The sequence below is a fragment of the Syzygium oleosum genome, unplaced genomic scaffold, assembly GCF_021117445.2.
Source record: "Syzygium oleosum isolate NSW1041296 unplaced genomic scaffold, Sole_v2.1 Sole_v2.01, whole genome shotgun sequence".
In the NCBI taxonomy this organism is placed as follows: domain Eukaryota; kingdom Viridiplantae; phylum Streptophyta; class Magnoliopsida; order Myrtales; family Myrtaceae; genus Syzygium; species Syzygium oleosum.
This window is the reverse complement of record NW_026607485.1, coordinates 3,027,028-3,085,418: the sequence shown is the minus strand read 5'-3', so window position 1 is coordinate 3,085,418 and position 58,391 is coordinate 3,027,028. Positions and strand designations below refer to the sequence as shown.

General features: G+C 40.0%; 4 protein-coding genes and 1 pseudogene across 9 annotated transcripts; 3 read left to right on the top strand and 2 right to left on the bottom strand.

The window, feature by feature from the left end:
• Window positions 1-12,749: 12,749 nt before the first annotated feature.
• On the top strand, window positions 12,750-15,035 carry LOC115666882 (protein NRT1/ PTR FAMILY 4.5-like; annotated as a pseudogene).
• A 9,974-nt stretch (window positions 15,036-25,009) lies between these two features.
• On the top strand, window positions 25,010-29,229 carry LOC115690066 (cyclic phosphodiesterase-like). The gene is made up of 3 exons (XM_030616304.2): window positions 25,010-25,615; window positions 27,540-27,594; window positions 28,893-29,229. Exons 1-3 carry the CDS (start codon window positions 25,133-25,135, stop codon window positions 29,096-29,098), a joined length of 744 nt encoding a protein of 247 aa, XP_030472164.1. The 5' UTR covers window positions 25,010-25,132; the 3' UTR covers window positions 29,099-29,229.
• A 1,060-nt stretch (window positions 29,230-30,289) lies between these two features.
• LOC115690067 (cyclic phosphodiesterase-like) lies at window positions 30,290-34,458 on the top strand. The gene is made up of 3 exons (XM_030616305.2): window positions 30,290-31,035; window positions 32,721-32,775; window positions 34,062-34,458. Exons 1-3 carry the CDS (start codon window positions 30,748-30,750, stop codon window positions 34,265-34,267), a joined length of 549 nt encoding a protein of 182 aa, XP_030472165.1. The 5' UTR covers window positions 30,290-30,747; the 3' UTR covers window positions 34,268-34,458.
• An 852-nt stretch (window positions 34,459-35,310) lies between these two features.
• Window positions 35,311-40,000, bottom strand: LOC115690058 (probable inactive purple acid phosphatase 29). Of its 5 annotated transcripts, none has more exons than XM_030616293.2 (4): window positions 39,534-39,999; window positions 38,607-39,001; window positions 37,317-37,767; window positions 35,311-35,630 (listed from the first exon to the last, which is right to left on the bottom strand). In XM_030616293.2, exons 1-4 carry the CDS (start codon window positions 39,835-39,837, stop codon window positions 35,590-35,592), a joined length of 1,191 nt encoding a protein of 396 aa, XP_030472153.1. In that variant the 5' UTR covers window positions 39,838-39,999; the 3' UTR covers window positions 35,311-35,589. The 5 variants fall into 5 exon arrangements, with proteins under 5 accessions (XP_030472153.1, XP_030472154.1, XP_056171393.1 ...); XM_030616294.2 differs by having other exon boundaries at window positions 35,311-35,624; XM_056315418.1 differs by having other exon boundaries at window positions 35,576-35,936; window positions 39,534-40,000.
• An 8,669-nt stretch (window positions 40,001-48,669) lies between these two features.
• LOC115690060 (probable inactive purple acid phosphatase 29) lies at window positions 48,670-52,253 on the bottom strand. 2 transcript variants are annotated; one of them, XM_030616300.2, is made up of 4 exons: window positions 51,786-52,253; window positions 51,202-51,593; window positions 50,028-50,478; window positions 48,670-48,928 (listed from the first exon to the last, which is right to left on the bottom strand). In XM_030616300.2, the coding sequence occupies exons 1-4, from the start codon at window positions 52,078-52,080 to the stop codon at window positions 48,912-48,914; spliced, it is 1,155 nt and encodes a 384-aa protein (XP_030472160.1). In that variant the 5' UTR covers window positions 52,081-52,253; the 3' UTR covers window positions 48,670-48,911. The 2 variants fall into 2 exon arrangements, with proteins under 2 accessions (XP_030472160.1, XP_056165975.1); XM_056310000.1 differs by having other exon boundaries at window positions 48,670-48,922; window positions 51,786-52,139.
• Window positions 52,254-58,391: the final 6,138 nt, after the last annotated feature.

Genomic DNA, 58,391 nt, shown 5'->3' with positions numbered 1-58,391 from the left:
ACGAATGCCTGTGGTTGAACAATTCCTTTGCTGTTGTTGGTCCCCCACTTCGTCGAAATTCTGGTATATGATACCGTTCGCCTTTAAATGGTGTTAAAAATCCTGGACTTGAAGCATAACCAGAATCGACGGCGTAGTATTTGCCTGCAACAAAGTATTCATGGATTGATCATGACATGCAATCCTAGCAAACTCATAAACACAAATACTCGTTATATATCAAAGTAGCACCTGCGGGTGGTCGAGGAAACTGTAGGTGATGTGTGTCAAGTGCGGTCGATAACACCCGGCAATCGTTCGTTGATCCTTCCCAACCAGCATACACAAAAGTAAATCGCATATCAAAGGAACACACACAGCACGTTCTGAGTAGTTGTGCCTTTTCTACCTCTAAATCGTGTTTGCATACGTTCAGGTACGGTAGCATGAATATGGGTGCCATCCATAGCGCCTATGCACCCATGTCATTTAATTAAATACATACATTAGACAAGATTGTGAGCAAAACTAACCAAATGGTGCAAGGAAATGTACGAAAAACGTACATTGAAGTAACGATTAAACTTTGGCTCAATCCGAATTTCTTCTGGGACGACATCAAATGAAGGAGGTACGATAATCTCCTTCGCCAATTCCAAAACAGCTTTCAACACCGCACCAAAGTACTTGCTGACAGTCTCTCCTGAACGTTGGAATCTCTCACATACAGCTCTGTTGGAGTTCTTGTGACAAATCATTAATAAAAACATGGCAACCTGTTCATCTACCCTAACATATCGACTGTCTGCCAACCAACCTCTTGACTTGAGCAAACCACAAAGGTTAAGAAAAACATGTCTCTCCATTCTAAATGCTTCGTATACTTTATCCGAATGTCCATGAAGAAGCTCGCTAACCCATTCGGGTCCTGTCAATACACTATCCCTAATACGTTATGTCCTGTGCATGGACCTACGCAACCAAGCAGTAGACAACCATACCAACAATATATTCAACTCATCCTCATCAAAGTCTTGTTCACCTGATAGAATTGTTTCACTTGATGCTACTTGATCATTAGACCAGCTACTTTGATCCCCTTCCATATTACCTAGACCGTCATGCGAAAGAAGAAGACAAACTCAACATGTCAGTTGGGAAGCCAATACATTTGAACTGATATGTTGGGAATTTAATACCACTCGACAGATAATTATGGAATTCAATCACATTAAAGCAAAGTCTCAACATCATCACAAATGCATAGGAATAAAGACAAGTCAATGTCTGAAATACATAGGTGAAAAGCCGAAATGAACTCAAACATAAAACGGCATACTATAGCCCAACAACTACTCAATAGCCCAACTACTCATCCATAGACTCAATAAAGGCAACTCTCATTTCGGGAAGACATGTCAGGAAGCCCTCTCTCCAAGAGGCATTAATGACAGCACGGTTCATAGCTTTGATGTAAAGAACCTTGTCGAAGTCATGTATGGCAGCTACAGAGTAAGGGACCACAGGTGTTGAGGACTGTGAGGTAACGGAAGCACTTGATGTTTAAACCGTCTTAGCTTTGATCATCTCTTGAATGGCTTTGCAAGTTGCGTCAAATGAATGTGAACTGCTCTTTCTCCTTCTCTTGGCATTTGGAGTCCTATCCAACCTGTGGCTTTCTGGAGGTGGGCTCGCCGGCACGTTAAATTGTTCCACATTAGCTTGAGTTTCGAAAAACTGTTCTGATTCGCTTAGGTCGACATGAACATCATTGTCACCACCACCACCACCACCACCACTATCACCTGTACCCTCCAACGGCGCCACGCCTTGCGCATTTCCTATTGCAAACTCCCCAGTGGCATATGTATCCCCAGACACAACACAAAGCTGTGAATATAAAGGAAATCCGTCCTTCCTGAACTTGGCCCATTCAGTATTAGCCTGCGCCATTTTCAAAATAATATCAGGCAGTACTCAACCTTTTATAAATCTTACATTTGAGGTTTCAGCAATAAGAGGACCTAAGTAAGTAACATCACCTTGATGTGATTTGCCCAGACAGTTTCATCGTCCACGACAACCCTCTTGCTTTCATCGTCCCATCCAAATCCCATTGTTGAAAGCAGCTTCTTGAAACTACCATATTGTCTCTTCAGTTTCTATGCCTTGTTCTTGAACTGTGGTAGACTAAAGCGAAGTCTTGTTTGTTTATTAAATTCTCCCTCAATGTTAATCCACCCTACTCTGTTGTAGGTACATGATGTGCGATTTCCCTTTTTTACCTCATTCACCATCAGACTTGCAAACAATTCGGTCAACGACTCAGTCCACTTTGCCATGTACATGTCTTTGGAGGATTCCATTTATGTAAAATCGAAGAAATTTCAGGGGCAAATGCTGGTAATGGCGATTCAACAAACAAACAATAATTAAACAGAGGAGCACATCTACAAAAGACAACATAAATTGTACCTGAGCAAAGAATTTCACACCCTAAAGTAGCCTTGTTAGAGCAGGAAGAGTCTTAATTCACGGGTTCTTCCTCAATTGCATTGATGGGACTTAGTATGTGAATGTAAGTAAAACTGCTATTGTAAATGGTCCAGAGCTCCAGAAATAGTCATTACCTTGAGAGATGCGGGAATAGTCAGTATAGATGAACTAAGGCACATATCAAAGCAAGAGCACAACAAATCTTGAGGGCTAACAGGAGAAGAAACTTGATACTTAAACAGCCTATTATGAGCTGCCGTACAATCTCTAGTATCTAAGCTCGTGTGCATAAGAATGTCAGAAACATATTATAAGCAAAGATAAGAAAGTGCCTCAAGGAACAATTTTTGACTCTACAAAACCATAAATAAGCAATGACTGAATGAATGGAGCAGTTAAACTGTGATAAGAACCAAAATCTTCTTGTGGTGTGATAGCTATTTTAACTATTTTCAGTGCAGCAAAGAGATCAGAATTCCAATGTATTAAATCCAAAAGGCAATGCATGGAGCGGCGAGGCACTTGGACTTTCAAATTCAAATTCTGCTTGGAACAAGTGTGGCTCAGATATGACTAGGGAAAAGTAGAATACCACGAAAGACACTTGTTAAGATCTTTTGTAACATAGGACATGGAATAATATCATGTAAATTCAAAGAATTTAACATATGAATAGCTGATGCTCAGGTAAAGATATAGAAGGGAAGAACTATGCCTCTTTCAAGACATAAATTACATGAAAAGTACACATGTAAATAGACCGGGGATCAATTTTGTAAGGGACTAAGCTGGTAGACAAATACCACAGAATCAGACAAGCAAGGAAGCAGAAGAAGGCAGCTTCTTAGAAGAGTGTAGTCCCTGGCAAGAATGTATCGCTCCTAAGAAGTCAGTTCCATTAGATAAACCAATAGGCTGTAGCATCATTGACTAGATTTATGTTCTTCCATTTATTAAATCAGAAGAGCTGGAACAAGACAGATGAATCACCCTTAGTCAGTCAAAAAACAATAAAAAGGAATCTCTTTTGTATTGTCGTACTAAATAATGCAAACAGATACATAAAATTTCAATTAAAAAGAAGAATCAAACATAAAAAGCAACTCAGAGTGATCTCTTCATAATGAGCCACATTGCTCTTAGATAGTCACCCATAAAAGAGACAGTGACACTATAATGAATCCTCATCCCAAAAGTGAGATGACTCGGACCAGAACATCTAAATGAGTTAACCTAAAAAGACTAAACTTAGTCTACTGGCCACAAAGAAAAAGAACAGAATAATGCTTTCCCCATTGCCATGACAAGCAATCTATAATAGACAGACGATACATAATCAAAACGAACTAATTTAACCAATCCATAGAAGAAGAACTTCCCTAAGAATGACCGAAATGTGAAGAAATGCAAAAGCAACGGAGATGATTGTGAGACCCAGGCCTAAGACCGAGAGTTTTCAACATGGGGATCTTAATTCTAGCCTCAAGAGCATAAGGTCAACCAGACCCAACACAAGAAATTCTCATTCCCAGAGAGAGAGAGCTTCATACGAATTACCTTTTGCATAAGACCGAAGAGTAGCCAGAGTCGGAGATGGACATGATTTTGAGCTTCTGTCGTTCTTTCTGCTCTGTGTTCGTGTTAAGGCGGAGTGATACTTGGGTGGGAAGATCCGCTGCAAGTCAAAGGAGAGCGCTACGTTAGGAATGGAGAGTTCTCGCCAGACCGCTCCGCGGCGTCTCGTTCCTTCGATTCCGACTCGATCGAGCAAGATTCGCGCGGGCCGCGTGCCCTAAACGGACAGCCGCATTGCGCACCGCCGATTGCACCGAAGGAAAAAGCTAACGAGAGAAGGAATCGAAGACTCACGAGCCCCTTTGAAAAAACGGAGACGGCAGAGATGGAGGGCCAAATCGATCGTCGCCCCGTGTAGTGGCGGTTTCGGTGCTGTCGCGAGGAGGGAAGGGCGCGGCGGCGGTTCCGGTGCAGTCGCAAGGAGGGCAGGATGCGGCAGCGGTTCCGAGGAAGGATGCGGCGACGGTTCCGGTGCAGTCGCAAGGAGGGAAGGAGGGCATGAAGAGTAAAACGAAACTGAAGAGTTGAAGGAGAAGCCAGAATACATCCCGGAAGCAGAGAAGCTACTTTTTGTAGCTTCTTTTTTTCGGTGAAAAACGCATTCTGAATGCGAGAATGCATTCTGGAACTAAAAAAAGAATGTGTTTTTACCAAACGAATTTTTTGTCCAGAATGCATTCCGGAAATTTTTTAACAAACGTCATTCTGTTCCGGAATGCATTCCGTAGCAGAAATTTTGCTCCGGAATGCATTCCATGCGCACCCTTAATTCTGCAATATCTGTGGTTTCTTTAACAATCGTACTGAACTGTACTTTCCGCCGTTGATCTAAATCACAACACCTGCATACATTCAGTTCGTTAGCCACATAACCACATAGCAAATTTCTTTCACTTAGAACCTTCAGGCTTCTCTCGCTAATGTGCCCCAAACGCATATGCCACAATTCAGACTCTCGAACAGATGCATCCAACGTCTCCGCAGCGAATTCCGTCACTGTCTCACCTTGAAGCTCATACAGGCCGCTATGCTTGATTCCTTTCATTATCACCAAGGCACCTCGAAGAACTTTCAGAACTCCACCTTCTGAAGAATACCGACACCCGGTTGAATCCAGGGCACTCAAGGAAATCAGATTTTTCTTCAACTCTGGAACATGCCTCACTCCAGTCAATGTCCACACAATACCATCATGCATTCTAATTCTGACATCACCAACACTAATAACATCGCATTCAGCCTTGTTCCCCAACTGCACTTTACTACTATCCGTGCACTGATAAGTAGTAAACCAGTTCATGTTTGGTGTAGCGTGAAAAGAACAATCAGAATCCATAATCCATCCGCCAAACGACGAATTATCAATGACAAACAAGACATAATCAGCATTATCCGAATTACCATCAGCTATAGCTGCAACATCATCCGCAGGATCAACTCTAATTCCTTTACCCTTGTCGTTTTTCAGCTTAAGGCAATCCCTTCTAATATGCCCCTTCTTGCTACAGCTCCAACAGATAATACCACCAGTCCTAGACTGACTTCGTCTATTCGAGTTCATACTACTTCTGCTAACACGTGTACCAGTTCTTCCTCTATTTTCACCTACTAAAGCAGCAGATACATGTTCGCCAGATTCTCTTCTACGGATGTCCTTACTCAGAATTAAATCTCGAACACCATCAAACGTCAAACTTGTTGACCCAGAGGAATTACTAATAGCAGTAACAGTAGTATTCAAACTATCAGGCAATGAGGATAATAAAATCAAAGCACGTACCTCATCTTCAAAGTCAATCTCAACTGAACTCAATTGAATAACGATCATATTGAATTCATTAATATGATCAGCAACTGATGCACCTTCGCTAATCTTCAAATTAAACAGATGTCGCATCAAATAGACCTTGTTGATCGTAGAGGGCTTCTCGTACATGTCCGATAGGGCTTTCATCAAACCCGCAGTGGTTGTCTCTTTCACGATGTTAAACGCAACGTTACGTGCCAACGTCAATCGAATAACACCCAAAGCTCGTCTATCCAGCAATTCCCAATCAGCTTGCTTCATCGTCTCTGGCTTCTCCCCAGACAAGGGCAAGTGCAATTTCATCTGATATAGATGATCCTCAATCTGCATCTTCCAGAAACCAAAGTCTTTCCCATCAAATCTATCGATTCTCACTTTTCCTTTTTCTGTCGTCATCGATTCGCTTCAACTCAGCCAAGTCTAGCTCTGATACCAATTGTTACGGAAGCCAAGCGATCGAACAATCAAATTGACAAAATAAGAAAATAAATTGGACACCAGATTTACGTGGTTCGGTCGTAATGACCTACGTCCACGGGGAGAGCAGCACGGAATTCCACTATAGATCAAGCGATACAATTGAGATTACAACCACACTCGAGTCACTCAAACACTCTAAGTGTTTCCCAAGCCCCAATTACACCGAATAACTCACGCAGTGTTTAGCCTCAATTCCTCACGAAATAATCTCTCAAACTTGCGAAAGAATTACTCACAAATCTTATCACAAGATTTAATCGCTACAAACACTTGAACTCTTGGTATAATTTCACGAACAAAATCACGAACCCACTGCCAAGCACTCACTTAGAAAGGGCGCTTCAAGACTCACGATCAACTGTTGTCGTGCCAATCTTGCGGCAAAAGAACAACCCTTATATGGCCCAAGAAGTGAACGCAAGGTGGCCGACTCTAGCTTGGAAAGGGATTCCATGCAATCCTAATGGGATGCGGTCAACAAAGTCAACTTTCCTATTCTTTTCTTGGGAAAATTTCATTTTGGTACCCAAAGTGGGGGCCTTTTCTCAATTTGGTATCCAAAGTGGACATAGTCTCAAATTGGTACCCAAAGTGCCAATTCAGTCTCAATTTGGTACCCAAAGTGCCCATTCAGTCTCAATTTGGTATCTGAGTTCGCCGGCCGGTCAAATGCTCACCGGCTGGCAAGAAATTTACTGTTCCGGCTACCAGAACAGTATTTTTTTTTTCTTTTTAATTTTTTTCTTTCTTTTTTCCTTTTTCTATTTTTTTTTTTCCTTTTCCTTTTTTTTTCCTCTCTTCTCTCCGCCGGCCATAGCTATGGCCGGCGGAGGTCGCCGGCGTCGGGCGAGGGCGGGCGCGAGGTCCAACCCTTGCCAAATCCGGCGAGGGCGAAGGTTGCCTTTGCCGGATCTTGCGAGGGTCGCCCTCGCCTGTGTCGGGCGAGGGCGGTCCTCGCCTGGGCTGGCGAGGGTCACCCTCGCCTGCGTCGGGTGAAGGCCGCCCTCGCCTGGGCGGGCGAGCGCCGACCCTCGCCAGATCCGGCGATGGCGAGGGTTGCCCTCGCCGGATCTGGCGAGGGTCGCCCTCGCCGACGTCGGGCGAGGGCGGCCCTCGCCTGGGCTGGCGAAGGTCGCCCTCGCCTGCGTCGGGCGAGGGCGAGGGAGAAGTCGATGAAGATGGTGCTGGACTCACTGGCCTTCATCGCATCGATCTCCGCCGAGTAGTAAGGAGGTCCTGTCGAGTTCAAATCCAGCGTAAAGCTGCGCAATGTTGTTCCCTCATCGTGAATCGACAGACGCAAGCAGAGACCGTTTCCATCGGAAGGGAGATGGGGAAGGGGAAGGGGTTATCTCTTGAGGAAGTCGAGGAAGACATCCTCGACCTAGACGGCCTTGCGGTCGACGAAGTACGAGTCCATGTCCGCACCGGAACGATGACTTCTCCTTCTGCACAGCGGTTTCCTTCCGAGGGTTTGGAACGGAGGAAGAAGGTCCGGCAAGGGTCGGCCCTCGCCCGACGCAGGTGAGGGCGACCCTCGCCAGATTCGGCGAGGGCGACCCTCACTAGATCCGGCGAGGGTCGGCCCTCGCTCGCCCAGGCGAGGGCGGCCCTCGCCCGACGCCGGCAACCTCCGCCGGCCACCGTGGCCGGCGGAGGGAAGAGAGGAAAAAAAAGGAAAAGGAAAAGGAAAAGGAAAAGAAAAACAAACAAAAAAAGGAAAAAGAAAAAAAATTAAAAAGTAAAAAAAATACTGTTCCGGTAGCCGGAACAGTAAATTTCTTACCGGCCGGTGAGCATTTGACCGGCCGGCGAACCCAGGTACCAAATTGAGACTGAATGGGCACTTTGGGTACCAATTTGAGACTATGTCCACTTTAAGTACCAAATTGAGAAAAAACCCCCACTTTGAGTACCAAAATGAAATTTTCCCTTGAATGACCGACTCATGAAATTTGCCACATGTCCATAATTTCCTTTCTTTCATGATCAGAAGCCCAACGTCCACACGGAAATAAAATCGACCACGACTCATAAAAGAAAGTTTCCGTATTTTGCATTGCACTATTCCGAACTCGCACAGGAAGTCCAAATTTCGGACTTTCCTTTTCTATTTTCTTTGCATCAAAGCAAAACGAGAAATATTCAATTCGGAATATTCAAACCTCCACAAATAATAATTAATCTCGGGTCAGGTTTCGTCTATTGGGCTCAAACTCGAGACATATTTTAACACATCTTGCGTCGAATAAGTTTTATCATTCTAGTTATATATATATAAAAGATCTTTATGCAATAGATATATAATGTGCACTACTCTGAAGTATCACAAATCACTCTATGTTTTGTTGCTTCTGTTCATTCTCTTAAACAATCTTTTGGGCTTAGTGTTATGAATGAATCGTCGGATCGTCGATTGTTATTTTCATTGACGGATGACTTCTGTGGCTTGTTATGAGGATTGTTCCTCGATGTTGTTGGTGTTGATGATATTTGTTAATTTAGTTTATGGATGTTGGAGACTCGTTGGGCATTTTCCTCAATGATGTTAGGGTTGGTTGTGGACTTCTTGTTCTTGTGACATTGAAATGTGTTTTGTGAGGACTATTTTACATGATAGATGATTAGATTATTGTATTGCACGTTATTTTGTTATATCATAACAGGTTTTTGATTTGTTATGACATCGTTATAGGTTTTTTCTTCTTTTTTTCACTTTTTTAGTTTGGGCAATTTGGGGTTCAGCTGCATCAACCTCGTATGTGAAAGATTCCACGCAGTAAGTACCTATGAAAGTGTTCTTGGTACTACAGCTTTCTCCGGTTGTTGAGTGTGGTGCCTAAAAAATTATTCCCTGAGAAATTGGATGAATTCTAATGGGAATTCATCCACTGATATTGCCGTTGTTACCGCAGGCACCATTTGGCAGGCACCATTTGGAATATGTCCAAGAGCCTTATCGACGAGTTCATATTTTTTTTTCTTTTTCGTATTTCGTTGTGTTTATGCGCCTAAAACAGGGGGGCTAGGTGTATTTCTCTACTTCTCTTGTCATTATTTACATCGGCCTCTCTATGGGCTCCATGTGATAGTTCCCTTCTTCTAAAGGGTCGCTCTTAAGGCGCAAATAATAACAATTCTGTTTCCTGAAATAAATATTTGGCTAGAAATAGATTTTTCTATTTATATTCCCCGGATGACTTTCTAAACAGAGACGTGCGTTTGATAACGACATAAAATTTATCTTCCTGGAACATAAATTCGTTTGATAGGCCTTCTTAAATATCTCCCTCTTACGCTCTTTTCCATTCATCGACGGGCGGCGGCGGCCGGCGGGGTGGCGGTGGTGGCCAGCCAACGGAGGGAGGCGAGGGCGAGCGATGAGAAAAGTTTTTATTTCTCTTTGTTCCAAAAACAGAAAAGTAGAAAGTTTTTATTTCTCCTTTCTGTTCCAAACCTATTTCTTGACTAAAAATTTGTTCCGGAAATAGAAAAATGAAATTGCGCTACCAAACGGATTTCTGTTCTAAACCTGTTCTCGGGAACAGAAAAATAGATCTGGCCAGAAATAAAATGGTTATCATGCACGCCCTTAATGTCTAGGCCTTTTTGGGTTAATGCCAGATCGAGGATAGTTACTATCCTCCATCTTCCTCGAAGAGGGTGTTTTGGTTGTTCGATCGTAATGATTCCTTTCAGGAGATGCCCCATGTTCTTGGTGCTAGAGCTTTATCCGGTTGGTGAGTGTGGTGCGCAATAAGTTTTTTAATTTATTCCCTGAGAAATTGGGATGAATTCTATTGGGAGTTCATCCATTGATATGGCCGTTGTTCCCACAGGCACCATTTGGAATTTCTCTAGGAGCCCTATCGACGAGGTTTCTTGCATTCATCCTTTGGTTTTCAGAGGCATCGACGAGTCTTCTGACGTAGTTCTGAGAATGCTATCGATGATTCTTTGCCTTTCAAAAATTGGCTGTAAGGTTCGAGCCACTCATCCAGCTAGTTTGTCAGTCATGGGATTATCAGCCCTCCGACGACTCGATGAATCCTCGTTGTTAACTTCTCAACATGTTGATCGACATGGTTAATGATTTGACATTTTGTTTCTTTTACCATGATGCCAGAGTACAGCTTCATCGAGGCAGTGTGTTCAATTTGAGGTTTTATCTTGAATCTCTAAAATGATCCGAGTGAATCGATCAAAGGGATCTTCTTGCATACTTCCAGCAGCAGACTTTTGCTGGGTTAGGATTGAACTACAGATTAATTAAGCGGTTGGCTTTAGATTTCTGAAGCCTAGACACACTTCTAGTAATTTGGCAAGACATTCTATTCTCCCATTGTGGACACCAAAACGACGTGTTATGTGAAATTTTGCAGTGTTGTGGTTGTCTAGAAACTCAATGGTTTAAATTAGTGATTAAAGTTCGGTTGAGGTTGATTGACGGCCAATTAAATTGTTAAGTTCAACTTCGAATCAAATGTAAATGGATTCTTATATGTCTTAAAGCCTCAAGGACGTAGCAAAACTCGAATTACTAATGATGCACAGACTGTAGATTGAAAACAATAAGGAAATTGCATGAAATTTTATTGAATCAAAACAGATGACATACATTCTTGGAGGCCATGCTTGCTCGATAATATAATAAAAATGAGTTGGCATGCTGATGTGACAGAAAATGGGAAATGATGCTAACATGGTGCCAAATGAGTGCCCGAGATTAGCAAAAGACAAGCTCGGAAAAGAAAGAAACTCTAATTTGACAATATGAGTTACAGTGGGTAAACGAAGCACTTGATTGCCCAAATCAAGAAACTTAGGGAACTTGATTACACAAACTAAAGCGGAAAGTCAACGCCAGCAATCCACTCTTTTTGAGGACCAAATTTGCACATATTGAGAAAGATAACAAAAGGGGCTTGATTGCACAGAGCAAAAGTTAAGAGGACCAAATCTCACAAATGCTGAAACTCAAAAGATTTAAGTTGTATTTTATTCTTTAGGAAACTGGACATACCATCTTGTCGCTTATGTAAAAGACGTACCATCACAGTCTCTTGGTAACAACGAGGAACCACGACGAGACAGGGGAATGATCGTAGGCAAGAGGTGCGTGAACAACGTGTGGCTCCTAATAGACTTCCAGAATAATAAAGGGAGAAGAAATGTACTAAGAAATGCATCGAGCAAAGGGAGCTGTCCTAGCATATGTACGAGAAACTAAAATAGACCCAAAAGAGACATCTTTTGGTGTAACGGGCATTAGCTAGCATTGCAACTCCAATGTTAAGTATGCTTAGGTGAGAGTGCGTTATAAAGATGGATAACTTTATGAAAAAATGCTTATCAATACATCGCCACAAGTCAAAGTTAGGGTCAGTATGGGATAGGTCCCGCTCCATTAAAAAATTTATGACAAGCACATTAATGTTCATAAAGCTCAGGATCTGCTCAAAATGAATTATTGGCATGCACAAATTGACAATTAGTCGTATCTTTGATAGTGAGATGTTGAATTGCCCTCTACAACTTGACTTGATTTTGTTTAGATTCAAGATCATATGCCCCACTTTTTGTCTTAGTCGTATCTTTGTTGTCGGGACTCGGCTGAGGAATCATCGATCGGTGCTCACAAAGTTTTATTGGATGCACTCGGTTGGGGATTCATCGATTGTTACTCACAAAGATTCATTTTTGTGAATCTTCAAATGTGAATCCTCCCTCTTCAAGTATCTACACTTGAGCTCGTTAAAGAGATCCACAAGAATTGTTCTATTTCTTTCGCTTTATTCCTGTTTTTACTGATAAAGAAAAGATGAACCTATCTATGGTATTTTTCTCTTTTCTCTTCATAAATTTGTGTAGGTTTCATCTTTGTCTTTGTTATTCTGTTCTTTATCCACCTAAATGCTGTCATGCAGGAGACCAAGACTGAATTTGTCGAGGGGAAGGTGGATTGGAAGGGAAGACAAGCTTTGAAGCACAAGCATGGTGGGATGAGGGTTTCTTTGCTCATTCTAGGTAGGTACTAATTTTACTTCGATTGTCACTGCTATGATCGTTACGCCAGTAAAAGGATTTTAGGACCTCTTAGAGTTTCACGTGTCGATTTCTGGACCGATGATAGTCGAGAGGTTCCTACACCGTGTTTATCTCACTAATCCCTGATCGTCTAATTTGAACATCTCCCAGAGGTAGGCGAGCAATGACACATGATCCTTAGGGATGACTGAATAGCAACTCGTAATTGAGCATCCCACAAGCATTTTCGAGTGTCAATGCTGTGCAATCACAGTACCTAATTGATGAATGAATTTGAATTGACTTGTATCATAATGATCTAAAGCAATTTTGACCCTATTTTATTGTCTCATTTTGGCTTAAATTGCAAATTCTGCAGGGGCACTTGGCTTTGAGAACATGGCGACTTTTGCACTCGCTGTCAACTTGGTGACATACTTCAATGGAGTGATGCACTTTGAGCTAGCTGATGCAGCTAACCAGCTCACAAACTTCCTGGGGACTAGTTACATCCTCCCCATACTCGCAGCCATTCTAGCTGACACTTTCATTGGCAGATGCAAGACGGTCCTCATTTCACTCTCAGTCGAATTCCTGGTACATATTGCCTGAATAGTTCTTTTTATACTACATAGTAACTGAATTGGCAATTGGTTTCACTAGTGATCTCTGAACTTTGTTTAGACTCGAACAAATCATCTAGCAATAGGAAAGAAGAGTCTTCATTGACTACTCATAGATCCCCGCCGGTCGCAAGTTCTAATCTTTGTCCCTGTTCACACATTGATTCCTCCAGATTTTAACTGACTCTAATTGTGAAGTATAGTGAAGCCCCCTTATAGACTATGGATGAGTTCATGAACCCATCAAAGCTCTTGAGCAACTCAACTTTACTTAGCAATGCTCAAACAGGGACTGGCACTCCTAACAGTGCAAGCTCACTATCCGAAGCTCCGACCACCGCCATGCAACGTCTTCGATCCCACTTCCCACTGCGAGAAAATCAGCGGCGGAAACGCTGCTCTCCTATTCCTCGGCTTATACTTGTTGGCCGCTGGCAGCGCGGGCATGAGGGCGTCCCTGCCAGCCCATGGCGCCGACCAGTTTGACCACAGAGATTCAACAGAGGCGAGGCAGATGTCAAGCTTCTTCAACGGCATCATGCTGTCTGTGTGCACCGGGGCGGTGGTGAGCCTGACGCTGGTTGTCTGGATCCAAGATAACAAAGGATGGGACTTGGGGTTCGGCTTGTCTTCCATTGCCATGATCTTGGCAATAATCGTCTTTGCCGTGGGATTGCCGCGGTACCGGATTCAGATAGTTCAGAAATCGAGTGCTATCATCGAAATCATTCAGGTATGAGCTCATCATCTTCTTTCATATATGTATTCCACTCCTCCAATTTTTGTTCTGTCTCGATTTTGTTCTTTTGTGCAGGTATATGTAGCTGCAATCAGCAAACGAGATCTTCAACTTCCCGAGGACCCAACAGAGCTTTATGAACTTGATAAAGATAGAGAAGCTGCCTCGGAAGCAGAATTTTTACCTCACACTGACAATTTCAGGTTGATTTCACCTTTAGTGAGGAACATCAATGTTATGTTAGACATACTAATTGCAAATAATAGGAAAATCAAAGTAATGACATCCAAAATTGAGCAAAAAATCACAATTAAACTGCTTCAATGTTCCTCTTATTGCTTGTTAGGTTTCTTGACAAAGCAGCCATCCAGACAACTTCTCCAGAGCAATTCGGAGGTGCGAAAGTGCCGAATCGATGGGCGTTGTGCCACGTCACACAAGTGGAGAATGCCAAGATCATAATAGGCATGGTCCCTATCTTCTGTTGCACCATCATCATGACCCTATGCCTTGCTCAGCTCCTAACCTTCTCCATCCAACAAGGCCAAACCATGGACACAAGCATCACTAGGTCCTTCCACATTCCACCCGCCTCCCTGCCCATCATCCCAACCGCCTTAATGATCGTCATCATCCCAGTCTATGACCGGGTCTTTGTACCCTTTGCACGCAAGCTCACGGGCCACCTGACCGGTATCACGCACCTGCAGCGCATTGGGGTCGGCCTGGTCCTGTCCTCTGTCTTGATGGCCGTGGCTGCGGCGGTTGAGGTCAAGCGAAAAGCTGTGGCGAGGAACCGGCACATGCTCAACGCGTTGCCGATGCTCCAACCGCTCCCAATCAGTGCGTTCTGGCTGTCCTTCCAGTACGTCATTTACGGGATCGCGGACATGTTCACAAACGTGGGGCTCCTCGAGTTCTTCTACTCTGAAGCGCCGAAGGGGCTCAAATCAGTCTCGACTTGCTTCCTCTGGAGTTCCAAGGCACTCGGGTACTTCTTCAGCACGATAATGGTAAACATTGTGAACAGAGCAACGAAGGGGATAACAAGGAGCGGAGGCTGGTTGGCCGGGAACAACATTAACGAGAACCATTTGAACCTGTACTACTTGTTGCTTTCCATGCTTAGCTTGATCAACTTCTCCGTCTATTTGATTGTTGCAAGGAGGTACAAGTACAGGACTAAGTCACCAATGAGATCAACACCATGTGAGGAAGTGAAGAACTGTAAAGTGGAAGAGTCAAATTGAATCACATCGGTAGTTGAATGTTGCTACAGTTTAGTGTCCCTTGCTCTGCTTTGGGTGAAGAAGGGCGAGGGTGGGTTCTCCAGACTCAGGACCCGAAGCAATTGGTAAATTGGGGTGCAATGATGTCAACTAGCGCGTGTAATCTTCCCGTAATTAGTCTCTCTTCTTAATAAGGTTGTCAAAATGGGTCAGAAACCCATATGTTAACTCATATTTATGAAAATAGATCATAAATGGGTCAGCTTAAATTGAAATATGGGTAAATATGGGTTGCAAAGAAAAAAGGCCAAAAAAGATGGATTTTAATGGGTTAAGTGACAACCCACCTTCAACCCAACTTAATTCTTGTCGCTGAATCAAGCGATCAAACAATGAAATAGACAAAACAAAGAAATAAATCGGACACTAGATTTACGTGGTTCGGTCGAGGTGATCTACGTCCACAGGAAAAGTAGCAACAAATTTCACTATAGATCAAGCGATACAATGGAGATTACAACCACACGCAAGTTACTCAAACACTTTCGATGCTTTCCAGCTTAATAACTCACACAGTATTTTGGTCCATAATTCCTCACGAAATAATCTCTCAATCTTATAAAAAAATTAACAAATTTTACCAAAAATTTTAATCACCTTCAAACACTCAAGATGTAATTCATAAACGGAAACTCCTCTTTTGATACTATTCATAAGAAGCCACACTCCTTATATACAGAAAAGAGTTAGATCCAAAATATGAAAACTACTCCAACTATGAAATTTATTCAAATTAGGAAAGTTTCCTTTTTGAGCTCAAACTCAAGACATATTTTAACAATCTCCATCTTAGTTTGACGTTTGAGCTAAATCACAATTGCTTTACTGGAATTTGAATTTTAGTGCTACTCTCCCAAAGCCCTAAATGGCTCAATCGCCACAGACATCTTTCAAATTCAAGTCTCGCTTGAACTTTGTCACAACCTGATTTGGGCCACTAGCTTCTTTACATTTGGACCAAAATTTTGGATATACTATTAATAGAATTAGTTTACGATCTAACAAGTAAATTCTGTCGCAATAATGAAGAAAATTCACGTGCGCGAGTGAGCATGCTACTAGTTCTACGTGATACTTTGACACTTGGCAGGGAATGGCGCGATTCTTGAGCCAACTTGCATTGCTTTGGTTTCCTCACCAGCATCCACGCAATCTCCACGCCCTCCCTCAAAATCGACCCAACACTAGTCAATCACAAATGCCCAGCTCTACCAAACTCTTCCAAGAAATTGCATGAAGTATGCACGCTCAAGAGACCCACAACAACGAGATAGTTCGGTTTTACTTCATTTCCAAAAATGGCCTCAAGCTACGAGCGGACGACGACGACACCGCCACCGTCGAAGGAGGAGCAGCAACCGGGGGAGCCGACGACGATAGGGCAGCACGTGCTGCAGAAGGGGGCGGAGCTGATGCAGTCTCTGGTGCTGGTGAAGCGGATGAAGCAGCACGCGTGTAGCTTCTCCCTGTACAGCCACGACACACACCGCCAGATCGAGACGCACCACTACCTCGCACACGGCTCAACCAGGAATTACTCCAGTCTGCCGTCTACGATGCCGACAACCATCATGCCCGCCTCATCGATTATAATTCCGAACTCTCTCTTCTTGCTATATGATTAGTCGGTTTGATCTATACCCTCTTAAAATGAGATTGTGGACATTATTGACAAGGAATTTTCTTAGGAGAAATTGTTACAGAGTGAAATTCATTTGTACTGATAGGATAATGATGCTATGGTGATTAATTAAGGCCGGTTTTCTGCTACTAGAAAGTTATCTCCCTCATATTTTAGACCAATGACATTCTCTATCCTCTTTCTATCTCAATGAAGGATAGAAAATCGAATTTATTTAGGCTCTGTTTCATTCACGGAAAATGAATGATTTGAAAAATATTTTCCTATAAATGAATACTTGTATCGCTTGAAATAATAAGCCAATAAGAAATATTTTCATTATCGATAATAATTTATGTCTAAATACATTCGTGAACGGTGAAAATATTTTTGTTCATTCATTTTTATAAGCAACATAAGCATTTGTTTTTAGAAAAATATTTACCAGATCATTCGTTTTTCGAAACAAATAGTCTTTTAAAATAATGTATAATAATTTTTTCACACATATATATATGATATGCACATGCTTGGGTAGAGTGTGCCACATATGTGCCCATATAATCAATGTTTCGACCGGCCTAGGTTCTAATTTGCGGGTCAATCGATTCAACTGCCATGTCGTAGTAATTGAATCATTTACGAAGAAATTCATAGGAAATTAAGTATGCATATTAGAACCAAAGGGAGTGCTCACTCATGTGGATAAGATCTTCTTCAATTTGCAAGAGGTCAAGGAGTTTTTACCTCTCTTTAACGTTTTCCACCAAGTCAACAATTTGGTCAAAAGATCCGGTCCAACCGGTGGTCAGTTCACCAGCCGAGCGGCTGAACCGGGTTCAACCAGTCCTTGGCCAATCCAGGTGAACCAGAAAAACCAGACCTGACCATGGTCCATTTCTCGGTTCAACTGGTTGAACCGGCCTATCGGGTTTCGGATGTGAAAACACTGCATATAATTGCTTGTCCATGGGATGAGTGAAAAAAGATTGTAATTATTAATTTTCTGGTATTTTTGTCAATTTTCATCTTGTTCAGTGAAGTAGAGAGGTAATTAAGTGGCAGAGAAGATCAACCGCCCTGAAGCTATCATCGACCAATGGCCTTGAGAGGAAGCCATTTGGACATTATTAGTAAAACGCAATAAGGTGGCAAGAACAGATGATCCAATTCTTTCTGGCCAGTCTCCTCCAGAAACTTCATTTGTCGATGGCTCCACCCGTGCTTAATTAGGCAGCCGACCCACTCCCCTTATAACCGAACATCCGGTACTCGCTTGTTCCGTCGAACCCATCAAATGATGTACTTCACTGGGCCAGCTTCATGTCATATCCTAAATCCTTGCTCTATTTTTCGGTCTTGTTCCAGTCTCTGCGGTGGCATTGCCTCTGTTAAATATGTCTTGAATTTTATGTACTTCGGTCCGGTTGATGACCCGACCCGACATATATTTTTGCGCGACCCGAAAGTGGAGAGAAAATTGAGATTTGGTTAGTGACGTGGAAGGTTGGGCTGATAGGCCCAACCTGGAGCAAGTGAATAAATCTCCATGGCAGACCGCCCAAGCTGGAGTAAGCGAACCAATGTCTCGGGGGGTTCGGGGGCATAGTCCCCGAGGAAATTTTTTTGGGGAGCACTATTTATACCGCGGCTAAGTTTTCTCATTGATGTACGGAGAGAATTTTGTTTTCTGAGAGTTTTGTGAGCCGTGAGCTTTTGTCGTTGTTTCGACTTCTGAAAACTGTACTCTCCTTTTGATTATAGTGGAATCTTATCTTGCCTCGCCCGTGGACGTAGATCACGTTGTGATCGAACCACGTAAATCCCTGTGTTCTGTGTTTGCTCTTCCGCATTTTTTTCGAACAGCCTCCTTTTCCATGGTCTTACCCTAGCATACCACGCCTTAGACGACAGCCACTACTGAATACCCCCGGCAGTACATAGGACTCCAAAACCCTCATGGAGAACTAGATGTCACAAATTAGACGCGTCCATCCCGACATTCTAATTGGTCGATGGGTCCTCCTTAGGAATTCAAACGTGATGCTCTTGTCATCTCATGGAATGTCCATGGCTTCTATCGATCACCTGCACTACTATTTCTAGATGGCTTGGCGCGGCTAGTCAGTTACTCTTGACTTTCAAGAGTTTTGGACTTGAAAAAAGTCAGCATGAGTCGTAACATTTTAGATTTTGACTCGAGGGAAAGAAAAGAAGGAAAACATATCTTCCAAATGAGGAGAATTACTATGGCTAAAGCTTTCGACCGATCAAATAAAAGGATTTTTTTTTTGTCAGAATCAAATAGAAGGAATGATCAGTCTGATCTTACCGAATGTGTCAAGTTTGGGAAATTCCTATGCAGGGGTGGAGTATATTATATCTGAAATAGTATTCGGAACTCTACCATCGAAGCAGCAAAAGCTCTAGCATTCTCATGCGTATGAGGTTTCTTCGCGCGCCATTGATGTTATATTGTTGTTCATGTATCTTTAATACAAGCTGGGCGGTACTAATAAAATCAGGCCTATAGATTCATCCTCGAGTACCAGTTTTTGTGGAGAAGTAGAATTCAGGAGTTCGCTAAGACTTATGGAAAGTTTTGGTGCACATGGCAGGTCGACCGAGGTATGTAGATCTGTTCATTAACATATGTTTTGCGGGATATGGTTCCTAAGCTGATGTACATTCTAAGCCAAGTGAATTTGCTCTTTCTCGTTGAGTAACTGGTGGGAACTTTCTTTTGTTTGTGTTTTGGTTTACGTGATATGTGAAGGTGATAAGTGTTGAAATGCATATGTGAGTTGTGTTCCAGAAGTCCCACATCTGAGAATTGATATGCTACAGAATAGTTAATATATCCAAGTTGGCCCATAACTTATTGGCTTAAACTTTTGAGTGTAGGTGGGTCCAAATTAATATGTTGGCGACCCCGTACTTGGCTCCCTCTTGGTGATCTCCCTGCTCAAAGATATCAAGCTTCTGCTGCACACTCCCAACAAATGGTATCAGAGCTTATGGTAGATTGGAGCCCCCAATCTGTTCCGGTATTTAGTGAATATCTAAATAAAGGAATCTGGTGACCAACACGATTTTTGGGCGATGAGCATTGTGGGTAGCAACGCAGGCTTGATGACAGACTTCATGGTTCGGTCTAGAGAAAGAGACTGGTGATGAAGGTAGACGTTAGAGATTTAAGTTGAGATAAGATAAGTTGCAGGCCCGATGGCAGACTTCATGGTTCAGTTTGGAGAAAGAGAATAGGGATGAAGGTGCACGTTGGGGTGCACATTAGAGATTCAAGTTGAGATAAGATAAGTTGTGAGGAGGTTTGTGTTGGGTGGTCTTAAGCCTCTTTCACCCCAAAAGCTATGTGAAAGAGTAAGTCTTTCCCTCGCACTTATAAACTGACCACCAGCCCCGTCTATCACCAATGTGAGATAACCCTAACAATCTCCCCCTCCCACATCAGGTCCTAGGTCGAAGTAGCAACAACATGTATCTCCGACGTGACTGTTGGGTCCAGACTAGTTGGTAACCTGGACTTTGATACCAATATTGAGTGGTCTCGGACCTCTCTACCTCAAAAGTTAACTCAAAGAGTAAGACTTTCCCTTACACTTATAAAGTGACCACTAGCCCCTTCTAACATCGATGTGGGGTAACCCCAACAATAAGCTTCCGATTGGTGTGCCAACACTAATGACGTCACCTCAGCCATCGGGCTGGGGCTTATTGAAGCCGGATGTGGTGATGAAGAGGGACGACCAATACAACTTAAGAACTGACCAACTGAAGGTGACAAGAGAGGACATTGAAGAGCCCGACCAGACCATCCTAGAGCCGATGTTTGGATAAGAAATGGGATGGGCTTCGTTGTCGACGTCATGCATACCAATATAAAATAGGTTGCAGCTTTCCCCTGAATGAGCTAAGCATGCATTTGTGGCTGTGACTGAAACGTAAACCTCATGTTGGTTTTGTGCATAGTAAATTGCAAGTGGAAGTACGCCAATAGGCATGCGGCCCTATTGGTAAAGAGATTGGGGGTAGGGGTGGGGGTGAGGGTGGGGGTGGAGAGTACTAGGTTTGAGATTCGGTCCCTGTGAGCATCGAATACACATCTACATAGTAGAGAGAGTGAGACAAAAAAATTTGTGGAAGTGCTTCTAGACATGTATGAAAGTGTCATTTTCTTCAATGTAATTTATGAATTTTATAAATTCACTTCACATGATTTTACTTAAGTGTATCGTCATGTCGAAAATGGGAAAATTGTCCAAAAAGTCCTAAACCTATTACACTTTTGTCAGTTCAATCATAAACCGTTTAATTGTATCATTTGAATACTCAACTTTTTCACGTTTAGCCACTTGAGTCCATTCGGTCAATTTTGGCTTGAAATCACTGACGTGAACGTTAATCGTCTTACGTGGCAGGACTAATACTAATATGCACAATTTTTAATGATATTTTAATATATTTTTTTCTATTTTTTATTAATTTTTTTCTCTTTTCCTTCGCTAATTTTTTTCTTTTTCTCTTTTTTTTCTTTTCTATTTTCTGTTTCCCTTTTTCCCTCCACCGGCCACTGCCACAGGCAAGGGTAATCGAGCAAGGGGCACTCTCGCGGGCCTCGGGGGAGGGACGCCCTCGCCAGCCCAGATGATAACGACCCTCAATATTGGCTGACAAGGGCAAAGGATGCCTGGGCTAGGCTAGCGAGGACTGGTCTCGCTAGCCCATGCCCAAGCATCCCTCGCCCGAGGTCAGCAACCTTCGTCGACCATCGACGAGGCTCGGCGATGGCCAATGGAGAGGAAAAAAGGAAAAGAAAAAAGATAAAGATAAAATAAAAAATAAAAAAAGTAAATAAGGAAAAGAGAAGAAAATAAAAAAATGAAAATTAATCAAAAAAATTCATAAAATATTATTAAAAATTATCCATGTCAGCATTAGCTGTGTCACATAGGATGGTCGACGTTCATGTCAGTAATTTTTAGTCAAAATTAGCTGGATGGACTCAATTGGCTAAACGTGAAAATGTTTGTAACTCAATTGACATAATTAAAAAGTTTTATGACTGAATTGACAAAAGTGCAATAAATTTAGAACTTTTTGAATAATTTTCCCCGTCAAAAATTGCGTCCACATGAAAACTTGCGTCCACATCAGCTAATGCCATTAGATTTGTTAACAAAGGATTATATTGAGAGAATTTATCCAAGTTTAGGAATTCAATTGAACAAAAGTTGAAACCCGCAATTGTTCATTAAAAAAGTTTGAGGGCTACTTTTGTTTTTTTCTTAATGGTTGACTAGTTTTAAGAGGGGCAGTCGATATGTGATAGAACAAGTGTTGTGTTATGATATGTTTGAAATTTTCATGTGGCACCATGGTGTAAAATCTGCAACATAAAATAATTTAAAAAAGACATAAACCAATCCAAACCGTCCCACACCACCGGCCACCGCCTTTGTCACCTCATATTGTCTCGACGACACGGACACTAACGACGCTGCACGTCGGCGTTCCACATTGCTGCCTCAAGCTTCCGTGGTCATGAGGGCTGAAGCTCTAGCAATCATGGCCTTGTGTCACGGGGGAACAACCTGTGCGGCGACTTAGGCTTCTTTGGATCATTGGAGTGCCTAAGCCAAGCCTTTTCTCAATCACTCACTCACTCACCCAATTCGTAGAAAGAGAATCTAGAGAGAGAAGCTCTGGGAGAAAATATTTTTTATTGATTCAATTATTGGATGGATACAAATGAGAAGGATGACGCTCATTTATATAGAAGAGGGCCTCAGATTACATCCATTGATCGACTATCAATCTAGTGGCCAATATCACATCTACCCGTCCACCAACTATCGGTATTTTATACCGAAAATTCTTTAGAATACGGCACAATCACCATATCGCCCATCCCTGAGAATGTTCCAAAAGCTTCATTAGGGTTTGGACGAGTCTTTGTCAATGTTGCACGGTCTTTGGCGCTTGGAAACCTTTCGACCGTGGCATTCTCCCCCATCCATTCGAGTGATGCTCTCGACACTTTCGACTTGGGTTTGATTGATGGCTTCTTGGAGCGCTTCCAATTCTTCCAAGGCTTCTTCGTCTTTGGTTTCTCGGCTTGTCTGGCATTTAGCTCCTTTGGTTTGGCCTTCTCCATGTTGGACGGCAAGTTTGCCACTTCCGGGAATAGCACATGGATTGGCATGTCGTATTGAAGGAAATGATCCACCTTTGGCTTTGGCTTCGTGCGGAACTCGGTCATAGACTTCTCAACTCTTGGTCCATTGTCTACGAGTCGGATCGTGGAGAGGACTTTTGTCTCAGTCAATCCATGAATCATCGGCACCATTGACGGGCACAGTGATGACAATCAACTTGGTCCTCAAATCTATCATAGCATTCGTAGTGTCAAACAATTCCATGCCTAGAATGAGATTGTAGTCATCAAGTGGAATTATCTCGAATGAGAGCTTGCCCTTTCATCCACCGACTTGGACATTCGAAGCCTCTCGATGGTTGTGATCACCATCCGTGTCTTTTCGACCACGGACATCATGGTCTTCTTCATCTTCGTGGTGGCGATCCGACCTCCACCTGCTCCCTCTTTGTAACATCCTCAATTTCAGTCCCTGGGAAATGGTTATGGTTTAAGTTTGGTAGTTTTCCAATTGGAACCAAGTTTTACTCTTGTTCTGGAAAACCCAGTTTCGGATCCTCTGTACCCCTTCGTTTTGTTATTTTTATGGAGAATTTTGTGATCCGAATTTCCAAACACTTTATTGTTGAAAGTTGTTCCAAACATCATGAATTTTTACATACTTTAATTTCATAATTTTTGGACTTGATATGAGTAGTACGACATCCTCATTTCCGGACCGTGTAAAACTGCCCAGAATGGGTATTTCGGTGATGTTCACCCTTTCTTTATTTCTACAAGCTTTTCTGGGACGATTTTGGAAAAGTTTCCTTCACAAAAGTTGTTGAGAACTTCTTTTTCTATAATGTATATAAATTTGGGAATTTTTCGAGATGATTTGGATTCTGGAAAGAGCTTAATTTGAGAAACAAGGATTCTGTTCCAGCGAACTATTTTTAATCTGTCTTTGAGCTATTAAAAATGGCGTTTACAGAGAGATTCAGATTTCGTGTTCTACATGAAAAATGTTTGTTAAGGCCTTGTTTATGACATATTCATATTTGAGAATTTTCGGAGTCCATTTACTATGTTTTCAAGTCCGATTTCGTGAACAGTGCAAAGCTATCCGGTTTTGTCAGATTTCAAAGATTCAGCATTTTCTATCCGAAAATGTTGAAATTTTGACTTGATGTCTTCTGGTGATTTAAATTACACGTTATGATCTTTCAAATGAGACATGTTATGCTTTGATTAGAGGTCGGCCCAAAGGGAAACCGAGAGAGAGAAGCAAGCTTAGAATTGGATGATTATACCGAAGTCAAAACTTGAAGCCCAAGTTTGGAAATGAATGGCCAAGAATGAAGCTTGTTCAAGAAGCCTAATTAATGACCTTGACTTTGGAGTCCCTTTCATGATGACATGCCTTAATTGGCCATAAGACTTTAGGGACCCCTTTCATAACTACAAGCATTAATTGGCCAAGCCAAGGGAGCCGTGAGAAGGCCATTCGGCCAAAGGGAGAGAGAGAGAGAGAGAGAGAGAGAGAGAGAGAGAGAGAGAGAGAGAGCCAATGAGATTAGGATAAGCTTGGCCTTCATCATTTTCTTTGGCCTTAGTTCATTAATGACATTAAATGCATGCCATGATGAGTCTTGACTTTGGAGGCCTTGTCATGATGGCCATGTATCTTTTTGAGCAAGTTGGAGAGCAACTTGGTGAGTAAGTTTGGCTTGCCTATAAATAGACTTGGCCACCCTCAAGCTCTCTCACGCCACTCTCTCCTCATCCTCACGCCACCACCATCTTGGTTCTTGCCTTCTTGCTTCTTGGTTCACGCCAAAGAGAAAGAGTGGGAGAGGAATAATCACCCGAGATTCGCCAAGATCCGTTTGCTCACGTGTTCAAGCCCGAGAAGTCCACGCCCTTGGATGTTCCGAAAGCTCCATTAGGTTTGAACGAGTCTTTGTCAATGTTGCATGATTTTTGGCGCTTGGAAACCTCTCGACCGTGACACTTGAGCTGGAGATTTGACAGCTGTGAGCACGAGTCCAAAACGCGAGCATCCCTAGCCGTGAGCTCGAAACTCGAGTAGCCACAACAATAATCTAGAAAAAGATTTAGAAAGCACATCAGCAGAATCCGTCACCAAATGCTCGTCATACTTTTTTGAAAGTAAGGGGTCAGATTTTGGTGTGTATATTCATATACATAGAGGAAGGACTATTATAATTTTCTGAGAATAGACCATTCATGCGATTCGACTTTCCACGTGCAATGGCAATCAAAGCTTCCCCGGGTTCCCCTGCGCATCTCCCGCCTGCGAACTGCTGATTCTCCGGCATATGCTCTTTGCTTCACCAAGCTCATCAACGACCCACCTATCCACGCCTCGTCCTTTCGCTTCTTCAACCTCGTCCCTGCGTCAGAACAACGCCAAGAGTCGTCCCCCTTCGTCCCTTCCTCGTCCCCACGCACTCTGTTTTTCTGGGTCTCACCGCAGGCAGCCCATCTCTCCCCTGTCCTGCCTCTGCTCTCCTATGGAAACCCCGCCCGAGTTCGTGTACTCCGTGTGGGCGCTCCCGACGGACGACCTGGCCCCGAGGCTGAGGAGCTTGATGGGCGGCCTCCGGTCGGAGTTCGGCGGGCCCCGGTTCGAGCCCCACGTCACCGTCGTCGGGGCGATCGGCCTGACGGAAGGTGATGCCGTCAGCAGGTTCAGGGCGGCTTGCGATGGGCTCAGGGCTTACACTGCCACCGTCGAGCGCGTGGCCACGGGGACTTTCTTCTACCAGTGCGTGTATTTGCTCCTCCGCCCCACGGCTGAGGTGATTTTGGCGCATGTGTTTCTGGGTCCCTAATGGTTTGTTCTGGATGCCCTGTCGTTCGCTTGATTGCCACGGGAGGTGTTTGCTTCAATGCCTCAATGGGGGAATGTTTGATATTGTTATGGGAGAACTTGATTAGCTTTTGTTCGAGAGAAGAACAGGATACGTCTTCTGTTTATCTTCTTTTGTCGGTTGTTTAATTAGGGAAAACAGGCTTTTGAGTCCAGTATATGTGAATTTAAGCGTTTGAGTGGGTAGCTTACGCTGCCCCACGGTCGATCGTGTGGCCACCAGGACTTTCTTCTACCAGTGCATGTATTTGCTCCTCCGTCCATCGGCTGAGGTAATTTTGCGCATGTGTTTCGAGTTCCTAATGGCTTGTTCTCGGTGCCCGCTTTGATTTCCATACAAGGTGTGTGTGTTAGTGCCTCAACGGGAATGTTGATTCTGTGATAGGAGAACTTCATTAGCTTCTATTTGGGAGAAGGAAAAAGATCGTTTTCTGTTTTCACTTTTTTGTCGGTTGTTTAGTTAGGCAAAAAAGGCTTTGAGTCAAGTATAGGTGAATTTAAGTTTCTGTGTGGGTACCTTACAGCTGATCCTCTTTATTATATTGGAATGGTGTTCTGGGTTGACTGAGATTTTATGGGTTTAGGGGTAGAATAGTGTGATAAGCCTGACAAATTCTTAATTGACGTGCTTGTCTGATGGCGTTTGACATTTTTAATTTACTATTTTCAGCTTTGATCCATCGTATTTGTCAGCAAAGGAACTCTAACGGTTGCAAATTTTATTTTATCAATCTGATGATTTACCTTGTGTTACTGGCTTGATGACATTCCATCATCCATTTATGAAAAGGATGGGTCATTTGATTCTTTTTGTTGTATTCGGGTTTCTTTGGGCTGTAAGAGAGATTGGAGGGTTCACTTTCAGGTTGGATTTCAGGGATTGGCTGCTTCTGTTGCTAGTTGAGCATGGATTGTTAAATATGCAGTCTTGTTCCCCTTCTTCATCCTTTCTCAGAATGTTGAGTTATGGGCCTGTAGTCTTGGTTGATATGTATAATTCATGTTCTTTATCTTAAAATTTGTATTAAGAATAGAAAAATCTTCTTCAACAGATTTACAATTAACTCCAAGTTCTACAAGAAGTCACGAGGTCATTTTCGACTCATCACTAATGACGTGCCTGAAAACTTCAAATTCTGTCAAAAGTACCTTTGACTAACAGAAGTCATACCCATTATTAGTTGATACAAAATAATATCTTGCACAGTAAAAACAGTTGGCTAATTCCTTTTAATATCACATTTTACATTAAATAAAGTAAGGCATGCACGTGACTTTTCTCTTTCTAGTTTCAGCAAAAGGCACATGACTAGGTACGATGGATTAATACGCATGGCAGCAAAGCTTTTCAGACTAAATGAGGACAAGGCACAATTCATCAATTTAGAGAGTTCAACAGGGTGCTTGTTGATTATGGTATTTAATTGTTTAGGATGCACATTCTGAGTTTCTTTTTCCTTTTTTTATTAGGACAATGAAGATATGCATTGAACCCACTATTAAGAGCGTATTTGTGCTCTGGATCCACTTACTTGTCTTCAGAATGGGCCTATTTGTGTGTCAACAATGTGTCTGGCCGGTCTATATCTTTTCTTCATTGTAGTTTTTTGCGCTGTCACTTGTTTCATGTCTCATTCTATGTCAGATTTCTATGATATTGGATTTTGTTGGCATTAGTTTGGATTTCACATTCTTGCAGAGAATTTCCCCCTGGTTGGAGTGAATCGAGATTGTTAAGCAGCACAAATTATTTGTACCGCTTAGCATCTTCTTGAATGAAATGTTTAGAAACTTGCACACTTTTCCTTTTTTTTGTTTAATGGATAAGTAATTCACTCATTTTCTTCTTCCAGGTTGTTGAAACCAGTGATCATTGCTCTGCTCATTTAGGTTACAAGAGGCCAACACGTAAGTTGCAGACATTTTACTGCTTTAGTTCTAGTCTATCCATCGGTTGACTGGTTGTATGCCGAAAAAGTTTCTTTATTCTATATTAAACAAAATGACTGTTGTCCAGGATTTGGCTTTAACCATGGGAAATGTTCACTTCATTTAATATATGTATCAGAAGGAGTAGTTGATATCTTTGCTTCAAGTGTCACTGCATGGAGCAAAACATCGGCACATGTTCTGTCCATATCTGAGAGAGTCACTGATGTGATCTCTTAAGAGTCATTTTCAATTCACATTTGCGATGACAGGATGAGCGATTTACTGTTTTAGTGAAATAAAAAGACAAAACTGCAGAGCTTCCATATACAACGTTAGAATCAGCAATAGGATGAGGCAAGCTGACTGGAGTCTGATGGAGATGATAATCTATGGTCACCATTTACGTTATTGTACAATTTAGAATTACCTAGCAGTTGCCCACTTCTACCTTACGGTAGAACCTCATCTTAAGACGAAAATAAAAGAAGCCCGCAAGAGTTTTAAAAAGACGCTTCCCTTAACCCTTTTTCGCTTTTTGCTAGAAATGGTGTTAAATTTAAGACCTTCATAGGCTTTCAGCTAGGATTAAGTTAGATATACATATCACTCAATTCATTGGAAGGATCTTATGGCTGTAATTTTAAAGTTGCATGGCCTTTTCTAGGATCTTTCTAATGTTACCATCATTTCCTGAGGACAGGAGGAAATGCTGAATTCTAACGATGAATAATATTGACGTTTCAGGTAGGGAAACCCGTACATGTGAACAGCGAACCCTTTTATCTCGATTGAGTCTTTACTTTCTTCACCTTTTTTGCAGTGCTTTGCTGTGCTGAACATGCAAATGAATACATTTGTGCCCGTACAACTTATTTGGAGTTTCATTGCTTTCATTTATTTGCTGTGAATCTAAGTAGGGGTTTCTTTGGGGAACGAGTAGACAGGGAAACGGTTGGTGTAGTTCCTCGTACTATCATCTGGCTTTGCCAAGTCATATTAGCTAAGTGTTATGTCCTCACATACCTGTTCAAAGTAATTCAGCAAAAAGAGTATTCTATGGACACGCCTTTTGTCTTCAGTTTAACCATTCAATCTTTTCATCTCAATATCAATTGGCACTGTAACCTTTGTTACTCTATCCATTTTGATGTGGTGACGTGGTCCCATGTTGTTGATCGTTAACACTTGCTAGCGATAAAAGGAAATAGTTGACGGAGGGGGACTTTTTGTTTGTGAAAGTGCTCATGTGTTGCTTCTATTGGTTGATGTTGTAGCTTACATGCCACATCTGAGCCTCCTCTATGGAGACCTGACAGATGAAGAGAAGAAGAAAGCTCAGGAAAAAGCCAATGACCTCGATGGGAGCTTAAATGGCCTCAGCTTCCTGATCTCTCGCCTCGCACTGTACAAAACCGACACGGAAGATAAAACTTGTCAATCATGGGAAAAGATAGCAGAGTGCAGCCTTAATGCAAGTTAGATTCTGCTTGTAACCAGTATCCCTTTCCTTATGTTCTCAACAGTCTGAAAACCTCTTGTGTTCTCTACTTTGTCATCTGGTGTTGGGAATGTGACTATTCTACGGGCATGTGCATCCAATGTCCTTGTACATTTGTAGATTGCTCACTTTCAATTTATTTTCCCTAGAAATTCAGTTACTTGTTTGTGGGAAGTGATGAGAGGTGATGGATTTTTCAAGCCAGGGAAAAAACAAGTGAACTATATTGCGGATAGTGATGAGATTACTTGGTTAATTTCATCAGACTCTCCTCTCACTTCATTGACACCAGCCCTCATTCTCTCTTTCTCAACTGCCAGACTTTCTTTCAACAGTTCCTGTTTCGACCTTAGATTAGGCAACTCAATAGTTTTCAAAACAGTCTTAGCACAAGGAAGTATACCGTCTGTTTGAGTCCTGAGCACCTCTTCTATGTATTCTGCTACTCCATCCTGCTTCAGATGTTGAAGTTCCTGCAAACAGTACTGGAGCCATTTCTATGAGACTAGTTTGCAACTGCAAGAGTCATGCATTGAGAGATCGCAACTCTGTTTACACCTGAATTTGGCCAAAACTAGATGCAGCTGTGGCTGATTGTGATAGTTTACATAATATTTGGCATATTTCAAGTGAAGAGATTTGAATTTTCATCGACAATGTTTTGTTCTGCAGGACCTGAAAATTGTAAAAGTTTTCTGATGGTGAACTTACCAATTGAGTGGTCTAATTGCCCATACTTTTCAGTTGGGTGAGCAGAAATTATACGAATTTAAACTGAAATGGTCCAAGCTCAAGAAAAATTTAATCTAATTCAACCTGCTATGAATGATCTTCTCATCTTCGTATCTTCAAAGTCAAAATTCAGATATGGTTGGTCTATTGTCGAGTGTTTCATGCATCAATTTGCTATTGTGATTTTGCGATGCATGTCTCCGATTCTTGTTATGTAAATGGACCATTCCATTATGCATTATAATCTTTCTCAACAAAAGTCTCCAAAACTACATTTAGTGACCAGGTAAAAAATCAGGATAGATAAACTTAATTTATCCTATTTAGTATAAGACTAGATAAAGGAGAGAAATAACCCGAATTAAAAAAAAAATTCCCATATAGGATTACGATAAAAGTGAATAGAATTTCTCATGTCTAGCCATCGAGCGAAGACCGCCACATATGTTGCGATAAAAGCTGATCTTAGGTTGCTGTCGCCTCCGACCGCCGCCGACTGCCATCATCAGCCAACCGATCGTGTTCTCCAACTGGAGCTTCCCGATCGACATCTCCACCTTCGCCCAAATACGGTGCGACGGCGGAGCGCTTTCATTCACCGTCCCTTCTCATTCACAACTTAGCACGTCCTCATTATTATATACGCACTTCACATGTGAGGAGGAAAAGTTTCCACCTTTCCGTACCTGTCACTCAAAACTAGCGACGCACTCCATCTTCTCGGAGCTCGACAATAACCCACCAATGCTGGCAGTGCACGCCTCGTTCTCTCCCTTCTTTAACCCCGTCCCTGCGTAAGAACAACGTCAAAAGTCAACCCTCTTTGTCCCCTCCCCGTCGCTAGGCCACCCTGCATTTCTTGGTCTCAACAGCCAGCTCGTCTCCCTTGCTCTGCTTCCATGGAAAGCCCGCCGAAGATCGCGTACTGCGTGTTCGCGCTTCCGCCGGACGACCTGGCGACGAGGCTGCGGAGCTTGATGGACGGGCTCCGGTCGGAGTTCGGCGGGCCGCAGTTCGTGCCCCACATCACCGTCGTTGGGCCAGTCAGCCTTGCGGAAGATGATGCCGTGAGCAAGTTCAGAGCGGCTTGTGATGGGCTCGGGGCTTACACTGCCACTGTTGATCGCGTGGCCGCGGGGACTTTCTTCTACCAGTGTGTGTACTTGCTCCTCCGTCCTACGGCTGAGGTAAATTCTCGCTTGTGTTTCGAGTCCCTTACACCTTCTTAATTGAAGTACTTCTCTTACAGTTTTTGGGCCGTGGGAGAGATAGGAGGGTGAACTTCCGAGTTGGAGTCTGGTTCATTGACTTTTGATCATGGATTGTTAAATGTGCACTCTGGTTCCTTTTCTTCATTCTTTCGCAGAGTGATGGGTCCTGGGGTTGTAGTCTTGATTGATATGCATAAATGAGGGGTGATCGGTTCCTGATCCGATCCGGTCCAATGGAATCGGTCATTTATTGTACATAACTTACACTAGCTATTGCAATTTGTGTTTACATTAAGTTTCTTCCTACTTACGGCGGCTAGGTATATACCTTCTGAAAGTTTTTTAATTTTGTAATAATTGTTCTAGTGGAGAATAGCTCCCAGACAAGTTAAATTTGTTTGTATTACTACATGTAACTTTTGGAAAGTTTCGGGAGAGGAGTACTGAAGTTCACTTAGGCTTTCACTTTACTTTAGTTAATTTTATGAAGAAATTAAAAAAAAATTAAAAATATATATAGTCAGTCCGGTCCGGTTCAGTCCAGTTCCCCCTTGGAACCGGCAAACCCCGGTCCACTTTTAGAAATTGAGACCCGGATCAAATCAGCCAGTCCAGACAGTTCCCGCTTCACATGTTTCTTTTATTGACTTTCTTCCTTCTAGTTTCAGCAAAAGGCACATAACTAGGCACGATGGATTAATGCACATAGCAGCAAGGCTTTTCGTACTGAGTGAGGACAAGCCGTAATTTGTTAATTTAGAGAGCTTAATAGCGTGCATGTGGGTTGTGGTATTTCACTGTTTGGATGCACATTTTAAGTTTCTTTCCTTTTTCTTAGTAAGACATTGAAGAAATGCATTTAACCCACGTTTGAGAGGGTATCTCTGCTCTGGATCTAGACATGGCCACAGTTCGGAACCGGCAGTTCCGGTTTGTGGCCATGTATGAACCGGAACCGGCCGGTAAAAATTAAAAAAATAAATTATGAAATAAAAAAATAATGAATTATCAAATTATGAAATAATGAATTATTCAATATAAAATGTAATCAAAATGTACATTGTAATCAAATTTGGGGAAAAAAAGAGAGAAAGAGATGGGGCTTGAACTTAAAATGTAATCAAAGTTTTTTTTTTTTTTGGTACCGGGCCCTGAACCGGCGGTTCCGGGCCGGTTCCAAAATTGTTGGAACCGAAACCAGGCCCGTAGGCCACGGGCAGGTTCCGGTTCCGAACCACAGGCCTGGTCAACGGGCCGGTCCCGGGTTTGACCCGGGCCCGTTCCGGGCCGAAACCGGCCCATGGCCATGTCTATCTGGATCCACTAGCTTGTGTTCAGAATGGGCCTATTTGGGTGTCAACTATGTGTTAGGCCTGTCTCTATCTTTTCTTCATTGTAGTTTTCTGTGCGGTCACTTGTTTCATGTCTCATTCTGTGTCACATCTGTATGATATTGGATTTTGTTGGCATCAGTTTGAATTCCACATTCTTGCAGAGAAATTCATCCTGGCTGGAATGAATTGAGATTGTTGGGAAGTGCATATTATTTGCACAATTGCGAGAACAAGTAGCATTTTCTTGAATGAAATGTCTGAGAAACCTGCACATTTTTCTTCTTTTAGTGTGATGGGACAAGTAATTCACTCATTTTCTTCTTCCAGGTTGTTGAAGCCAGTGATCGCTGCTCTGCTCATCTAGGTTACAAGAGCCCAACACGTAAGTTCTGGGTATTTCTGCTTTAGCTCTGGTCTATCCATGGGTTCTCTGATTGTATGCTGAGACAGTTTCTTTATTCTATTGGACAAAACGACGGTTGTCTTGGATTTGGCTTAGCCATGGCAAATGTTTACTCTATTCAATATATGTCAGCAGTAGTAGGCGGTATATTTGCTTCAAGTGTCACTGCATGAAGCAAAACATCTGTGCAAGTTTTGTCCATTTCTCAGACAGTCACCGAGGTGATCCCCAAAGAGTCATCTTGATTTTAAATTTGTGATGACAGGATGAGTGATTTACTCTCTTTTAGTGACACTATAAGAACAAAAAACACAGAGCTTCCAATTACAAAGTTAGGATCAGCAATAGATTGAGGCAAGCTGACAGGAGTCTGATGGAGATGATAATCTGTAGTCACCAATTATGTTATTGCATACTTTGGGATTACAGAGCAGTTGCCCACTTCAACGTTACAGTAGAACCTCGTCTCAGGGTGGAAATAAAAGAAGTCTGCGAGAGTTTTGAAAAGACAGTCTGTTCCCTTAATTCCTTTTTGACTTTTTGCTGGAAATGGTATTAAATCTAAAAACTTTTAGGCTTTAAGCTAGGATTAAGCAAGATAGGGGTATCAATGAGTTCAGGGGAAGGATCTTATGGCTTTACGTCTTAAAGTTGCAAGGCCTCTTCTAGGATCTTTCTATATGTGTCCTGTCATTTCCTGAGGACAGGAGAAAATGCTGATACCTAACAAAGATTAATATTGATATTTCGGGAAGGAAATCCCATACACGTATATCTTGATTGAGTCTTTGCCTTCTTTGCCTTTTTTCCAGTCCTTTGCTGTGCTAAACATGCAAATGAACTCAAAGTTTGTGCCCGTACAACTTATTTGGAGTTCCGTAGCTTTCATTTATTTGCTGTGAAAATAAGTAGGGGCTTCCTAGGGAATGAGTATGCATGGAAACGGTTATTGTAGTTCCTGGTATTATCATCTGGCTTTGCTAAGTCATATGAGCTTAGTGTTATCTCCTTGCATACCTGTTCGAAGTAATTCAGCAAAAAGTGAATTCTGTAGGCACGCCCTTTGTCCTTCAGTTTTACCATTCAATTATTTTCGTCTTAGTATCACTTGGTGCTGAAACTTTTGTTACTCTATCCATTTGGATGTGGTGACGAGGTTCTGTTGACCGCTAACACGTCCTAGTGATAAAAGGAAGTAATTGACAGAAGGGGACTTCTTGTTTGTGAGAGTGCTTATGTGTTTCTTCTGTTGGTTGATGCTGTAGCTTACATGCCACATCTGAGCCTCCTCTATGGAGACCTGACAGACGAAGAGAAGAAGAAAGCTCAGGAAAAAGCCAATGACCTCGATGGGAGCTTAAATGGCCTCGGCTTCCTGATCTCTCGCCTCGCACTGTACAAAATCTACCCGGCCGACAAAACTTGCACCTCATGGGAAAAGATAGCCGAGTCCACCCTCGGTACATGTTAGATTCTGTTTGTGACCAGCATCCCTTTCCTTGCTATGTTCTCAAACAGTTCTGAAAAACTCTCACCTTGGTCTCTTTACTTTGTCATATGGTGTTGAGAATGTGACTATTCTTTCGGCATATGTGCCTCCAATGTCCATGTACATTTGGAGATTGCTCACTTCGCTATAACATTCCCTAAAAATTCAGTTAATTGCTTGCGGAATGAAAGAATAACTTTCGGATTTACTCCACGAGTGGAAAAGGGCTTTGCCTTTAGAACAAGTGATGTAGCTGCCCTTTTGGAGTGCCAATTAACATTAGACAGTGCTCTTTTTTATTTGACCTGGAATTGACTGATCTAGTTTGAAAACTCTATATTGTTTTGGGACTCACATTGACACTTTTGGTGCCTATAGGGGTTATCTTGAAACATAACGTGATATATAGGGTATTTTGAGTATTTGACACAAGTATGGGGGCAAATCGAAATTTTCCTCACTTTTTAATGAATAACTGTTGTGTTTGAGATAAGTCAAATCTCAAAAATAATGAAAAGATGGGAACTCTCCTTTACATGATTGTGACCCCAACTTTTAAATGCATCAGAACAAGACTCTTGAGTTAAGATTGAGTAATTTTCATAGAAAGTGAGTAAGTCATCTAGAAAAGTTGATAATTCGGACACGATCTAATCGACCTTGGTAAATGGCTCAAATAAGGAATAATAACCTAACCCTTTGTGATAACTTTATCAAAAGAAAAAATTGTTGATAAGTGATTCTAATAAAGTCGGTAATTTGATATAAAATTTGATAGCTTCAATGAAACTCAGGAGTTTTGCGTGGAACAGGTATTTGGACATGCCCATACCAGCTATAGAGGGCATCGATCATGATTCCAACATTCATCGGTTTCAATTTGTCATACAGGACGCCAAACAACAATGGGACTTGCCAACAAAAGCCTAGGAAAAAACGTTTATGCGTGTACAAATCTCTCGCCGCGAAATCCTTCGCAATACTCAGGACAAGGACAATCCTTTAAATAGAAACTTGTGTACAAATATCGCCAAAATATAAGTGGATTATATTCAACAAGACCATAGAATCAGCTAATACTGTTCAACTTTTACATTTATTTGTTTTCTTGGAATTCAATCTAGGCAGATTATAAGAACAGATGAAAAGAATCCTCTTCTAGCAGTATCGATCAAGCTTCTTACATTACACATAAATAGTACTCCTTCCCTTGCGTCTCGAGTTGCAAGCAATTAGGCTTGGAAAATAAAGCGCCACGCAATTATTCGAGCATACAAGTAGATCTCCTCCTCCCATAGTTCTGTTCAAGCACCACCAATCTGCTTCTTTCTGCGAGCTCCTGCTCCTTGTAAATTGGCAATGTGAATGAGAAAAGCCAGCATCAGGATACAAGCTGGAATCCAACTAAGTTAATGCAAATGAGGCTAGCAAAGTAGTTGATGCAATTGAGTTTCTTTCCTTCGACGCTTTCTCTCTCCCGCCTTCTGTGTGTGTCATGTGTGTCTGTGCGCGCAGGCGTGCATGTGCGTGTGACTGAGTGAAAGGGGGACTTTTTGGTAATTTGAAGTAGATCTTCTTGCCGTCCAGAATTCTTTCTGTTCCCTCCGTGTCTTTTTTATTTTTATGGTTGCAGATTCACTTTCTGCAATGACTATTGTATATGTTCATGAATTTAAGTAAAGCTTCCATATCAAGAGAAATAATACTATGCTGTCCCCCTGCTCTCCTAGAAGTCTCATTGCTTTCTTCAAAGCCAGTGATTGATACCGTGAGAAGATCAAGCAACTTGATAAGATGGGCTTCTTGTCAAGATAAAGATCCCAGTTAACCAAGTTTACTTTCTAAAAACTCCAAAGCAGATGAACAAACATTCAATCATACATAGTGAAAGTTCCTAGTCCGGGAAACACTTCAGTTTGCTAATCATCTGGCGTACATCGAGAAGAAGCTTGTCTCATCAGATAAAAGAGTTTGGAAAGTTTGCAAAGCAAAGGTTCCTCTTACTCTATCAGGTAATAAAGGAAAACATTGAAAAAGGCAGTTGAATTATCCCATATCCTGTATGCTCACTGAGATGATTCCAAAAATTAGCATGGAAGTAGAGAGATGAGAAGGATGCGGCTGTAGCAAACTTAAATTGTGGGAAGAAGGATTAGGAAGTATAATTTATTAGGTAAACCAAAAGTATATAACTTGTGCTAAACTGTTGGTCATCTTTTAGATTCTAGAGAGGGGTCAATATTCAATTTGCATTACAATATCACCCAAAATATCACAGGGAATATGTCAACGACTCAATTCCTTCCACAAAGATGATGCAATCAATCCATTCTAATAATTCAGAGTTCTTCCAGGCAAGTCAGATGTCGGTATTTGAGAAATAGTTGATTTACCCAAAAATGAGGATAAAAATAGACAAAATTGGTGAAAAGAGGTTTAAACACAGGAAAATTGAAATCTCAATGTGATCTAGCAAGAAGTCTGCCTTTGCGGCAAGGTGCAGGTAGATAAGGCATGGAATGCTATAAAACATGGAGAGAAATCTCCAGCAACATAGTTTGAGAGAGGCTTTATTTGTTGTTGATAGTTCCCAAGATGGGCCAGAGAATCTTGCTCGTGGAATAGTGAGTAAAATTATGGAAGGAGCTATACAGCAAGTTATAGAGAAAAGGCCAGTAAATTTGTGGGCCTGCTTCCCAAGCTTCAAATATCGAAAACTATGTCTACATGGAGAAGCAATTGATCAATCTGGAGACATCTAGGAAGCCTCTTTGATATGACTTGAGTGAGATTCAGCAAGATAATCAAAAGATGAGAACATGAAAATTTTCTCTATGGTCCAATTTCAGTTGAGAAGAAATTGGTATAGGCCCAAGAGATTTATGATCTCTTCCCATCATATTGACCGTTAGTGTACCATATCCAGCGTATGTGCATACTCTAAACAAGCGAAGACCTCTAGACTATTTGTTGAATGACATGCAAAGACTTGAAGCATGCTGCATATTGACTGAGATTTTGTGATGAATACCTTTAGTGCTCTTGCTCCAAAGTACTTGACCATCAATTGCAGTAAGGTATGGATCATCAAGGCGCTTCCATGTTTTAATCGACTTCACAGGACCCCAACTTGCCTTGTCTGTTTTCTCTAATGTTGCTACGACCACCCTCGCCCTCCTTGCCCATCCAGCCTTCCCATAGGCATGGTATCCAAAACCCCCAGCATAACAAAGCTCTATACCAGTTAATTCGCCACAAAAGTCATTAATGTGATCATGGCCCGTGAAAACAGCTTTAATGTCACCTGCTTCTACCATAGTTGCAAAGAAGCCCGAGTTTACAGAAGCAGAGCTAATGCCTTCTTGTTTTACACCGGTAAAATTTGATGAATCAAAACTTGCAAACTCGGGCAATGGGATATGGAAGTAAACAAGCCCTGGTGCAGGTGCTTTCTGGGCCACTGGGTTACTCATATATGCTCTCTGAAACAGAAACACCCAAAACGAACTAGTTAATCATGTAATTGTTGTCATCAAGCCGGGATAAGGAAGAAAATTTTAGGCTGTTTCTTATCTCTGATAAAATGTCCCAAGACTAATCATTAATGGCTCCTAGACTATAAAACCAATTTAGTAGCACAATAACCTGATTGATATGGCTTGGTAATTGGCTAACTGTTTTGAAGCACACAAAGTGCTTCGCTGGAAGCAAATTGAATGTTCTATCTTGAGCGAAGGCTTGGCTTTACATTCATCAGGAGCATATATGGAAGAAAAGGATGGAACATTTCTAAAATTCATCCAACACTCAGTAAGATTATTCATGAAGAAATGCCAAATAAATATAAAAACTTAAAATCTAAGTGATTCCAAGTAAGAGATAGTTAGAGACGATCCTTCACAATATGTGTGATCAATGCTTCCATAAAGCATGTAGTGCATGGATCCACAGCAATGTAGAAACAGTTGGTCAGTTACAGAGACGAAGATAAATTTCTCATTTTGAGTATGCATTTTCTATCCATAAACCATGGTAATAAATTGATTTAAGTACCTTAGCTCCTCTTATTTAAGGAAGAAAAGAATTTTCTCTTTATATCTTACCCCAGGAAAATTAAAGTCAATGCAATTCCTGACCAATATTCTTTTATTTTATGACAGACATAAGTACCTCCATTAGATACCCAACAAGAACGTCAACACCCGTGCTTTGTCCTTCTGTGAAGCTACTACACTTGATAGCTGTCCATTTTGAATTGGTGTTCACTCTATAAGGAGAAAGAGAGTAAAAGACAAAAGAAAGGAACTGGCACCATTCATACCTGAAGCTTCATAGACGTGCGTTGAAACCAAAATTGCTGAGAGGGTTTGATCCAATCATAACCAAGGATTGAGGGAACTGTCGAATAATCTCCACTATCGAGGAAATAGAGATTGAGGACTGATTTGTTTTCAAAACCAGAGCCTTCAACTCCATGGACCTCCAAGTTGTAATTCCCAAATCCATCAATAACATGAACCCCGGGAGGATTGACCTGAGACAAAGTGTGCTTGAGGCTAACTATGTGTTTCATAACCCCTTCCCTTGACAAGGTGGACTCTTGGTCGTGGTTTCCCAATACGGCGGCCCATGGTACGCCTGACGAAATGGCAGGAGAAAATGCAGCATCCATAGATTTTGCAGCATCAGTTGCATCAAAGCCAAAGATATTGTCCCCTTCATCACATTGTAAAAGCATGAAACAGTTAGCTTTGGGTACCTTATAAACCTCTCACCTATTGATGCGAAGGGAAACAGAACCAAATTAGAAAAAAAAAAATTTAAGGGGCTGGAGAAACCGAAGCTCCAACCAAGAATGGCCATTAATATTTCAGATCTTATGAAAGACAAATACACACTACTAGCCAAACATTCAAGTAGTTCCTCAGAGTGGACTCAAACTGCGCAACATTTCTATAATCAGGGTTAGGATAAGAAACCCAGAAACCCAGAAAAGCAGTTACCATATTCAGAATTACAGGGGAAAATCACGATGAGATCGTCCTTGCTTTGTCAGCTGTAACTCTCACAAAAGACAAATAGATCCCAGCATTCATCCATCGAGATTGGCGCCTAAGTCTGAATTGCAGTTGCAATACGTCTCTATACCTCAAGTGACTGTCATCTAAAGTGTATGCATATAGCCATACTCACAAGCACAAAACATGATACACAGTGGCATTTCGAGAATAGTGATATGGGAAATAACCCGTGAAGACAACGAGGTCGGGCTTCTCCGCCTGGATCATCCGGTGGATGAAGGCGGTGGTGTTGAGGTCGGAGCAGCCCGCCACCTGGGAAGGAAGCACGTCCTCGCAGGGGGTGGTCCTGCCGTCGGCATAGTGCATGTCCGCCACCTGCAGTATCTTGAATTCCCCGCTTGTTACCCTGAACCGCAGCCCCGCCCCCGCTTCCCCTGCCGCACCGGCAAGAGAGCTCAGGCAAAGGACCGCCGCCGCCGCCAACAGACCCGGCGCGCCGATACTCATCTTCTTCCTCCTCTCCTCCATCATGTTCTCGACGCACCACGGAAAACAGAGCAACCCGTGTTCAGTTGCGGACAAAACCAGAAATATCAGCTCGTCTTCTCTCTCTGTCTCTCTCTCTCTCTCTCTCTCTCTGCTTACCTGTGAAAACCAAGCATAGTTCGCAACTCCCCACGAGACGAATAATGGCCACGAATGTAAGATAGATTTAACGATGATTGCATCCGAGGATCACGTTGACTTGTCTTCAAGATTGACGTGGCGATTTGGGATTGGAGAAGATATTAATTACGAAGTACGTGCACAACCTACTTTTGTCGTTTTCGATTTATAGCTCATATAGAATTTGAGAGTAATATATAAAGAGAGATGGATGGTCTTTGAGTTTTTTTTTATTAGCCATTGAACAAAATTTGAGAAAAAAAATTTCACAATTAAAGACCACGTCACTAGAAAGGGAATCCCACATAGGTTTTAATGAAAAAGTGATACAATTGATTAATATAGCTCGTTTTAGTAATAAGCATTCTTATAGTGCATAATTTTTTATTTCGTCGTTATGGATTTCATGTAATGTTGGGGGAAACTTATTCATTCAAAACCCAACCCCTAGAGAATACTTGGAAAAAAAAATTGGAGACCCATTGAATTCAAACTTGAATTTAAAAATAGAAAGGTTAAGAGATTTGGGATGTCCCGATATTGGGAATGAGTTTGTTGGTGTTGCACAAGAAAAAGGGTGTTTTGCTTCTTTGTAATTTGTTTAAAATAATGTTAATAGTATTAAGGGTGTGCAAAGGAATCGGAACTACCTAGAACCGGACCAGATTGGCCCAAAACATGCGGTTCACATGAGGACTGGTCCAATTCTCAGTTCTAACTTACCGGAATCGGTGAGTATAGATATGGTTTTCGATTTCAGGCATGAAACCGCCCACTCACCCACCCGAATCGAACTTGACCGATATACATATATATTTTTGAAAAAAAATTCCATGCTATAGTTATATTGTGAAATCTACTTACGAAATAACATGCACTTAGTCCGATGATTCTGGAAGCTAACAAAGAAAACTCTTATTAGATGAAGTGATGAAATGTTTTTTTTCGGAGAAGGCTTCTAGTTTGCTTCCCTTGAGAATAACTTTGTCTCAATGTGTTCGCATAAAATCGATACTTTTTTTTTATTAATTATGTGATAAAATCGAAGAAGTACCCACATAGAAATTAGGTTCACCATGATATTGATTTATGAATGCAATTTTGTAGAGATTGGGGACCAGTTCCATGGATTCACCCGGTAATTAGACCGAACCGACGATCCGATTTTCAGGTAGATCCATGAAACTAACGGGCAGCTCTTGATTCCAAATTTTCGGAATCGAATTTTAGTGAACGGTTCCCGATTCTGAGGTGGGAAATGCCCACTAGGATTATTCTCACCCCTAAATAGTATTACGGTGGGGTATTTTTAATTTATCTGCAATATCTTAAATTACTCACTATCCCTAAATAATATCTAAATTGTAAAGGACCACCAATATTGGGTGAATTCCCTAAAAAACCCCAAACTTTAGGTCAAGTTCCAAATCTGTCCCGAATTTTTTTTTGTCTAAGAAAAAACCGTAAACTTTAGGTCCAGTCCCAAATCTGCCCCAAACTTTTTTTGTCTCGAAAAAAACCCCAAACTTTAGGTCCAGTCCCAAATCTGCCCCGAACTTTTTTTTGTCTTGGAAAAAAACCCAAACTTTAAATTCAATCCCAAATCTACCCCGAATTTTATTTTATGTAAAAAAAATCAGCAAATTTCAATTTATTTTCAAAAATATACCCCCGTGATCCCGTCCCAACTTGACGTGACACTTCCACGTCATAACAAATCAACATCAGCAAAGTAATGGGGCGATAGGAATATACCGACGTTGCATTTTCACTTCGACAACAAATCAAACCAAATAAAAATTGTTGAAATTCTCCAAAATAAAACCAAATAAAATCATTTATTATAGACGTGGAAATGCCATGTCAAGTTGGAACTAGATCATCGGGGTATATTTTTTAAAATAAATTGAATTTTGGTGATTTTTTTTACATAAAACAAAATTTGGGGCATATTTGGGACTGAGCCTAAAGTTTGGAGTTTTTTTCAAGACAAAAAAAAGTTCGGGGCAGATTTGGGATTTGACCTAAAGTTTGGGGTTTTTTCTGAGACAAAAAAAAGTTCGGGATAGATTTGGGACTTGACCTAAAGTTTGGGGTTTTTTCTGAGACAAAAAAAAGTTCGGGGCAGATTTGGGACTTAACCTAAAGTTTGGGGTTTTTTAGGGAATTAGGCCCACCAATATTACCCAAAAGCCCTATTTTTTTTTTAAAAAACACCATGAACAACCTATAACCTTGATATAAGCCACTATCCTATACCCTAGACCATAAAAGCTTAATATAAAAAAAAAAAAAAAAACTTGCCCCTAATTAGGAAGTAACCTTTTAATAGGAAATAGCACCTAAATATAAACTCAAAATGAGCCTCCCATATAAATCTCAAATTGGTACCTTAAAATTAAAAGAAAAAACCTTTTAAATATAAACTCTAAATGCGAAAAAACCACTAAACAACAAATATTGCTGCTAAATCAACACTCAACAAGCCCTAAATTAACATATACACTGCAAAAGAATGTAACAAAATAACTCTAAAATACATAAAAATTGTGAGTGTCGCATAAATGAACACTCATATCTATGCCAATTTAATTTTAAATATTTCAATTTTGCTAACATAATCTTAAACCTTTGTGGACAAAAACCGACATATCTGCCCATCTTCTCTCTGCTTCCCCGTGAAAACCAAGTGGATTGCACAAACTCCACGAGACGAATAGTGGTCACAAATTAAGATTAACAATAATTGCATGCAAGCTTCAGCTGACCTGTCTTGCAGATTACGTGGCAATTTTTGATTGCAGAAGTTATTAATTACATAGTACATGCACAACGAAGTTTTGTCTTTTCATTTATAGTTCGTATAGAGTTTAAGTAATAGATAAAGAGAGGTGGGTGGCCGTTGAGTTTTTTTTCAAGCCTTTAAACAAAATTTGAGAAAACTTCACACGCAAAGAATATGCTTCTAGAAAGAGAATCCTCTGACCAAAACAGAAAGAAAGAAAGGGAATTTTTTTTTTGGTTAAAAAAGAAAGAAAGGGAATTCACATAGACTTTAATGAAAAAACAAATACAACTAATTAATATAGCATATTTTAGTAATAAGAATTTCTATAATGTATAATTTTTTATTTTTGTCTTTTTGGATTTCATCTAATGAAGGGTAAAACTTATTTCATTCAAAACCAACCTTTAGAGATTCAAACTTGAATTAAACATAGAAAGGTGAACGCCCCAATATCGGGAGTGAGTTTGTTGGTGTTTCATAAGAAAAAAAGGATGTTCGGCCTTTTATAATTTCTTTAAAATTATGTTAATAGTATTACAGTGGGGTAATTTTAATTTATTAAATCACCGAAATATCTTAAATTACTCTTTATCCCTAAATAATATCTAAATTGTAAAGGACCACCAATATCACCCAAAAACCCTAAAATTATTAAAAAAACGCCATGAACAACCCATAATCTTGATGTAACCCGTTATCCTATACCCTAAACCATAAAAGCTTAACGTAAAACAAACTCACCCCTAATCAGACAATAACCTCTAAATAAGAAATAGCACCTATATATAAACTCAAAATGAGCATCACACAACCACCCTCATAAATCTCAAATTGGTACCTTTAAATTAAGAAGACCTTTTAAAATATAAACTCTAAATGCGAAAAAACCAGTAAATAACAAATATTGCCGCTAAATCAACACTCAACAAGCCATAAATTAACATATACATTGCAAAGAATGAAGAATGTAACAAAATAACCCTAAAATACAAAAAAAAAAATAAAAAAAATGAGTGTCGCATAAATGAACACATAGGTAAAACTACCCTCAAATAACCCTTATAGTGCCTAATTCTTCTGATGTGAAATTTGGGAGCGCAACCTATTGTAGCCACTTTTAACTGAATAGGCTCCTATTTTGTTCCCTATCCATACCAAAATGTCTTTCGAGGGGTTCGTGCTTAGTGGGATTGTCAGTATTTCCTGCATCACATCCTCTTCGTAAATTTCCATAATCAATTGTGATTTCCACTCATGATTCTCCCGGTTAATCAGTTCTGCTACAAATTTTGGTTCAACATGTTTCAACGGGCCTCCAAGTTTACCGGAAGGGAGCCACTTGTCCCCTTTTATTTTTATCTTTTTGTTGTTACCTACTTTCCATCTAGCATTTGCCTTAATTACGTCTCTACCCAATAGTAGAATTTGCCACCCCTAGGATGGGCGATCGCCCTCGTTGGCTTGCCGAAACTCTCCACAGGAAAACAGACTCCCTTTAGTACTTGACTCCAAAAGACATTTGGTGCTTGTATTAGTCGCCAGGCTTGTTTTCCTATTATTGCCTTAAAAAAGGCAATTAGGTACCTAAAGCCTAAGCCACCCAACTCTTTCCTGATTTTCAAAAGTTCCCATTTCCTCATATGGATACTGGAAAAAATCCTCCAAGATATAAAAAAGTCTCATTTGAGAATACCATATAGCAATTCTTGTATTTCTCTAGAATCTCTTAAGGGAAACAATTTGAAAAGATAATTGTATGGTTTTTAAGAAAGAAGAATCAAGAAATAAGTGAAAAGAGACTGAAAAAATATGAATATATATTTCAGTCTTTTAGAACCGAATGCAACCATTCGGGAGAAGTTATTCCCGAACAAATACATTCTCAAAAGACATATTGAAAATTTGGAGTAAAAAATAATAATAATAATAATTTTTTTAATTCCAAATTTCATACTTCTGAAAAATTACAACTTTTTCAAGAAGAAGAAGAAGCTTTGTCCAAATAAATACAACTCTCTAAATGTTAAGTGGTTATGTCCGAATAAACATAACTTTCCAAAGGTTGTAAGAGCACCTAATAACCTTTAGGAAAAAAAATTGAAATTTATTTAATAAAAAATAACCATAATTCTTTTGTGAAATGTCACACTATTTCAATAGGACAAAACATTTATTTTATAATAATAAATTTGAATTTCAATAAATAAATAATAATAAACGAAGATTGAGGGTCTAGCCCACAGCCCATCGTCGTCGTTTGAATAAGTTAAAAGACATTCACATTTATATAGTGGTCTACACACTCCCAACTTTCCTATGTGGGACAAGAAAAATGAAAAGCACCATTTTGTTTGTTTTACAAACAACCGATACATCCTACTAGGAAGAGATTGGATGCATAGTAATGACTGTGTACCCTCTACGTTCCATCAAATGTTAGCGTTTGGGATGGTGATAAAGTGGAATATGTTTCGGGTAATCACAATGTTAGCATTTCGTAGGCAGATATAGTTCGGTCTCCCCGACACATAGGTAGCGTATGATAAACATTCTGGTTCTGTCCAGAACTGGTTTTCTGTTCCCAGAAATAGCTTTGGACCAGAAACCTGTTTGATAACGCAATTCCATTTTTCTATTTCTGGAACAACTTTTTGTTCCAGAACCGATTCTGAACCAGAAATCAGAACAAAAAAAAAGTAGGTTTTCTATTTCTAGACCAAAAATGAGAATCATTTCTGAGAGAACTCTTTCTTCAAAACACATGTTCATCTGGAAGTACGATCTTTGAGGTGGGAAAAAAAGCAAAAAATCAAAAATTTCAAAACTTCACAGAATGGTTTAGAATCTGTGGCTACCCACTTTGAGCGAAATTTAAAATTTTTTAGGTGCCGAAAAAAATAAAAAAATTTCACAAAATGGCTTAGAATACCTACGGCCACCTGCTTTGAGATAAATTTAATTTTTTTTATATGCCAAAAAAAATAAAAAATAATCAAAAAATCTAAAATTTAAAAACTTCACAGAATGTCTTAGAATACCTGTGGCCACCCAATTTGAGCTAAATTTAATTTTTTTAGGTGCCGAAAAAAATTAAAAAAAGCAAAAAATAAAAAATTTGAAAACTTCACAGAATGGCTTAGAATACCTGTGGCCATCTACTTTGAGCGAAATTTAAATTTTTTTAGGTGCCGAAAAAAATAAAAAAATAAAAAATTTTAAAACTTCACAGAATGGCTTAGAATACCTGTGTGGCCACCCACTTTGAGCGAAATTTAAATTTTTTTAGATGCCAAAAAAAATAAAAATAAGCAAAAAAGCAAAAATTTCAAAACTTCACAGAATGGCTTAAAATACCTGTGGCCATCCACTTTGAGCGAAATTTTATTTTTTTTAGGTGCCTAAAAAAAATAAAAAAAGCAAAAAATCAAAAATTTTGAAACTTCACAGAATGACTTAGAATACTTGTGGCCATCCACTTTAAGTGAAATTTAAATTTTTTTAGGTGCCGAAAAAAATAAAAAAATAAAAAATTTCAAAACTTCACAGAATTGCTTAGAATACCTGTGGCCACCCGCTTTGAGCGAAATTTAATTTTTTTTAGGTGCCGAAAAAAAATAAAAATAAGCAAAAAAGTAAAAATTTCAAAACTTCACAAAATGGCTTAGAATACCTGTGGCTACCAACTTTGAATGAAATTTTATTTTTTTTAGGTTTCGAAAAAAAGAAAAAAAAGCAAAAAATCAAAAATTTCAAAACTTCACAGAATGGCTTAGAATACCTGTGGCCATCCACTTTGAGTGAAATTTAATTTTCCCTAGGTGCCGAAAAAAAATTAGAAAATAAAAAATACAATTTGGGCACCAAAATTAAATTTCACTCAAAGTGGGTGGCTAGAGGCATTCTAAGTCATTCTGTGAAGTTTTAAAATTTTTTATTTTTTTATGTTTTTATTTTTGTTTTTGCACCTAAAAAAATTTAAATTTCACTCATAGTGGGTGCCTACAGATATTCTAAGTCATTCTGTGAAGTTTTGAAATTTTTGATTTTTTGCTTTTTTTCACCTCAAAAAATTAAAATTTCACTCAAAGTGGGTGGCCACAGGTATTCTAAGCTATTCTGTGAAGTTTTGAAATTTTTGAGTTTTTGAATTTTTTTGGGCACCTTAAAAAATTTAAATTTTACTCAAAGTGGGTGGCCACATGTATTCTAAACTATTCTGTGAAGTTTTGAAATTTTTGATTTTTTGATTTTTTTTGGGCACCTAAAAAAATTTAAATTTCACTAAAAGTGGGTGGCCACAGGTATTTTAAGCCATTCTATGAAGTTTTGAAATTTTTGATTTTTTGATTTTTTTTGAAAAAATTCAACAAATTTCCTATTTTCCCGAAATCTGAATTTTTTTATTTTTTGGAAATTGTGATGAATTTTTCTAGAATTTTTCATTTTTTTTTGGATTTTTTGAATTTTTTTGAGATTTTTAGGAATTTTTTGGATTTTCTAATTATATTTATTCCATTTCTAAAAAAATGGATTTTTGTTCCTGGAAATAGAATTTTGTGTTGTTTATCAAACGGGTTTTTGTTTCAGGAAATAGAAATTTTGTGCTGTTATCAAACGGGTTTCTGTTTCAGAAATAGAAATTTTTGATCGTTATCAAACGGGTTTCTTTTTTCAGAAACTCATCTTGGAACCAGAAATAGAAAAATCTATTTCTGTTTCAGGAACTCATTTCGGAATAGAATGGTTATCATTCGCTACCATAGTCTCCCAACTCTTTTGTGACAGGACCACCAGAAGCCAATTTGAAAGATCTGATTTCTGCTCACCTATCTTCTAAAGGGGTCGAATGGATTCTGAAGAGAAAGGGCTTGGCGACCTGGCAAGCAGATTTGCTCTATGGAAAGATATACAACGTTAGAAGATCTGAAAGAAAGGTATTTTCTCTTACCCTATCTTCTAGAGGGAGCTTAGTATTTTTATTTGGGCTGGAATTGACTCATGGAGTTTAAAACTATCTATACTGTTTTGGGACTCACATTGACACTTTTTGGTGACTATAGGGGATGTCTTGAAACAAAATGCGATATATAGCGGTATCTTGAGTATTTGATAGAAGTATGGAGGCAGATCGGGATTTGCCTTCATTATTTTTTTTTTTTTTTTTTTGGTAACCCAGGGAACCCCCGCACGGCCGACAGCCGGGGAGTAAACCCTGGGGCAACACGTGCTAGCCACCACACACGTGCCACCGGTTAAGTCACCCTGCGGCGCCCGGGATTCGAACACTCAACCTTTTGCGAAAGGAAGAGTGCGCGCTCCAGCAGCGCCACCCAGGCGGGTGGTTAAAGTTGCCTTCATTATTTATTTGGGCTATTTCCCGAAACTTGCAAAGTTGCCTAACTTTTTAGTATTATAAAAGGAAATGGCCCGTCTATTGAATAAGTTGTGTATGAGATAAGTCAAATTTCAAAAATAAAGAAAAGATGGGTACTCTCTTTTACATGACTGTGGCCTCAAAGTTAAAGTGCCTTGAAACAAGACTCTAATCAAGATTAAGTAATTTTAATGAAAAGTTAGTAAGTCATCAGAAAAGTTGATAATTCGGAGACGATCAAATCAACCTTAGTAATTGGCTCAAATATACTAATAAGTAATTCTAATAAAGTCGGTAATTTGATAATAATTCTTCTTCTGCCTTTGTGTTAAACTTCTCAATTTTTCCAACCATTCGGCTCACTTTGAAGAGACTATGTTGCCTATGGCTCTACACCCTAAGAATTCAATTGTTAGGTAAGAAGAAAGGTTAGAATTTCCATAGTAAGAGATTACCTTCTTCATGTAAAACCTGCTTGATTTAGATCGGGAAAATCATACCATTTTATGAAACCATGTGCGAAGGCTCGAATCCGTATTCAATCCTATTTTCGATAGGAGCTTTGATAGCTTCAATAAGACGCTAGAGTTCTGCGTGGAACAGGCAGCAGGCATGCCCATTCCACCTATAGAGGGTACCGATCATTATTCCAAAATTCATACAATATGCAATACAAAGACGGGACTTCCAAACAAAAGCCTAGGAGAGTTGATGCGTGACAGAGAGTGTCTTATTCCAGCATAGTAAGTAGATCTCCTCCTCCCACAGTTCTTCTCTTCAAGTACCACCTGCTCCTTGTAAAATTGGCACAAAGGATGAGAAAAGCCAGCAACAGGATAACAAGCTGGAATCCAACTAAGTTATGCAAATGAAACTACCAAAGTAGTTGATGCAATTTGAGTTTCTTTTCTACGACACTCTATCTCTCCCTCTGCGGGAGCACGCGCATGTGCGTGCGAGTGAAAGGGAGCTGTTTGGCAATTTAATGTGAACCTTCTTGCCGTCTAGAACTTTTCTCTATTCCTACTTTTTGCCTCATTTCTTCTTATTGTTGCAGATCAAATATCTGCAATGACCATTGTATATGTTCATGAAGGTGTTTGACTAGTATTAAACTGTCGGGCATCTTTTAGATACCGTCAACATACAATTTGCATTGCAATATTAACCAAAACGTCGCAGGGAATATGTCAAGGACTCGTTTCTCTCCGCAAAGATGATGCAATCAATCCATTCTCATAGTTCAGAGTTCTCCCAGGCAAGTGAGTTGTCTGTATTCGAGAAAGAACTTATTTTCTCGAAACTGAGGATAAAAATACACAAAATTGTTCAAAGGGGTTTAAACACAGGAAATTTGAAATCTCAATGTGATCTAGCGAGAGTCTGCCTTTGTACCATGGTACAGGTAGATGAGGCGGGGAATGCTATAAAACATGGAGAGCGGCTTTATTTGTTGTTGATAGTTCCAAAGGGGGGCCAGAAAATCTTGCTCGTGAGATAGTGAGTACAAATTACGGAAGGAGCTATTCAGTAAGTCATAGAGGAAAGGCCGGCAAATCTGTGGGCCTGCTTCCAGATGTCGAAAACTATATCTACACGGAGTAGAAATTGATCGATCTGGACTCGAAAATGGACATCTAGAAAGTCTCTGTGATATGACTTGAGTGAGATTCAGCAAGATAATCAGAGGATGAGAATTTGATATATCTTCTATATGCCAAACAAATTTATGATGCTCACTGTTTGCATCTCTTCCCATCATTTTGGCCGTGAGTCTAGCATATCCAGCGTAAGTACGTACACTAAACAAGTTAAGACCTCTAGGCTATTTGTTGAATGACGAGCAAAGACGGGAAGCATGCTATATATTGACTGAGATTTTGTAATGAGTACCTGTAGTGCTGTTGTTCCAAAGTACTTGAACATCAATGGCAGTAAGGTTTTGATCATCAAGGCGCTTCCATGTTTTAATTGACTTCAAAGGACCCCAACTTGCCTCGTCTGTTTTCTCTAATGTTGCTTGGACCACCCTTGCCCTCCTTGCCCATCCAGCCTTCCCATAGGCATGGTATCCAAAACCCCCACCATAACAGAGCTGTATACCAGTATATTCGCCACAAAAGTCGTTAAGGTGATCGTGGCCCGTGAAAACAGCTTTAACATCACCTGCTTCTACCATAGTTGTAAAGAAGCCCGAGTTTACAGAAGGAGAGCTAATGCCATCTTGATTTACACCAGTATAATTTGATGAATCGACACTTGCATACTCGGGCAGTGGGATATGGAAGTAAACGAGCCCTGGCGCTGGTGCTTCCTGAGCCTCTGGCTTACTCATATATGCTTTCTGCAACAGAAACACCCAAAACGAACTAGTTAATCACGTAATTATCGTCATCAAGTTGGGATGAGGCTCAAGAATCTTAGGTTTCTTTTGTTTCGCTGAAAATAAATGATTTGAAAAATATTTTCCTAAATATGATCGCTTGTATCTTTTACAAAAGTGAACGAACGAAAAATATTTTTATCGTTAGCAAAAATATTTAGACATAAAATCATTTTTTATCGACTAATTATCTTAAGCGATGAAAGAAAAGGATGGAACAATTCAAGAATTCATTCAACACGCAGTAAGATTATTCATGAAGAAATGCCAGATAAACGTTAAAAACTTAAAAACCAAATAAAAGTTAAAACATTTAAAACTGAGTGATTCCAAGCAAGAGATAGTCAGAGACGATGCTTCCATGAACCATGTAAATGTAGCAACAGTTGGTCAGTTACCATGGTAATAAATTGTTTAAGTACTTTAGCTCCGCTTATTTAAGGAAGAAACCTTTATCTCTTACCCCCAAAACATTGAACTCAATGCAATTCCTGACTAATATTCTTTTGTTTCACGACAGATATGAATACCTACATGAGATATCCAGAAGGAACGTCGACACTCGTACTTTTTCCTTCTGTGAAGCTACACTTGATAGCTATCCCTTTTGAATCGGTGTTCACTCTGTTGTATATAAGGAGACAGACAGTAAAGACTTTTGAAAGGAACTGGCAACATTAATACCTGAAGCTTCATAGACGTGCGTTGGAACCAAAGTTGCTGAGAGGGTTTGATCCAACCGTAACCAGAAATTGAAGGAACTGTCGAATAATCTCCACTATCGAGGAAGTAAAGATTGAGGACTGATTTGTTTTCAAACCCAGAGCCTTCAACTCCTTGGACCTCCACGTTGTAATTGCCAAAACCATCAATGACATCAACCCCGGTAGGATTGACCTGAGACAAAGTGTGATTGAGGCTAGCTATATGTTTCATGACCCCTTCTCTTGGCAAGGTGGACTCTTGGTCATGGTTTCCCAATACGGCAGCCCATGGTATGCTTGCAGAAATGGCAGGGGAAAATGCATATTCTAAAGATCTTGCAGCATCAGTCGCATCAGAGCAAATATTATCCCCTTCATCACATTGTAAAAGCATGAAACAGTTAGCTTTGAGTTCCTTCATTCATCAATGTTGGTGCCTAAGGCTGAGTTGTAATTGCAAAATACCTCAAGTGACTGTCATGTAGAGTGTATGCGTATACAATAGATACAAGCAAAAAACATGATATAGAAGCTTGATTTGTTTGAGAATAGAAGAGAATTAACCCGTGAAAACAATGAGGTCAGGCTTCTCAGCCAGGATCATCCGATGGATGAAGGCGGTGGTGTTGAGGTCGGAGCAACTTGCCAACTCAGAAGGAAGAAGGTCCCTGCAGGGTGTGGTCTTGCCATCGGCATAGTGCATGTCCGCCACCTGCACTATCTTGAATTCCCCGTTTTCCCTGAACCGCAACTGCTTCGGCTTTGTTTCTTCTGTCGAAACGGCGAGAGAACTCAAACAAAGGACCGCTGCTGCCACCAACAGACCCTGGACGCCGATTGTCTTCTTCTTCTCCTCCATATTCTTGATGCCCACGGAAACAAAACTTCCGTTTAATGGTGGACTCACACTGATCTATTACCTAATCTTCTCTCTCTGCTCCAGTGTAAAAACCATTCGGAGTCCACAAGACTTCTTTAAAAAAACGGAGTTCACATTGAAGGAGTAGCTGACTGAAGATTTGTCATGTTAAATTACTATAAAATTGATTTTGGTTGTTGAATTGTCAACATCATTCAACCATGGATGCTTATAGAATGACTGACACAAAGGTGATAGAAGAGAAAAAGACAACCGGAGAAGAACAAAGCGGAAGGAAGCTTCATTTCTCTATTCCCGAGCTTTTTTGTGTGTTAGCCAGGTGAAAGGCTCATTTCTGTTTTAAGACCTCTATTCAGTATATTCTTTTTCTTTCAAAGTTCTTCGTTCTTGTAGATGTGATACCACCAATCTAACGATTGCCCCTAAAAAGTTTTCTTTTCTTCCGTTCTTTCTATTGCTGTCAATAGTAAACCTCTTCCTAGCTAGGGGACAAGCATTAAGTTCCTTTGTAAGACAAATTGAAGAAGTGTAGTTCTTTCTCAGAGATCTAAATCACTTGTGAAGCATGGTTCTTGACTTCAATTTATTCGGCTGCAATATTTTCCTAGTGTAGCAGCTTTTGTGAACACGCTTGCTGATCATTGCTGTATAAATAGAGTTTTATGTGAAGTTTAGAAGTAAGCCACCAGAGCAAAAATGTGAGCCTCTGGATAGAGAGAAAAGACAGGTTGCACATATGGAATGTAGACAAAAAATAAAAGTGTTGTGGGTCTGTCTTTGTACGAGCTAGGGTGTTCTAACTCTAAAGTATATTGTGTGGTGAGGGAAAAATATATTGTAATAGCGTGTGAGAGATTTTTTATGTATCGGATCTCCATATAAGTGTGTCTCGAGTTGCCTAATATGAATTTTCATTTTACCGTCACCACTATGTTTCTGCAACCCAACAATTTGTCAACCTCCAACTTCAAATTCTTCATAGTGACGAAGTAGATTTACCACTATTCTCGTCCCATAATTGAATACATGTTGACTTGAAATTTAGGTCATGGAATTGGATACCCGACTATGCTAATTGCTAGCTGGAGAAGTCAGTGCACAGCATATATATTGTGACATTATTGGATTAACTCACTCGATGTATTGTCCGTTTTGGCTCCGCTCATTCCGAGCCGTATAATTTTTCTACTAGTGGTTATCTTCTCAACATTGGCCTATTTGTTATCTTTTTTCTTTGAGTTAATACCATGAAAATTTCAAACTGGTACACCGTAACAATAATACCATCAGTTAGTTTTCATTAAATTTTACCGTCAAATTGCTAAATTGGATAACACGTGGCAGTTGGTGTACCAATTTAGGATTTTAACCTTCTGTTTGTCACAGGTGTACTAATTTGTGATTTTTCATGGTATTAATCCAATTTAACGAAAGGTAAATTTATCACAAGTATACCAGTTCGGAGTTTTTTGTGGTCAAAAAATTTGTTTGGGGTAAATTTATCACAGATGTACTAGTTTAGGATTTTTGGGTGGTCAAAAAATTAATTTAGGGTAAAATTGTCACAGATGTACCAGTTTAGGATTTTTCGTGATATTAACCATTCTTCTTTTTTGTATTTCGGCAACTTGCTACTAGGCAGGCAACACTTGCCAATCGAAACACCAATCTCAACGATAATTAGGAAGCCTTCAATATACTAAAGATACAGATAATAATGTGATATAGGCATAGCCAAAAAAAAATTCCCATAAGAGCATAATGACATGAATGAGTCAACACACAGTCATACTTGTCCATGCATGAAATATAATTATAGTGGTCGCTGGTCAAAATACTCGGCGTGTGAAGACCCAATCAGTCACACACAGTGATACTTGTCCAAGTTTTCATATTTGATCTAGTACGAGGAATGAGAGGTTTAAGTATTGTGTTAATCCTTTAAGTTTTAGCGTTCGTGTAATTCAAGTTAAACTTTGGTTTTCTGACCTTTATTTTGTCCAATTAAGTTCTCCAACTTTCATGATCTATGTGATTTGATCATCTAAGTTTCATATTGTGAAATCATGTTCTCTAACATTGTCGACTTGTGCGATCAAATCCTTTGATTAACTGCTCTCGCTAAACTGTCAAATTAATCAATGACGTGACATTGCCAATATGGCTGAAAATGGCACGTGAATCATGATGTTAATGTGACGTCTAATTGACAAAAGAAAAAAATTGGAATAAGGAGAAAAAAGAAACCCTTAACTTGATAGTGTTGGTTAAGCGAGTAAACAAAATACTCGATCGCTCAAACTAAAAAAGTTATAGGGTTTGATTGAATAAAAGAAAACTTATAGAACCAAATGGCACAAAATCAGAAAACTAGAGGACTTAATTGCATAAAATAAGAATCAGACGATCAAATCGAACAAACACTAAAACTAAGAGGACCGGAAGTGCACTTAATTTGTGAAGGGATACCGAGGCGGTGGTCTAGTGAGATCGAGAAAATGGTTAACAAATAAAATTAACCACTCCTAATTCATTTCGAGAACAATTTTCGGTTCGATTAAAGCTGGTTTTTCGCAATAGGTGATGATTAAATTTCTTGGTGAAAGGAAAGTCACCGCGCTCCAATCGCAATTTGATTCTTGGAGGCCCCTAGACCCACCGTCATATGGTTAGACTATTGAGCCTTACTTTATGTATTTGTTAACGACCTAAGATAAGAAGACTTGCTTGTAATATCGAGTTGAAAGTTTAGATAATTATGTCATAAGAAGAAGGAAAATGCCCAGATTTTTCCAATTGACAAATTGAAGCACAATGTGAGATTCAATCCGATTTTAATGGCAAGGATGCAAGTGGTCCTTCTTTGAACTTCCTCAAACACTCTTATGTTGATTTATGAGATTAGATCCGATGGTACCGATAAGGATGCGGCGGTCTTTCTTTAAACCTCCTCTAAGACTCCTATATTTATTTATGAAATTAGATCCAATTGTGTGATCTAGGCATAGAAAAAAGAATTTTCCTATGATCACAATGACATGAACGACTCAACGCAGTCCATGCATGAAATATACTATATTAGTGGTCAACAGTCGGTGTCCGGATTCCTGGGGATAATTTTGTGAAGACCCAGTCAATCACACGTAGTCATACTTTTCCATTTCTTTTCATATGTGAGCTAGTGTGAGGAAAGAGGGGGTTAGGCAAAGTATTACTCCTTTAAGTCTCAACGTTCGTGGAATTAAACTTTGAACTTTGGTTTTCTAACCTTTACATTTTTTTGATTGATTTCTCTAACATTCTTTATATGTACAATTTGATCCTCTAAGTTTTATTTTATGCAACCAAGTTCTCACTTTCTCGACTTGTGCAATCCAATCTTTGGTCAATGGCTCTCACTAAACCGTCAATTAAATTAATGACGTGGCATTGTCAAGGCACGTGAATCATGATGTTCGTGTGACATCAAATTGACAGAGGAAAAACAATCCTGGAATAAAAAAATAAATAAATCCTTATTTGATAGTGTTAATTAAGCGGGTAAGCAAAACACTCGATTGCACAAACAAAAATAGTTACAGGGTTTGATTGAATGAAAGAAAACTTATAGAACCAAACCAAATTGCCCAAAATGAGAAAAATAGAGGACTCAATTGCATGAAATGAGAGTAAGATGATCAAATCGAACAAACACTGACAGTTAGATGACCGAAACTGCACTTAATCCACCAAGGGAGACCCGAGTTGGTGGGTTAGTGAGATAGAGAAAATGGTTGAGGAAAAAAAATTAACCACTGTTGTTTCATTTCAAGAATAATTTTTGTTTCGAATAAAGCTGATTTTCCACGATGGGTAATGATTAAAAATTTCTCGACGAAAGGAAAATCACCGCGCTCCAATTGCAATTTGATTCTTGGAGGGCCCTAGACCCTTTGTCATATGTTTAGACCATTGAGCCTTACTTTATGTAGTTGCTAATGACCTAAGATAAGATGACTTGCTTGTGTTTTCAAGCTGAAAGTTTGGATAATCATGTCATAAGAAGAAGGAAAATTCCAAGACTTTTCCAATGGATAATATAGATTAGGCATCAAATCGGAGCACAATGTGAGATTCGATCCAATGGTAACAACAAGGATACGAGCAGTGCTTCTTTAAACTTCCTCGAAGACTCCCATATTAATTTATGATTGAACTTTGGTTTTCTAACCTTTAGTTTGTTCAATTAAATTCGCTAAATTTCTTGATTAGTGCGATTCGATCCTCTAAGTTTTATTTTGTGAAATCATATTCTCTAACTTTCTCAATTTGTGCGATCAAATATTTTGGTTAACTGCTCTCGCTAAAACGTCAAATTAATTAATGATGTGACATTGCCAATATGGCAGAAAATGGCACGTGAATCATGATGTTAATGTGACATCAAATTGACAAAAGAAAAAAAACTTGGAATAAAAAAAATGAAACCTTTACTTGATAGTGTTAGTTAAGCAGATAAGGTAAACACTGGATTGCACAAACTAAAAAAGTTATAGGGTTTGATTGAATAAAAAAAAAGAAATAACACCAAATTGCGCCGAATGAGGAAAATAGAGGACTTAATTGCATAAAGTAATAGTTAGACAATCAAATCGAATAAACGCTGAAACTTAGAGGATTGAAACTACACTTAATCCGCGAAGGGATACTCAAGCTGGTGGTTTACTAAGATTGAGAAAATGGTTGAGGAAAAAAAAATTAACCACTCTTATTTCATTTTGAGAACAATTTGCACTTCGACTAAAGATGATTTTTCACAATGGGAGATGATTAAATTTCTCGAGGAAAGGGGAATCACCGTGCTCCAATCACAATTTGATTTTTGGCGGCCCCTAGACCCTCTGTAATATGGTTAGACTATTGAGCCTTACTTTATGTAAGTGCTGACAACCTAAGATAAGATGACTTGCTTGTGTCATTGAGTCGGAACTTTGTATAATCATGTCATAAGAAGAAGGAAATTTCCAGGATTTTTCCCGTCAATAATAGAGATTAAGCATCAAATCGAAACACAATGTGAGATTCAATCCAATGATAATGACAAGGATGCGGGCAGTCTTTCTTCAAACTTCTTCGAAGTTTACGATATTGGATTCGATGATACCGACAGGGATGCGAGCGGTCTTTCTTTAAACTTTCTCGAAGTACCAACAAGGATGTGAGCGGTCTTTCTTCTCAAAGACTCCCATATTTATCGTTGAGATTTGGTCCGATGGTGCCAAGACTGATGTGAGCGGTCTTTCTTTAAATTTCATCCAAAACTCCCATGTTTATTTAAGAGATTAGATTCAATTGTGGGGACAACGATGTGTGGGTTTCTACGAACACAGCGAGAAGGTTCCTGCGTCGGGCAATTCTTTTCTTCCCTTATTTTATTACTTCGTTTCTTATTTATCAAAACGGAGTTCACATTGAAGGAGTTGTTGACTTGAAGAGTATACGTCAACCTCCACAGTGAACGTCACATCCTTCACAGTGACAAATAAGGCTCAGATAAAATTCGAGTAAAAAAATAAAGAGAGATGGTCTTTGAGTTTTTTATTAGCCATTAAACAAAATTTGAACGATTTTTACATGTAAAGAACATGTCATGAATGAGGAAATCCACGGAGGCTCTAATAAAAAATATATAATTAATCAATGTGGCATACTAAGTAATATGAATTTTTATAAAGTATAAATTTCTATTTCATCATTTTGGATTTCATCAACTGTAGGCCTGTAGGTCACCCTTGCATTTTCCAAAACTCAGGGTTTGAATTCCTTCTGCAGGTAGTAACAGCAAAATTTAACCCCTAAGCAAAAACAGCCATCTCACATTATTTTGTGATCATTTTTCTAGTTGGATTCCTTCTACATTTAAAAATTAGTCACATTTTAGATGTGAGACTCCTTTAACACAACTCACACTTATATTCTAAGTATATCGTACTTTAGTTTTAGCTCTAATAGGAGGAGTTTCGCATTGTTCTCTCCTCTTTGAGAAACTAGTTGAACTTTCATGCTTTGCACAGGTTTCAAAAATGATTTATGAGAATTTAGTTGGATACTATAATTTTGAACATTTAAACAAATTGTACAAGAATAGTGTTTGGATTTATTCCACGAAGTGAAAAGGGCTTTGCCTTCAGAACAAGTGATGTAGCTGCTCTTTTGCAGGGAGAATCAACGTTTGAGTCGCACGTATTGGACTGTAGATATGACATGTCTCCTCCGATAGCAAGAAACATGTTGGCATCTTCAAGCTCTCT

Excerpts from the sequence above, each read along its gene's own strand:
- LOC115690066 (XM_030616304.2), top strand. The coding sequence starts at position 25,133 with ATGCTCTTTGCTTCACCAAGCTCATCAACGACCCACCTATCCACGCCT. Across the intron at positions 25,616-27,539 it reads TCCTCCGCCCCACGGCTGAG|GTTGTTGAAACCAGTGATCA; the intron begins GTGATTTTGGCG and ends TTCTTCTTCCAG. Across the intron at positions 27,595-28,892 it reads AGGTTACAAGAGGCCAACAC|CTTACATGCCACATCTGAGC; the intron begins GTAAGTTGCAGA and ends TTGATGTTGTAG.
- LOC115690067 (XM_030616305.2), top strand. The coding sequence starts at position 30,748 with ATGGAAAGCCCGCCGAAGATCGCGTACTGCGTGTTCGCGCTTCCGCCG. Across the intron at positions 31,036-32,720 it reads TCCTCCGTCCTACGGCTGAG|GTTGTTGAAGCCAGTGATCG; the intron begins GTAAATTCTCGC and ends TTCTTCTTCCAG. Across the intron at positions 32,776-34,061 it reads AGGTTACAAGAGCCCAACAC|CTTACATGCCACATCTGAGC; the intron begins GTAAGTTCTGGG and ends TTGATGCTGTAG.
- LOC115690058 (XM_056315418.1), bottom strand. The coding sequence starts at position 39,837 with ATGATGGAGGAGAGGAGGAAGAAGATGAGTATCGGCGCGCCGGGTCTG. Across the intron at positions 37,768-38,606 it reads GCACGTCTATGAAGCTTCAG|AGAGCATATATGAGTAACCC; the intron begins GTATGAATGGTG and ends TTTCTGTTTCAG. Across the intron at positions 35,937-37,316 it reads TTGGAGCAAGAGCACTAAAG|TCATTGCAGAAAGTGAATCT; the intron begins GTATTCATCACA and ends CATATACAATAG.
- LOC115690060 (XM_030616300.2), bottom strand. The coding sequence starts at position 52,080 with ATGGAGGAGAAGAAGAAGACAATCGGCGTCCAGGGTCTGTTGGTGGCA. Across the intron at positions 51,594-51,785 it reads TGACCTCATTGTTTTCACGG|GGGATAATATTTGCTCTGAT; the intron begins GTTAATTCTCTT and ends AATGTGATGAAG. Across the intron at positions 50,479-51,201 it reads GCACGTCTATGAAGCTTCAG|AAAGCATATATGAGTAAGCC; the intron begins GTATTAATGTTG and ends TTTCTGTTGCAG.